The sequence below is a fragment of the Oncorhynchus mykiss genome, chromosome 4 (genome assembly GCF_013265735.2).
Source record: "Oncorhynchus mykiss isolate Arlee chromosome 4, USDA_OmykA_1.1, whole genome shotgun sequence".
Classification (NCBI taxonomy): domain Eukaryota; kingdom Metazoa; phylum Chordata; class Actinopteri; order Salmoniformes; family Salmonidae; genus Oncorhynchus; species Oncorhynchus mykiss.
The window spans coordinates 4,700,202-4,772,290 of NC_048568.1; the positions used below are offsets into that span (position 1 = coordinate 4,700,202).

Consider the following 72,089-nt stretch of genomic DNA (forward strand, 5'->3'; position numbering starts at 1 on the left):
TAAAGAAAAACCATTGAATGACTAGGTGTTCTAAAACTTTTGACCAGTTGTGTATATTATGTTATATAATAAATATGTAATAACATTAAAACATAACTCTTTGTCCTTATAGGGAACCAGATCTTCAATACAACTAGGTTGCTAAGTATTTAACCACACTGTGTTGTTACACTGGTGAGTAAAAACTCATGCTTCCTACACTTGAACTTTTCGTCTGAAAATTAAAATATACATTTTACACAACTGCGTTACCCACTCAGTGAGCAGATGGCAGTCTGTGGCTTTAAGGCAATGCTGCTAGTGTCACGTATAATCTAATGGACGGGAAGCTTCTTTCACCAGCAGCAACAGTTAGTCAGCCACCTCGGTAGCTTGCTAGACAAAATAGACAAACCAATAAAGTTCATAAGACGCTTTAGGGTATATTAGCCACTGTGTTTTAAACTCACTTCTGTCGCCTAGATAGTCATCCGATTTAATTTCATATTTACGGGGTTGTTGTTATTAGTCAGCTAGCGGGCTGGTTAGGTTAGCATTAGCCTAGCTAGCTAACATCTCCGACCATGCGGTCACTGAGCTACTCTCCTCCTGCTAAAGAAGAAAAGGTCTGCTGGATGGAGGAAGAGGAGGATATCACAGTAAAACAAGAAGTAAAGGGTGAGGCTGTTACAGTGAAAGAAGAAGAGAACGACGTTACAGTTAAAGAAGAACAAGATGCGTTCAGAGTGAAAGAAGAGGAGGATGTTACTGTAAAAGAAGAGGAGGATGTTACTGTAAAATAACTGTAAATAAAATAACTTTTTTGCCCGCTTTGAGGACAATACAGTGCCACTGACACGGCCTGCAACGAAAACTTGCGGTCTCTCCTTCACTGCACCCGAGGTGAGTAAGACATTTAAACGTGTTAACCCTCGCAAGGCTACAGGCCCAGACGGCATCCCCAGCCGCGCCCTCAGAGCATGCGCAGACCAGCTGGCCGGTGTGTTTACGGACATATTCAATCAATCCCTATACCAGTCTGCTGTTCCCACATGCTTCAAGAGGGCCACCATTGTTCCTGTTCCCAAGAAAGCTAAGGTAACTGAGCTAAACGACTACCGCCCCGTAGCACTCACTTCCGTCATCATGAAGTGCTTTGAGAGACTAGTCAAGGACCATATCACCTCCACCCTACCTGAAACCCTAGACCCACTCCAATTTGCTTACCGCCCAAATAGGTCCACAGACGATGCAATCTCAACCACACTGCACACTGCCCTAAACCATCTGGACAAGAGGAATACCTATGTGAGAATGCTGTTCATTGACTACAGCTACCCTTCAAGCTCGTCATCAAGCTTGAGACCCTGGGTCTCGACCCCGCCCTGTGCAACTGGGTACTGGACTTCCTGACGGGCCGCCCCCAGGTGGTGAGGGTAGGCAACAACATCTCCTCCCCGCTGATCCTCAACACTGGGGCCCCACAAGGGTGCGTTCTGAGCCCTCTCCTGTACTCCCTGTTCACCCACGACTGTGTGGCCACGCACGCCTCCAACTCAATCATCAAGTTTGCGGACGACACAACAGTGGTAGGCTTGATTACCAACAACGACGAGACGGCCTACAGGGAGGAGGTGAGGGCCCTCGGAGTGTGGTGTCAGGAAAATAACCTCACACTCAACGTCAACAAAACTAAGGAGATGATTGTGGACTTCAGGAAACAGCAGAGGGAACACCCCCCTATCCACATCGATGGAACAGTAGTGGAGAGGGTAGCAAGTTTTCATTTCCTCGGCATACACATCACAGACAAACTGAATTGGTCCACTCACACAGACAGCATTGTGAAGAAGGCGCAGCAGCGCCTCTTCAACCTCAGGAGGCTGAAGAAATTTGGCTTGTCACCAAAAGCACTCACAAACTTCTACAGATGCACAATTGAGAGCATCCTGGCGGGCTGTATCACCGCCTGGTACGCAACTGCTCCGCCCTCAACCGTAAGGCTCTCCAGAGGGTAGTGAGGTCTGCACAACGCATCACTGGGGGCAAACTACCTGCCCTCCAGGACACCTACACCACCCGATGTCACAGGAAGGCCATAAAGATCATCAAGGACATCAACCACACATCAAAGCTGGGACCGAGAGACTGAAAAACAGCTTCTATCTCAAGGCCATCAGACTGTTAAACAGCCACCACTAACATTGAGTGGCTGCTGCCAACACACTGACACTGACTCAATTCCAGCCACTTTAATAATGGGAATTGATGGGAAATGATGTAAATATATCCCTAGCCACTTTAAACAATGCTACCTTATATAATGTTACTTACCCTACATTATTCATCTCATATGCATACGTATATACTGTACTCTATATCATCGACTGTATCCTTATGTAAGACATGTATCACTAGCCACTTTAACTATGCCACTTTGTTTACATACTCATCTCATATGTATATACTGTACTCGATACCATCTACTGTATCTGCCTATGCTGCTCTGTACCATCACTCATTCATATATCCTTATGTACATATTCTTTATCCCCTCACACTGTGTACAAGACAGTAGTTTTGGAATTGTTAGTTAGATTACTTGTTGGTTATTACTGCATTGTCGGAACTAGAAGCACAAGCATTTCGCTACACTCGCATTAACACCTGCTAACCATGTGTATGTGACAAATAAATTTTGATTTGATTTGATTTGATTTAAAACAGTGCTTCTCAATTATTTTCTGTTACTAGGAAGAAGTAAACATTTCGTGCCCCCCAACTCTCTGCCGCGACTGTAAATAGTATAATTTGTCTATAAAATTGTTATAAGTACACCTCTGCATAACATTGTATCCATTGTATTTGATACTGAAAAACAAAATGAAAATATAATCAATAAATAATACATTAAAATTGATCAGCAACATTAACTCAGGGGCACAATATATGAAACACTTTGACCTATAAAACAAAAATGAATAAAACCATTTGTGCTGATTTAAAAAAAAATCAAAATGAGGAAGTCAGGATTAAGGCTACAATGAGCACGTTTTGCAGAGCACAGCTTTTCGAAGAGGGGTTTGAAGCATGATACTGCAACTCTCAGCTCCTGCTCAATGTTTAGCTGGGACCTGTACTTGGTCTTCAGTGCAGCAACAGCAAAGAAGCCAGTCTCACAAAGATAAGATGTTGCAAAAGGAAGAAGAATGCCCATGGCCCTCTGCCCTAAGAGTGGATACTGCCTCTCTACACTCAGCCAGAATTCACTCAGTGTCTGTGATGTGAACCTCAGTCTCAATGTGGAGTCAGACGTCATATCAATGAACTGGTCCTCCTCTGCAGAGCTGAAACTAGTTGGAGTTGGTGCATTGAAAGGATCTCTCACCCAGTCATATTGGGAACTGTTTTCAGGGAAGTACTTTTATTTTTGCAGCACTTGGTCTCTGTCATGCTGGATGACACATGTCTAATGCTGCAGGCAGTATCAGCTCCTCTGCTATGGAGTGGGGTTGTTGCACTGAGCAATTTGGTACACCACCTTATATGATGCTAACAGTGCTCGCTGGTTTACTGAAGTAGCATTCACAAAGTGGGACGATTGTTGGCAATATTGAAAAAACTCAAGTGGCTTATCAGCGCGATTGAGGTGTAATGTCTTTAAGTGACGCGGAGAAAGATGCGGAGACGCGGAAAAAACTTCATTTATTTGGCTTGATGCTGTCCGCTGCAAACATTTTTAGACACAGTAAACATACTGGTCTTTCCTCGTCCCCCACCGAAGTCACAGTGAAGCCAAGCACTAAATACGCTTCGTCATATTTCCTTGTCTTAGCTTTCGGGAGACTTACGTTTGTCTCATTATCTCCGTCTCTCTCCACCTTTCTTTTTATTCCTGTTAAATATTTTCTCCATGGTGTCTCTTAAGGGTTTGTTATCTGCACTTCATATCTCCTGCTCTGTGCTGTGTGCTCTTGTTCGGTGCAAAAAAAAAACTACTCCCTGTGGCAAAAAAAAGCATGTTCCCTGGGGTCACACACGCCCCCCCTAACATGAAGACAGGAACTGTGCAATGAGTTGTGGGGGCACATTCAGAACGTAGTGTTGCGAGAACAAACAGTCTTTTGTTAGATAACAGGAGCCAGGTGCGTGATAACTGTATCGAGCATGGGCGCATAGATATTCTACACAACTACAACGACTGACCACTGAAGCGCCTAGGGGGCTGGGACCAGCTCGGGCGCCAACAATCAACGATAGGCTGAGTGAGTTTAAACCACGCCCAGTCTCTACTCTGACAGGCCGGCTCGGAAGCAGGAACTACTTCTGTCAGAGTATATTATAATACTTTTGTCAGGAACAAGTCAGTTCTCTGTTTGCCCTGCGAGGTGCGACAGAGAGCCAGTATATACGAAAATTGCATTTACCACTTATTGCTTAGCTAATAAAAAATACATGGTATACAATTCGGTGACTCGGTGTCATACTTATCCTGATACCAGATTCGATTGACGCAACCCTAACAATGGTTCTAACGATGAACTTAGCCATAAGGTGGTTTTGAGAAACCGGGTCCTGATTAACACTAGTAAGTACTGTCTTGAATACAGAGGCACAAACTCTGCAGTTGTTGAACTAATGTGGTGTTAAAGCGGAAATCTGCAATTGCTACATCCATTTTGTGACTTATAAATGATTTATTTATAGCCATTGATTATTGAAGAATAGAATACATGCCGCTTAGTTCAACTGTTGTACCCCATCAGAACCTCAAATAAGCTTTTTTTACTCCAATGTTTAGAAACAATGTAAATCAACACTGTAACTCTGTGTCGTTGTATCTGTCGAACTGCTTTGCTTTATCTTGGCCAGGTCGCAATTGTAAATGAGAACTTGTTCTCAACTTGCCTACCTGGTTAAATAAAGGTGAAATAAATAAAATAAATAAATAGCCTCAACATGGTTAAAACTATAATGTTGATATCATGGATGGTCAGTCCTTGCATCCATAGGTCTGTCTATGAATTTGAGAGTAGTTCCATTTCTCCAGCCCCATCCATCATCTTATTACTAAAACAGTGGTGGAATGGCGCTTTGTTATTGCTTGAACTGCAGATTGGTTTGTTGATTGTGTGTCTTTTTTTAAAGGGGCAACCTAGGATTTATACAGCAACAAAATGGCTGCCCAGAGACTTGGTTTGGTAAACAGCTGAGGGATGGGGGCTGGAGAAATGTAACCACTCTCAAATTCATAGAGAAAGCTATTGTAGCAACCGTAACCCAACACCTAGCGACCTCGGCAAGAAGTTCAGACATCTTGGCATAACAGTTATAAGATGTTGGCTTGACAGTCACTGGACCCAGGTTTGAGTTCAGCTCAGGAATAGCTCCTGAATTCACTACACTATGAATACAAAGACTGGCCATCCATGAGGTCAAAATTATCATTTTAAACAGATTGAGGCTATATAGTATATTCTAGAATTGATCCATGATGTCATAATGATAGTTTAACCAGGTTTCTAGGCTATATAGTATATTCTAGAATTGATCCATGATGTCATAATGATAGTTTAACCAGGTTGCTAGGCTATATAGTATATTATAGAATTCATCCATGTCATAATGATAGTTTAACGAGGTTTCTAGGCTATATAGTATATTCTAGAATTCATCCATGATGTCATAATGATAGTTTAACAAGGTTTCTAGGCTATATAGTATATTCTAGAATTGCCCGTGTAGACTTCCGGTGGGAGTCAAATTGTTACAGCTGTTGATAAGTAATTGTATAATATTCAGCCAATTTATTATCTTGCTATTATGTTAAAGGCTGAACATACCTAAATTGAGTTACGTTCATGAATTGGTTTTAAAACAAAGGTATCAAACCAATTCATGAATGTAATTGAATCTAGGTATCTAGGCTGTTTGATTAAATAATTAGATACACAAATTACTCAAGGGAGCCAGTCATCAATATAACCTACCAGAAGTAGAAAAACTCTTCCCTCCTCCTCTTCCCGCTGCTGCTGGACTTTGTAAATTCTGCGGTTATGCTCCTGAAGCTTTCAGTAATACACGACACCAGCGGTCGTCAAACTTTTTCCATTTGGAGTGCCAATTTATCTTACCATTTCTACAAATCTACGTGCAAGTTATGATTTTCATATGCTCATTTTTGTGGAACAGATTCATTTAATTGATAATAGTATCTCATAATCATTGTCTGTGATTAATCTACATTCTATCTAAATGACAATTCTACAAATCTGAAAGTAACTTTTATTGCCATTGCCAACTATGTAAAAATAGCTGACATAAAGCCAACAAATAAAAACATTTCAGCCTGCAGGTTGAAAATATCCTGATTAAAAATAAATATCCTATAAATCACATTGGCTGCACATGACCTGTCTACAACAAACTTTAAACATTGTATCAACTGGGTTGGCCCGAAACTCGTGATAGCAAGCTTGCAACATTGTATAAAATATTCTGGGCCCTCAGATTCTCGCACCAGTGAGTTCGGACGACACAGCTGTCGGCTATTTGTGTAAAGGATAAGAAGCAATCAGTTATTTTATGACATTCCCACTGGATCAGAGCATTACATGTTTCCCTTTTATGCTGAGTGGTTATCGAAAGGGCGAGAGCTGGAAATATTTTATGAAAATAACTATTGTCATTCGTAATGGATTCTAATAAGACTTTGTTTACTTGCTGTTTGAGGTGAAGAAAAAATTATTTTGAGAAGTTCCATCTCATTAGTGGTGCAGCATTAAGACAATCAGAAATACTATCAGACATTCCCAAATGTAACTTTGACTACTCTTCCCTGAAGGAGGGAAATGAGGTAAAACACCTGTTTAAACCCGCCCCTTCCTGGGTCGGTGAAGAGCGGTATTAAATTTAAGGAATAAATCCGAGCCTCATGCTCATCACCTGTGGAAGGCGGGGTTTCCAGCGAGGCGTAGATTTAATAGTATGTTGTACCTAGTTTCCCTCCTTCAGGGAACAGTAGTTATAGTCATAACATGTGGGTTTAATAGTATGTTGTACCTAGTTTCCCTCCTTCAGGGAACAGTAGTTATAGTCATAACGTGTGGATTTAATAGTATGCTGTACCTAGTTTCTCTCCTTCAGGGAACAGTAGTTATAGTAATAACGTGTGGATTTAATAGTATGTTGTACCTAGTTTCCCTCCTTCAGGGAACAGTAGTTATAGTCATAACATGTGGATTTAATAGTATGTTGTACCTAGTTTCCCTCCTTCAGGGAACAGTAGTTATAGTCATAATGTGTGGATTTAATAGTATGTTGTACCTAGTTTCCCTCCTTCAGGGAACAGTAATTATAGTCATTAAGTGTGGATTTTATAGTATGTTGTACATAGTTTCCCTCCTTCAGGGAACAGTAGTTATAGTCATAACGTGTGGATTTAATAGTATGTTGTACCTAGTTTCCCTCCTTCAGGGAACAGTAGTTATAGTCATAACGTGTGGATTTAATAGTATGTTGTACCTAGTTTCCCTCCTTCAGGGAACAGTAGTTATAGTCATAACATGTGGATTTAATAGTATGTTGTACCTAGTTTCCCTCCTTCAGGGAACAGTAGTTATAGTCATAATGTGTGGATTTAATAGTATGTTGTACCTAGTTTCCCTCCTTCAGGGAACTGTAATTATAGTCATTACGTGTGGATTTTATAGTATGTTGTACCTAGTTTCCCTCCTTCAGGGAACAGTAGTTATAGTCATAACGTGTGGATTTAATAGTATGTTGTACCTAGTTTCCCTCCTTCAGGGAACAGTAGTTATAGTCATAACGTGTGGATTTAATAGTATGTTGTACCTAGTTTCCCTCCTTCAGGGAACAGTAGTTATAGTCATAACGTGTGGATTTAATAGTATGTTGTACCTAGTTTCCCTCCTTCAGGGAACAGTAGTTATAGTCATAACGTGTGGATTTAATAGTATGTTGTACCTAGTTTCCCTCCTTTAGGGAACAGTAGTTATAGTCATAACGTTAAGCTTGTCATATGATGAACTTCAACTTAAATACTGGATCTTGCAGTCGAACAGTTTTTTGTATTCAGATCTCTGAAATGCTCTCTAACTACGTTAGACACTAACATTTAGTGTCTCCTTATGTTACGCTGGGAAAACAGTTTTCATGGGCACAGAAATCCTAAATCATTTCAGAGTTTGCAAAATCCAATGGTTCTAACCGAGAGTCACCTTAACTTTATTGACAACACCCAAATGGCTACTGCTCATACTTAGCTCAACCTATCCATCCTTGATGGATAGGTTGTTGTACAACACACATAGCTATTTTCCTTCATTCAGGACATTTAGAATGACAACACATTACAGAGTAGCCTAGTAGGATTGTTCACAAAATTATCTGGTGATCAGGTTATGAAATGTCATGACAAATACATTTTAGATTCCAAGTTTCACCTGAAATATTACATTATTATTAAATAAATTATTTAAAGTTCTAGGTCTATGTTGTTAGGTGAAGTTATGGGTCTTACAGTAGGTCTATGTTATTGTTAGGTGAAGTTATAGGTCCTACACTAGGTCTGTTAGGTGACGTTAGGAGTCCTACAGTAGGTCTATGTTATTGTTAGGTGAAGTTATGGGTCCTACAGTAGGTCTATGTTGTTAGGTGAAGTTATGAGTACATACAGTAGGTCTATGTTATTGTTAGGTGAAGTTATGGGTCCTACAGTAGGTCTATGTTATTGTTAGGTGAAGTTATGGGTCCTACACTAGGTCTGTTAGGTGACGTTAGGAGTCCTACAGTAGGTCTATGTTATTGTTAGGTGAAGTTATGGGTCCTACAGTAGGTCTATGTTGTTAGGTGAAGTTATGAGTACATACAGTAGGTCTATGTTATTGTTAGGTGAAGTTATGGGTCCTACAGTAGGTCTATGTTATTGTTAGGTGAAGTTATGGGTCCTACACTAGGTCTGTTAGGTGACGTTAGGAGTCCTACAGTAGGTCTATGTTATTGTTAGGTGAAGTTATGGGTTCTACAGTAGGTCTATGTTGTTAGGTGAAGTTATGAGTACATACAGTAGGTCTATGTTATTGTTAGGTGAAGTTATGGGTCCTACAGTAGGTCTATGTTATTGTTAGGTGAAGTTATGGGTCCTACACTAGGTCTGTTAGGTGACGTTAGGAGTCCTACAGTAGGTCTATGTTATTGTTAGGTGAAGTTATGGGTTCTACAGTAGGTCTATGTTGTTAGTTGAAGTTATGAGTCCTACAGTAGGTCTATGTTATTATTATGGGTCCTACAGTAGGTCTATGTTGTTGGTAGGTGAAGTTATAGGTCCTGCAGTAGGTCTATTTTATTGTTAGGTGACGTTATGGGTCCTACAATAGGTCTATGTTGTTGTTGTTAGGTGAAGTTATGGGTCCTACAGTAGGTCAATGTTATTGTTAGGTGAAGTTATGGGTCCTACAGTAGGTCCATGTTATTGTTAGGTGAAGTTATGGGTCCTACAGTAGGCCTATGTTATTAGGTGAAGTTATGGGTCCTACTGTAGGTCTATGTTATTGTTAGGTGAAGTTATGGGTTAATTTGTTAAACTTTTAGTGTACACACCCTCATTGTCAGGGAGACGGCAAAGCTAGCCAAAGAGCATTTTACTGGTTGAAGTGCTTTTTAAGTGTAAAACAGTTGATTTTGTGACAACACAAACATATTAGGCAGGAGATTCAAGCGAGCCTTACAATTATAATTCAAACGTAATGTGAAATGCACTCATAAGCCACCTGTAAATGGAGTCTATTTTTGCAATCAGCCTAAGAGAACTCCCCCACGGTGGTGAATTAGTAACTAGCCACACAGAGCTTCAGTTGAGTTTCGTTGAGTAGCACTAGTAACAACTACTGGGACCTAAAAGACACCCACCATGAGACCCACTAAATCTGCCCAGGAAGAGGAAAACAAAAGAAACACCCACACCAAACTTAGTCATGAAAGCAAACCAAAAAGGTGGTTAAAATAAGTTATTACAATCAATACCATTCATACTATTACAAAATCATAATTCTCATTCATTCTTAATTAATTATATTTACAAAAACATCAAACAAAAACAAACCTCAGGGGAGCATCGTCCCTCCCCGTCATACCTAACCAATACCTAACCCTTTCCCTATCTCCCCTAATCTATCCCCTTACCAAACTCACTCTAATACTCCCAGCCCTAAACCCCCTTTCCACCTCTCCCGTGCCGCATGCTTCCCCCACTTCCTCTCCTCCCTCTTCATCTTCCCCCTCAAATCACCTTCCACCCTTCTCACTATCTCCTCCACCCCCCAATCTCTCCCTGTCTTGACTAAATTCTGCCTGGCTTCCCACAGTCCCTTTTTAAAGAGACTCATGAGAAGCCACAGCAGAAACCTGTCCCTATCCGTTCCCTTTGCTCTCCCTACGCCTCTCTCTAGCCTAGCCCATGTCAAAACAAAATCACTCCTAACCACACCTAGCATTACTCGTGCCCTAGCCCAGACTAGTCCGGCAAAGGCACAGTCCCAGAAGGCATGGCGCACAGTCTCCTCCCTGCCACAAGAGGATCTTGGACAGGTGGGGGATTGCACCAAACTATACCGATACAAGATGGCACGTACCAGCAAGCACTTATGGAGGCCCAACCAATTCAGGTCCTTGAGCCTGTTGTCCAGGCCCCGCGCCTGCACTCCCTCCCAGACCACTGACGAGATGCCCGCTACAGGCGCAGGACTCCCTGCCTGCCTGACCTCCTCGTACAGGTGCCTGTGGTCTAAACCTACTCGGGCAACTTCAACCTCGGGGTGCGCACGCAGCCACTTGGCCGCATGGCCAAAATGCCACGGCAGCTGTTCCGCCCGAGGACCCGCGTTAGACCACACCATTACGCTTCTCGCCTTATACGAGAAGAACACCCGCAGGAGGTAACCGGACGGGTGTATAACCGGACGAGCAAGCTCCGTCAACAAGAAAGAAACAAAAATGGCGTCCAGCTTGAGGGGGAAATGTGGTACCCCCTACCTCCCTCCCTGATGGGACAGATCATGCGTGCCCTGGCGACCCACTCGCACCTGCCACTCCACATAAACTGAAACACAAGACTCACTAGAGGCCTCCTCAGACAAGCCGGCAATGGGTAGATGTATGCCACATACAAAAGAGACGGCAACACATCCACCTTTAGGACCAGGACTTTGCCCATAAAAGACAAATACCTAGCCTTCCACATTGCTAGCTTCCTCTGTACCACTGCGATACGCATGTTCCAGTTGAGCGTCGCTGAGCCGGAGGTCTCAAAATGAACCCCGAGAATCCTCAGGGCCCCTTCACAGAGAGATAACCCCCCAGGCACATCCGTTCTACCGCGCCATCTTCCGAAAAACTTGACGGAAGACTTTGCATGGTTCAGAACCGCTCCCGACGCTCGGGTGAAATCCCCGAAGATGGCAAGGGACCTTGCCAGGCACGAGTCCTTGCACAACAGCAAGGAAGTGTCGTCGGCGTACTGCATCATCTTAACACGCAGCCCACCGCTTCCAGGGATCAACAAGCCTTCCACCCCTGTGTCTGCCCTAATTGCAGCCCCCAGAGGCTCCATGTACAGAACGAAGAGGAGAGCCGAGAGTGGGCATCCCTGCCTGACCCCAGACGAGAGGTCAAAAACATCACCTAAGTGACTATTTACACTAACTCGACACCCCGCTCCGACATATAAAGTACGGATCCATCCTATAAACTTCTCCCCAAATCCTAATCTACCTAACACCCTGAATAGAAAAGATCTATTCACGCGATCAAAAGCTTTCGCCTGATCTAGCGCTGCTACCGTTAAAGGCAGCCCTCTTTCTTCAACCCAAGCGATGGAATCCCTGATCAACTGTAGGTTCCATCTTATAGAGCGGCCCTCTACCCCGCACGTCTGATCCTCGTGGACGACGTAAGGAAGGGCTGTGCGCAACCGGTCTGCTAAAACCTTTGCAAGAATCTTGTAATCTACGCACAGCATGGTCAATGGCCGCCAGTTGCCAAGGTCAGTTGCTTCCCCCTTCTTATAAAGAAGTGACAGCACACCAACAGCCATTGAACCCCCCGGGACCCCCGTCTCAAGGATGGCCTTCAAGACTTCGAGACCCACTGGTCCAAGTATACCCCAAAACTTGAGGTAAAACTCAGCCGGCAGCCCATCCATCCCAGGCACCTTCCCTTTTCCCATCCTCCTAAGAGCGCTCTCAACCTCTTCTAGTGAGATCTGGGCCTCCATCACGTCTATAATGTCCTCTGGCAACCGCCGGGACAAGTGTTCTAAAAACACGTTTCCCTGCTCTACATCTATTTCCCTTTCCTTAAATAAACCTTGGAAATGATCAGTTGTCACCCTGACCATTTCCTCTGGTTTACTTACTATACTACCATTTTCTTCCCTAACTCCCTTCATTACCTTCCTACTCTGTCTGGCCCTAACCGACTTAAAGAACATAGCGGAACAAGTCTCATTATGTTCTAGAAAGCCACTATGCGCACGCTCAAGGAAAGCTCGAGCCTTCTGCTCCTGCAGCTCCCTGAGCTGCGCCTTTAGGGCTGCGAATCTCTCCCAGTCAATCAACCCTGCCGAGGTTGCCTGCCCCGTACTCGAGTTCAATTAACCTTTGGATACGATCCACCTCCCTCCTTTCCTCCCTTTTTTTCCTTCTACAATATCCTATTATAAAAGCCCTTATCCTCCCCTTGACTAAATCCCACCACTCTAACACCCCCTCGCACATGGACCGGAGGCCGTCAAGCCTCCGAAAGAAACAAAAAAATGCATCAACGAAAGCCTGCTCCTCCTGTATATCCCGATCTAACTTCCAGTACCCCCTACCGAAGAAGCAGACTGGTGACCCCACCTGCAGGAACACCCCGTCGTGATCCGTGAAGAAAACAGGCAACAGCCGCCCAGACAACTGACCCAAAGACCTGGATACAAAAATGTAGTCGAGCCTCCGCGCAGCCCCCCTGGAGTTGCGCCATGTAGGACCGACCATTGCCGGAGTAGTGTGCAGGCCACCATCAACCAGACCATGGCAAGCCATTAGCCCAGAGATGGCACCTGCACTGCTATCACCGCCTACCCCTAAATCTATATTAAAGTCTCCTATCACCAAGTGCCTGTTTGTAACACACAGGGGCGCCAGACAGTCCACCATCTCCCTCCTGTCTGCCGCCACTTGTGGCCTATACACCCCAATTAACCTATATCTAGCTTATCTAAACTTAACATCTATCCCCAAAACTCTACCCTGCATTATTACAAAAGTGTTCTCTATTTTAACCTCTCTATGCCCACACAAAATCCCTACTCCTGTTGAGTGCACCCCTCCTATGCCCCAAAAAGATTCCCCCTTATCCCACTCCCTCTTAAATCTACACACATCCCCACCATCCCTAAGGTGAACCTCCTGTAAAAAACAGAAATCAAACCCCACACCCGCTAAATAACAAAAAACTGCCCTCCTTTTAACATTATCCCTTAACCCCTTAACATTTAGACTAAAAAAAGAAAACAGAACTATTCATTTAATTATTTACAACAAATAAAAAACCCAAAACCCCCCCAAAAAAACAGGAGACTCACCCGATGCTCCCCTGGTCCATCTCTACCGGCGGGGACGTCCTCTCCTCTCCTGACGCCCCCCCCCCGTCCTCCATCCCAACCCATGATCCAGGCAGTGTGTTGGGTCCTCCCTCCCCACCCACCATCCCCCCCTCCCTGTTTGCCTCGGGGCTGCATGTAGGGGACCCCATCTCCCCAAACAGGAGTTGGGATCCCTCCAGCAAACAACCCACCGACCCCTCACTGGAGTCATCCACTAAAATGCAAGGGGCTGAGGCAAACCGGGAGGACAAATTACCCTCAACCCCCCCCCCCCCCCCCCCCCCCACCACTCTCTTAACCCCCCCTCCCCCTCCACACCCCCCTCCCTCTCACTTCCTGCCAAGCTCCCCCTCTTTATCCCTTTCTTCTTTGGTGAAGGAGGTAGTGGGGAGACACAACGTCCCATCCCTGCTAACCCCTCCACCAAATCCCTCATTTCGACCTCGAGGAAGCCCGGCAGGCCGTCCCCCCACTCCTTCCCCCCATCTCCCCCCTCCCACATCCACTCCTCCCTCCTTCTCCGTCACTGTCCCCCTTCCCTCTTCCACTCCTTCTCGTACCACTGTCCCCTTCTCCCTCTTCTCAGCTCCTCCACCTTCTTCCGTCCCCTTTTTCTTCTCTCCTTCTGTTCCATTCTTTTCTTCTCCTCGCCTCTTTCTTCCCACCTCATCCTTCTTCCCATCTTCTTCCTGCGCCGTCTTTTCCCCTGTGCCATCCATGCAATCCGCACGCGTCCTTTCTTTCCTCCCCCCATCCCCCGCTCCCCCCCCCAGCTGCAGACGCGTATGACCTGTGACGAGCCGGGCAATCACGCCACAGGTGTGCTCTTGAGCCACACCCGTGGCAAGCCTTGGGCTCGTCACACTCCTTGGCCTCGTGCTCTTCCGACCCACAAAAACGACATTTCTTGGCGCTGCACGAGGCCAGGATATGGCCGTAGGCCATACAACGCCTGCAGAACGGGGGCTGACGTGCATAGTAGAGTGTTCCCCTGTCAGCCCCCAGGGAGAACATCGCCGGAGGATGGAGGTAGCCATCCACACTCTTCGGGGACTCCCTGAGTAACGCCTGGAACCCTCTCCTCCCGTTCCAGAAACCCAGGGAGTCCCTGAGGTACCTCGCTGAGGAGACATTGTCCATGTATCTCCCCAGAAAGGCCCTCACTTCTTCATCCTTCACGTGCGGATTGTACATGTTTACGGTGACCACCCTGAAGTTGTTCTTTGCCAGGCTGGTCACCGCATAATGGCACAGGGGTCATTTTCTTTCCGCTTCCTTTGCCATCTTCAATACATCATGTTTCTCTTGCTTGTGAAACGTCACATCAAAACCCTTTTCATTTGGGTTGCCTTGAAGGCAGAGTACTTCCTTCACCTCTATCCTGAGGCATCCCATCAATATGGTCCTTCCAAAAGTTTCCCTGCCCCAAGGTTCCATCTCCTTTTCAGTCCATGAAAATCTTACGGTATTTGCTATACCAATCCCCGGAACCGACCAGGTTTGCTTGTTTGTATTCATTTTTCTTCAAAAAAAAAAAAAAGCTCTCTTCAGAAAGAAGCTTCAACCTGAAATGAAAACATCTTTAACCAAAAAGGTGGAGCAACTAAAGGTGTTGACTCTCCACATCTATCAAGACAACTGGAACACTGGGCCAGACACTCTTAAATAGCACCTGGACCATATTAGCACCTTTTACATATTGCAAAACAAATGAACCCAATGACTGACAATCAACAGATTAATTTAATTGAACCTTTATTCAACTAGGCAAGTCAGTTAAGAACAAATTCTTATTTATAATGATTGCCTACCAGGGAACAGTGTGTTAACTGCCTTGTTCAGGGGCAGAACAACATATTTTTACCTTGTCAGCTCTCTTGCAAAACCAATAAGCACATAATTTGGTCCATCTCAGTATCAATTCAGAAAATCTTCCACTATGTCAATATAGTGCACGGTATGTAAGTTTCGTATCACTTTTCAACCAACCCAGCTCATTTGTTGAAACTGAAAAGTTTTGAAATAAACAATGTCAAAGGATTCAACTACTGAAACAAACAATTGGATCAAACAGATCAATCCCACTGAACACTGGGTTTTATTCAGACCCTGCAGGGTTTAGACTAAGCCAGGACTAGTTAAACTAGGACATTTAAGTAGCTTTCCTGAACGTGGCTTAAATGTGTCTTAGTTAGTCAGAGACTGGAGTTCTGGAGTCAGGTAAGTAAGCCTAAATGATAACACCTGGGTTAATCCTGATTAGGTTCGGTATGTACACCTGGGTTAATCCTGATTAGGTTCAGTATGAACACCTGGGTTAATCCTGATTAGGTTCTGTATGAAGACCTCGGTTAATCCTGATTAGGTTCAGTATGAACACCTGGGTTAATCCTGATTCGGTTCAGTATGAACACCTGGGTTAATCCTGATTAGGTTCAGTATGAATACCTGGGTTAATCCTGATTAAGTTCAGTATGAACACATGCTGTTGGTCTAATGGTGCTCATTAAAGCCCGGAATAGAAAACACCGTTACTGGTGTGAATCTTGAGACTAAACAATGGCAGAGGCGAAAATAATTTGTTAAAAAAAAAACACTTTACTGTGAATGAAAAAACACTCCAAAACAAATGTTGTTAAACCATCCAGTTATTGAAGGTAAAAATCACACTGCTGCTACTGAGCAGTAGAACAAGCGGGTTGGGCTGCAATTTGCTGTGAATATAATGGAAATGTGACCAGAAGAAGAGCATGACACATTCAGGTAAGATCTGCATTATTATCAGGATTACAAGAAGAAACAACTAGAGGTGAGATATCTACATTATTATTATTTTTATTTATTTCACCTTTATTTAACCAGGTAGGCTAGTTGAGAACAAGTTCTCATTTGCAACTGCGACCTGGCCAAGATAAAGCAAAGCAGTGTAACACAGACAACACAGAGTTACACATGGAGTAAACAATAAACAAGCCAATAACACAAACAAGTCAATGACACAGTAGAAAAAAATAGTCTATATAGTGTGTGCAAAAGGCATGAGGTAGGCAATAAATAGGCCATAGGAGCGAATAATTACAATTTAGCAGATTAACACTGGAGTGATAAATGAGCAGATGATGATGTGCAAGTAGAGATCCTGGTGTGCAAAAGAGCAGAAAAGTAAATAAAAACAGTATGGGGGTGAGGTAGGTAGATTGGGTCTGCTATTTACAGATGGACTATCTACAGCTGCAGTGATCGATTAGCTGCTCAGATAGTTGATGTTTAAAGTTGGTGAGGGAAATAAGTCTCCAACTTCAGCGATTTTTGCAATTTGTTCCAGTCACTGGTAGCAGAGAACTGGAAGGAAAGGCGGCCAAATGGGGCGTTGGCTTTGGGGATGATCAGGGAGATATACCTGCTGGAACGTGTGCTACGGGTGGGATTTAACCCAACCACTCTGAATCAGAGGTGCGGAGGGCTGCCTTAATCGACATCCACATCTTCAGTGTCCGGATTTTCTTCTGTGTGTATTCTCTCATGCCTTTTCAGGGTAGCTAACGGGGAAAAACTCTTTCCACACTGGGAACATTGGAAAGGCCTTTTAAGTCCCCTGATCCGGAAAATCTCTTTTCACAGAGGGAGCAGTGGTGTTGTCTCACTGGTTTGGGCGTCTCTGGGTCTGGTTCCCTTGAAGGACTATTCCTGCTGTCATAGCGAGAGTCTGGTCTCTCTCCTGCCAAATACAGAGTATCTAGTTAAACAGAGACCTGAATGAAACCTCCACATGATAAAACGGTCTTCCTATGAGGTTTAATCTAGACTAGATGGCTCAATAAAAGAGCAGAACTGGTCATCACAGAGTGGCTGTAGTGCTTTGTAGGCTGGGTAAATCCATTTGAATTCAATACATTTTTGACAGCATCCCTTCTGATTTAAAAAAAAAAAATGTTCCTTACATGTTTGCCTATGGAAGAAGTGGTAAGAAAGTGACTTCATGTAACTGAATGTAAAAACATTCATGAGATATACAGTACCAGTCAAAGGTTTGGACAGACCTACTCATTCAAGGGTTATAATTATTTGTTTGACCATTTTCTACATTGTAGAATAATAGTGAATACATCAAAACTATGCAATAACACATATGGAATCATGTAGTAACCCAAAGAAGTGGTAAACAATTCTAAATATATTTTAGATTTTTCAAAGTAGCCACCCTTTGCCTTGTCAGCTTTGCACACGCTTGGCATTCTCTCAACCAGCGACACCTGGAATGCTTTTCCAACAGTCTTGAAGGAGTTCCCATATGCGGAGCACTTGTTGGTTGCTTTTCCTTCACTCTGTGGTCCAACTCATCCCAAACCATGTCAATTGGGTTGGGGTCGGGTGATTGCGAAGGTCAGTTCATCTGGTGCAGCACTCAATCACTCTCCTTTTTGGTCAAATAGCCCTTACACAGCCTGAAGGTGTGTTGGGTCATTGTCCTGTTGAAAAACAAATGATAGTCCCACTAAGCGCAAATCAGATGGGATGGCGTATCGCTTCATAATGCTGTGGTAGCCAGACAGGTGTGTGCCTTTCCAAATCATGTCCAATCAATTGAATTTACCACAGGTGGGCTCCAATCAAGTTGTAGAAACATCTCAACAATGACCAATGGAAACAGGATGCACCTGAGGTCAATTTCAAGTCTCATAGCAAAGGGTCTGAATACTTATGTAAATAAGTAAATGTGACATTTTTTCTCCAAATCTATTTTCTCTGTCATTATGGGGTATTGTGTGTAGATGAGGATTTTTATTTATTTAATCCATTCTAGAACAAGGCTGTAACATAACAAAATGTGGAAAGACTTAAGTGACAAAAAAAGGGGGTTAAAGATGTGTAAAAAATATATAGATATAGTTTTATATACATCTCAGATATCAGACAGACACTTCAGAACTAACTTCCTTTAGATGTTTTGGGGGACTGTTGTTCCATGTTGTGAATGTTATCCAATGTGTTACTATGGTTACTTTTGTTCCATGTTGCGAATGTTCTCCAATGTGTTACTATGGTTACTGTTGTTCCATGTTGTGAATGTTATCCAATGTGTTACTATAGTTACTGTTCCATGTTGTGAATGTTATCCAATATGTTACTATGGTTACTGTTGTTCCATGTTGTGAATGTTATCCAATGGGTTACAGCAGTATGGACTAATATTTTTTGTTGATACTTCCATGGGTCTTACAGTTCAAAATTAAATAGCTAAATGATCCTTGGTATAACCTTCTTAAAACAGTACTGTACTGGGGAAGCCCTTCATGTTGTTTAAACCTTAAAATAATTCCATATAGCTTAGAAGAACCTCCCCCTTAGACAGTTTTAACCCATTACAGTCTAAGCCCTATCTGAGACTTACATTACTCTGAGACTAGTTATCCTGGGATCTTACATTACTCTCAGACTAGTTATCCTGGGGAATAGTTTCAATACATTTGCAAAAAATCTAAACCTGCTTTTGCTTTGGCGTTATGGGGTATTGTGATACATTTTAGAATAAAGGGATGCACCGATATAACATTTTTGGACAAAACCGATATCCAATATTTTCCTTGACCCAAAAAACAATACCGATAACTAATATTAAACATTTGAGAGGCCTTTTAAGCATTCTAGTACAGCATTCTAATAGTTGACGCAACGGTCTAAGCCACTGCATCTCAGTGCAGGCGTCACTACAGTCCCTGGTTTGAATCCAGGCTGTATCACATCCGGTCGGGATTGGGAGTCCCACTGTAGTTATTTGTGTAGGGTGGACGACAAAGGAGAGGGATCTCACATGTGGATAGGAAGATACAAATGATAATTATTACTGGAAAATATTCATTTAAAATCCAGGAATTTTACAACTTTAGCTCTCTAGGTCATGCCAGTAGGTTACAGTAGGTTGTATCCAAGTGGTTCTCTCTCTCTAGGTCATGCCAGTAGGCTACAGTAGGTTGTATCCAAGTGGAAACAATTATCAACCCGATGTGGAAAGTGTCGAATTTGGTCAACAACAAAATGAATGGCTTATTTGCTACGTGAGGTTTACTTGATCCAACAGAAGTTTAGTAATGATTAAGTTATGTGGACACGTGACATACCGACAACTTTGATAAAAACACTGTAGCAGTTGTCTCCAGATTGCTATGCATATTCATGCTAGTAGTTTAGCATATCTCTCCATTTAATACAGGCGGTTGACGACAACAACCCTCATAGAATATAAATAATAGATTACAATAAGATGTATCCACCAATCCAAAGAAAGAATAGGCGGGAGAAAGACAACCCGCAGTGCCGCTTTGTGGACAACAATTCCCCTTGTTAGGGCAGAGAGACATCTTGTCAGTATATCCATAATCTTTGGTGTAGTCAACCCAACTCTCACATGGCACTATTGGGGGGCACTGTGTGTAGTAAAACATCACTACATGAAAATCACAACATGCCATGCCCCCCAGTCTACGGTCAGCAGATAGACCCTTCTCAAATATATATGTTAAGTCACTTTTTGGAAACGGAAGGGAGAAAACAAGGGGTAGCTTGCTCTCTACGTCGTCTGATTCTAGACATACCAGTCATCATCCCAGGGCCCTCCGTTGAAGAGGTATTGACGAGCCAACTCCGAATATCCAGTTAAAAACTAATTTAAAAAGGTACTTACTGGTGTTAATCAGATATCCTATCTCCTCCTCTTCATCTTTCAATGGGACAGTAATCGCCCCTTCACTCAAAAAATGCATCCCCTTTCCCTTCCTCCGCTTATTTTACTGTAACATCCTCCTCTTTCACTCTGAACGAGTCTTCCGCTTCTTTCACTGAAACGTCTTTCTCTTCTTCTGTCATGGTAACAGCCTCAACCTCTACTTCTTTTTTCACAGTAACATCCTCCTCTTCCTTCTCCTCTTTCACGACAAAGTCCAGCCCCAGAGCTTCTTTCTCCGTCCAGCAGACCTCTCCTTTAACAGGAGGGGAGTAGTTTAGGGAGCTCATGTTCGGGGATGTTAGCTAGTTAGCTATCATTAGCGACTATGCTAGTGCTACCTTAACCAGCCAACTACTATAGCTGACTAATACAAAATAACGTAATATTACATTAAATAGGTTAACAAGTAGATACGACAGAGGTGTGTCTAAAACACAGTAGCTAAAATACACCGAAAGCGTATAAACAGCTTGAATCTTTCGGGTATGTTGGCTAGCAATCTACCGAGGTGGTTGACAAGCTATTTATGAAGAACCGTCCACTAGATTATACGTCACGCTAGCAGCATCACCTGAAAGACGCACATCGCCGTCTGCTGACTGGAGGGGAAACGCAGTTGCGAGAAATATTATATTTTCAGACAAAGCTTATTTTACATGGATTTAATTAAATAATACTATTATATTGAGACATACAAGGACAGGAATGTGTTGATTGATTAGTGAGAAAATATATTTTTTTACTACAGCACATTTAAGGCAGTTTCATTAAGTCAAACCAAATCTAAATAAGTAGCTAGCTACTGTAGGTCTATACTGCTCCTACATGGTGTAACAATATATCATGTGGGACTTTAAGGTAATGCTGTTGTTACACTGGAGAGTAGAAACTCATGCTTCCTACACTTTAACTTTAACTTAAATATACTGTAACGAACCTGGGTTTATATGCGCGGAAATCGACTCTACCGCACGAGCATGCGCCGGACCTCGGGCTAGAAGGTCGAGGGTTCCAGACCTGCTCCCTGCTGTTTCACGTTTTACTCAACTGCGTTACCCACTCCAGTCAGCAGATGGCGGTCTGAGACTTTCATGCGATGCTGCTAGCGTGACGTATATTCTAGTGGACGGAACGCTTCTTTCAACAGCGTCAACAGTTAGTCAGCCACCTCAGTAGCTTGCTAGCCAAAATAGCCGAACCAATAAAGCTCTTTAGACGCTTTAGTGTATATTAGCCACTGTGTTTTATACCCACTTCTGTCGTCTAGTTAGTTATCCGATTTAATTTCATATTTACCGTTGTTGTTGTTATTAGTCAGCCAGCGGGCTGGTTAAGTTAGCATTAGCCTAGCTAACTAACATCTCCGACCATGAGTTCACTAAGCTACTCTCCTGCTGAAGAAGAGCGTGTCTGCTGGACGGAGAAAGAGGGTCTGTGGCTAAACGTTGTCGTGAAAGAGGAGGAAGAGGATGTCAAAATACCAAAGCAAGTAGAGGGTGAGGCTGTTACAGTGAAAGAAGAGAAAGACGTTTCAGTGAAAGAAGAGGAAGACGCATTCAGAGTGAAAGAGGAGGAGGACGTTACAGTAAAAGAAGAGGAGGAAGCTGTTTTTGGAGTGAAGGAGGAGGAGGGGGAGATGACTGTCACGTTGGAAGAAGAAGATGAAGAGGAGGAAACTGGATATCTGGGCTCGGTTTCCCAAAGGCATGTTAAGGCATCCTATGGTTCTAACGATGAACGGGCCCCGGTTAACACTAGTAAGTACTGTCTTTTTTAAAAATGTATTTTATTTATTTCACCTTTTTTAACCAGGTAGGCCAGTTGAGAACAAGTTCTCATTTACAACTGCAATCTGGCCAAGATAAAGCAAAGCAGTGTGACAAGAACAACAACACAGTGTTACACATAAACAAACGTACAGTCAATAACACAATAGAAAAATCTATGTACAGTGTGTGCAAATGTAGAAGAGTAGGGAGGTAAGGCAATAAATAGGCCATAGAGACGAAATAATTACAATTTAGCATTAACGCTGGAGTGATAGATGTGCAGATGGTGATGTGCAAATAGAGATACTGGGGTGCAAGAGGATAAATAACAATATAGGGATGAGGTAGTTGGGTGTGCTGTTTACAGGTTGTGTACAGGTACAGTGATCGGTAAGCTGTTCTGACAGCTGATGCTTGAAGTTAGAGAGGGAGATGTGTCTCCAGCGTCAGTGATTTTTGCAATTCTTTCCAGTCATTGGCAACGGAGAACTGGAAGGAAAGACGGCCAAAGGAAGTGTTGGGGGATGACCAGTGAAATATATCTGCTGGAGGGCCAGCCAACGAGAGCATACAGGTCGCAGTGATGAGTAGTATATGGGGCTTTGGTGACCAAACAGGTGGCACTGTGATAGACTGCATCCAGTTTGCTGAGTAGAGTGTTGGAGGCTATTTTGTAAATTACATCGCCAAAGTCAAGGATCGGTAGGATAGTCAGTTTTACGAGGGTATGTTTGGCAGCATGAGTCTGGAGATGCTTAATGTGAGTCTGGAAGGAGAGTTTATTTGTAGTTGTCAGAACCGTCCAGAGTAGTGATGCTGGACGGGCAACAATCAGTTGAAGAGCATGCATTTAGTTTTACTAGCATTTCAAAGCAGTTGGAGTCCAAGGAAGGAGTGTTGCATGGCATTGAAGCTCGTTTGGAGGTTTGTTAACACAGTGGCCAAAGAAGGTCCAGCAGTATACAGAATGGTGTCGTCTGCGTAGAGGTGGATCAGAGAATCACCAGCAGCAAGAGCGACATCATTGATATATACAGAGAAAAGATTCGGCCTGAGAGTTAAACCCTGTGGTACCCACATAGAGACTGCCAGAGGACCGGACAACAGGCCCTCCGATTTGACACACGGAACTCTATTTGAGAAGTAGTTGGTGAACCAGGCGAGTCAGTCATTTGAGAAACCAAGGCTATTGAGTCTGCCGATAAGAATGTGGTGATTGACAGAGTCGAAAGACTTGGCCAGGTCGATGAAGATGGCTGCACAGTACTGTATTTTATCGATGGTGGTTATGATATCGTTTAGGACCTTGAGTGTGGCTGAGGTGCACTCATGACCAGCTCGGAAACCAGATTGCATAGTGGAGATGGTGTGGTGGGATTAGAAATAGTTGGTGATCGGTTTGTTAACTTTTGAAGACTTTAGAAAGGCAGGGCAGGAGGGATATAGGTCTGTAGCAGTTTGGGTCTAGAGTAGAGGTCGACCGATTATGATTTATTTAAAATTAAAGGTACATATACACTGCTCAAAAAATGTAGGTAACACTAAAATAATACATCCTAGATCTGAATGAATTAAATATTCTTATAAAATAATTTTTTCTTTACATAGTTGAATGTGCTAAGAACAAAATCACACAAATTATCAATGGAAATCAAATTTATCAACCCATGGAGGTCTGGATTTGGAGTCACACTCAAAATTAAAGTGGAAAACTACACTACAGGCTGATCCAACTTTGATGTAATGTCCTTAAAACAAGTCAAAATGAGGCTCAGTAGTGTGTGGCCTCCACGTGCCTGTATGACCTCCCTACAACGCCTGGGCATGCTCCTAATGAGGTGGCGGATGGTCTCCTGAGGGATCTCCTCTCAGACCTGGACTAAAGCATCCGCCAACTCCTGGACAGTCTGTGGTGCAATGTGGCGTTGGTGGATGGAGCAAGACATGATGTCCCAGATGTGCTCAATTGGATTCAGGTCTGGGGAACGGGCGGGCCAGTCCATAGCATCAATGCCTTTCTCTTGCAGGAACTGATGACACACTCCAGCCACATGAGGTCTAGCATTGTCTTGCATTAGGAGGAACCCAGGGCCAACCGCACCAGCATATGGTCTCACAAGGCGTCTGAGGATCTCATCTCGGTACCTAATGGCAGTCAGGCTACCTCTGGCGAGCACATGGAGGGCTGTGCGGCCCCCCAAAGAAATGCCACCCTACACCATGACTGACCCACCGCCAAACCGGTCATGATGGAGGATGTTGCAGGCAGCAGAATGTTCTCCACGGTGTCTCCAGACTCTGTCACGTCTGTCACATGTGCTCAGTGTGAACCTGCTTTCATCTGTGAAGAGCACAGTGGCGAATTTCCCAATCTTGGTGTTCTCTGGCAAATGCCAAACGTCCTGCATGGTGTTGGGCTGTAAGCACAACCCCCACCTGTGGACGTCAGGCCCTCATACCACCCTCATGGAGTCTTTTTCTGACCGTTTGAGCAGACACATGCACATTTGTGGCCTGCTGGAGGTCATTTTGCAGGGCTCTGGCAGTGCTCCACCTTGCACAAAGGCGGAGGTAGCGGTCCTGCTGCTGGGTTGTTGCCCTCCCCTCCACGTCTCCTGATGTACTGGCCTGTCTCCTGGTAGCGCCTCCATGCTCTGGACACTACGCTGACAGACACAGCAAACCTTCTTGCCACAGCTCGCATTGATGTGCCATCCTGGATGATCTGCACTACCTGAGCCACTTGTGTGGGTTGTAGACTCAGTCTCATGCTACCACTAGAGTGAAAGCACCACCAGCATTCAAAAGTGACCAAAACATCAGCCAGGAAGCATAGGAACTGAGAAGTGGTCTGTGGTTAACTCCTGTAGAACCACTCCTTTATTAGGGGTGTCTTGCTAATTGCCTATAATTTCCACCTGTTGTCTATTCCATTTGCACAACAGCATGTGAAATGTATTGTCAATCAGTGTTGCTTCCAAAGTGGACAGTTTGATTTCACAGAAGTGTGATTGACTTGGAGTTACATTGTGTTGTTTAAGTGTTCCCTTAATTTTTTTGAGCAGTGTATATATCATACAGAATATACACACATTTTTGTAATAATGACAATTACAACAATACTCAATGAACACTTTTTTATTTTAACCTAATATAATACATAAATCCACACACACACACACACACACACACACACACACACACACACACATCTCTGAAGTGACAATGATACTGAAGAGTCTGCTTAGGAGACACACTCAACTGTTTGAATAAAAATAGAGTTTAAGTTACCTGTGATGAATGTTGAAAACAAACTGTAATTCCTAAATGCAGGAAATCCTATTTTAATAATGGGCATGGTAAGAGTTGACGACCAAAGTGCGAGTCATAATTCCCATGACACCTTCTAGGAAAATCTGAAAAGCAGTTCCTTCATTTATTCCATAGGATATTTTTAGATTCACTTAAAATAAGGTCTGTTTCGTGTAGGCTAACTGTGTTGATATCCATAGGACAAGGTAACTCTGATCAATATTGGCTAAATATAAGCAAAGATATTTTTTTTGTAGAGTGGATTTATGAAAATATGTTGACAAACGTTACCTTATCCTAGTGAGATTTACACGGGTATCAAAACGCTGAGGTGGTTTAAGCCAGCACGAAACACAGACCTTATTTGAAGTAGATCAAGACATTCTCAATGGAAGACATGAACGGTAAAATAACGAAGGAACCCCTTTCAAGTTCAGCCGCAAGTTATTACAGGAATTATAACGCGTCGACTATTTCTCTCTAAACCATATACCTTTGACTAATCCGGAAACTATCACCTCGAAAACAAAACGTTTATTCCGTTCCGTATTTTAGCTAACGGGTGGCATCCATGAGTCTAAATATTCCTATTACATTGCACAACTTTCAATGTTATGTCATAATTACGTACAATTCCGGCAAATTAGTTCGTAAAGTGCCAGGCGGCCCAAACTGTTGCATATACCCTGACTCTGCGTGCAATGAACGCAAGAGAAATGACACAATTTCACCTGGTTAATATTGCCTCCTAATCTTTATTTTTTTTTGCTAAATATGCAGGTTTAAAAATATATACTTTGTATTGATTTTAAGAAAGACATTGATGTTTATGGTTAAGTACACATTGGAGCAATGACAGTCATTGATTGTTTTTTTATAAGATAAGTTTAATGCTAGCTAGCAACTTACCTTAGCTTACTACATTTGCGTAACAGGCAGGCTCCTCGTGGAGTGCAATGTTATCAGGTGTTATTGCATTGGACTAGTTAACTGCAAGATTGGATCCCCCAAGCTGACGAGGTTAAAAATTTGTCGTTCTGCCTCGTTCCTAGGCTGTCATTGAAAATAAGAATGTGTTCTTAACTGACTTGCCTAGTCAGATAAAGATTAAATAAAGGTGTAAAAAAAAAAAAAAAAATTCTGCAAATCGGCGCCCAAAAATACCGATTAATCAAGGACATTTCTCAGTGACTCAAAACTTTTGAATGGTAGTGTATACTCTTCAAGAATCAATGGGTATATAGTAAATGGGTCTTTCTATAACTGCCAGTGTAGATTTCCTGTGGGGGTCAAATTATTACAGCTGTTGACACGTCATTGTATTCAAAGACCTCAATGTCTTGCCAGGAGGGTGCAAGGTGCTATAATGTTGTTGTCTGCTGCCAGGACTTGTGTGACGGCCTTTTCCTGCTCCAGGACTGTTTCCATAATCTGCAGTGGAGATCCCCACCTTATCAGGGATTCTGTGATGAGCTTGTTGAGGGGCCGGCTCAGTTTATCCTGTGGACTTGTCAGGGCCTTCTGCTTCTTCCAACTATAGGAAAATGGGCTGACCACTTCCTTGCATTTAATCCATCTATAGATTTACATACTACTGTTGTGATTAAGAGAGCTATAGAAAACAGGATAATTTATATAGTATGATATTTATTATTGAAAGAGAGAATACATTGAAACCAGAGGCTAATGTATTAATTATAAATAAAGGCAATGTAATGTTTGGATATTGCACACATTTACATATTACAAATATGATGGATTTGCATAGTGGTATATATTCTGCTTAATGCATAAGAAGGATCATGCAGTGTAGTCAGCTATAACTTTAAACAGAGGAGATAAAGAATACAATAGTTATTCTGCAATTTAAGTTATGCTGTTTTTAAGTGAGGTTATTTTTCTACCTGCTCTGTGTTTTGGACGTTTATACTTACCAATAGCAATGTGTAGCCTGTGTCTTGTCCATTTGTTCAGCTCCAATGCTTTGACCGTGTTCCATCCACAGTTGGTAGTCATACATACTTGACGCGACTCTTTCAAGCCCCAGGATGAAAGTGCCTACCTCAGCCCAGCTGAAATGATTTATCCAATGTGTTCATCTGGGAAATAAGAGGGCTGAAGGTGTTTGCTTTGCAGCTTCCAGTTGTCGTCAATGTAATGAATTATGGGGCTAATGTATGGCTCTGTGGTCCAGCTTGACCGTAAGTCGGCAGTGGTAGAGAAGAATGAAGCGTTACGGATTTTCTTGGCATCTCTGTCCCAACATTCTGTGTAGAGTTCTGGCAGACATGTTTTCCTGAAGTATTTACAGCTCGGAATCTCGTGTCTTAGGTCTAAAGTTCGAATCAACTTACTGAAACCGTCTTTCTCCAGATAGAATTGGTTCCATCTCTTTCGCTATGTGATATGTAATTGAACTTGTTATCTCAATCCACTTCTTGGTCATCTTGTCAAAACTCCCTAGAAAGGCCAAAACCTAGGAAGAAACCTAGAGAGGAACCAGGCTATGAGGGGTGGCCAGTCCTCTTCTGGTTGTGCCAGGTGGAGATTATAACAGAACATGGCCAAGATGTTCAAATTTTCATAAATGACCAGCATGGTCAAATAATAATAATCACAGGCAGAACAGTTGAAACTGGAGCAGCAGCACGGCCAGGTGGACCGGGGACAGCAAGGAGTCATCATGCCAGGTAGTCCCGAGGCATGGTCCTAGGGCTCAGGTCCTCCGAGAGAGAGAAAGAAAGAGAGAATTAGAGAGAGCATACTTAAATTCACACAGGACACCAGATAAGACAGGAGAAGTACTCCAGATATAACAAACTGACCCTAGCCCCCCGACACAAACTACTGCAGCATAAACACTGGAGGCTAAGACAGGAGGGGTCAGGAGACACTGTGGCCCCATCCGATGATACCCCAGGACAGGCCAAACAGGAAGGATATACAGTGCCTTGCGAAATTATTCGGCCCCCTTGAACTTTGCGACCTTTTGCCACATTTCATGCTTTAAACATAAAGATATAAAACTGTATTTTTTGTGAAGAATCAACAACAAGTGGGACACAATCATGAAGTGGAACGACATTTATTGGATTTTTCAAACTTTTTTAACAAACAAAAACAGAAAAATTGGGCGTGCAAAATTATTCAGCCCCCTTAAGTTAATACTTTGTAGCGCCACCTTTTGCTGTGATTGCAGCTGTAAGTCGCTTGGGGTATGTCTCTATCAGTTTTGCACATCGAGAGACTGACATTTTTTCCCATTCCTCCTTGCAAAACAGCTCGAGCTCAGTGAGGTTGGATGGAGAGCATTTGTGAACAGCAGTTTTCAGTTCTTTCCACAGATTCTCGATTGGATTCAGGTCTGGACTTTGACTTGGCCATTCTAACACCTGGATATGTTTATTTTTGAACCATTCCATTGTAGATTTTGCTTTATGTTTTGGATCATTGTCTTGTTGGAAGACAAATCTCCATCCCAGTCTCAGGTCTTTTGCAGACTCCATCAGGTTTTCTTCCAGAATGGTCCTGTATTTGGCTCCATCCATCTTCCCATCAATTTTAACCATCTTCCCTGTCCCTGCTGAAGAAAAGCAGGCCCAAACCATGATGCTGCCACCACCATGTTTGACAGTGGGGATGGTGTGATGAGCTGTGTTGCTTTCACGCCAAACATAACGTTTTGCATTGTTGGCAAAAAGTTTTGGTTTCATCTGACCAGAGCACCTTCTTCCACATGTTTGGTGTGTCTCCCAGGTGGCTTGTGGCAAACTTTAAACAACACTTTTTATGGATATCTTTAAGAAATGGCTTTCTTCTTGCCACTCTTCCATAAAGGCCAGATCTGTGCAATATACGACTGATTGTTGTCCTATGGACAGAGTGTCCCACCTCAGCTGTAGATCTCTGCAGTTCATCCAGAGTGATCATGGGCCTCTTGGCTGTATCTCTGATCAGTCTTCTCCTTGTATGAGCTGAAAGTTTAGAGGGACGGCCAGGTCTTGGTAGATTTGCAGTGGTCTGATACTCCTTCCATTTCAATATTATCGCTTGCACAGTGCTCCTTAGGATGTTTAAAGCTTGGGAAATCTTTTTGTATCCAAATCCGGCTTTAAACTTCTTCACAACAGTATCTCGGACCTGCCTGGTGTGTTCCTTGTTCTTCATGATGCTCTCTGCGCTTTTAACGGACCTCTGAGACTATCGCAGTGCAGGTACATTTATACGGCGACTTTATTATACACAGGTGGATTGTATTTATCATCATTAGTCATTTAGGTCAACATTGGATCATTCAGAGATCCTCACTGAACTTCTGGAGAGAGTTTGCTGCACTGAAAGTAAAGGGGCTGAATAATTTTGCACGCCCAATTTTTCAGTTTTTGATTTCTTAAAGTTTGAAATATCCAATTAATGTCGTTCCACTTCATGATTGTGTCCCACTTGTTGTTGATTCTTCACAAAAAAATACAGTTTTATATCTTTATGTTTGAAGCCTGAAATGTGGCAAAAGGTCGCAAAGTTCAAGGGTGGCCGAATACTTTCGCAAGGCACTGTAACCCCACCCGTTTTGCCAAAGCACAGCCACCACACCACTAGAGGGATATCTTCAACCACCAACTTACCATCCTGAGGTGTCCTGCAAATCAATACGTTATTTTATTTTACTTCAGGCATCACCTTTTACCTCAAACAGTACATTTCTGTTGTTGTTGGGACTTTAACCATCTGTCTGACTTTTTCACACAGGAGAGAGATGTGACTATCGTGGATCCTCTGGGGAGCCTCAACAACATCATGATGCTGACAAGGCAGAGAAGAGTCTCTCCAGATCAGAACACCTCAAGAAACACCAGCAGAGACCCAGAGGGAAGAAATCTCACTGCTGCTCTGACTGTGGGAAACATTTCAAATTTTCATCAGAACTTAAATTACACCAGAGAACACACACAGGAGAGAAACCTTATAGCTGTACTCAATGTGGGAAGAATTTTACTCAGTCAAGCAGCCTGATAGTGCACCAGAGAACACACACAGGAGAGAAAAGTTATAGCTGTACTCAATGTGGGAAGAGTTTTACTTCATCTGGCTATCTGAAGATACACCAGAGAGCACACACAGGAGAGAAACCTTTTAGCTGTACTCAATGTGGGAAGAGTTTTACAACATCTGGCTATCTGAAGATACATTTGAGAGCACACACAGGGGAGAAACGCTATAGTTGTAATCAATGTGGGAAGTGTTTTACTCAGTCAAAGGGCCTGGTAGTACATCGGAGAACACACACAGGAGAGAAACGTTATAGCTGTGCTCAATGTGGGAAGAGTTTTACTCAGTCAGGCAACCTGAAATCACACCAGAGAACACACACTGGAGAGAAACCTTTTAGCTGTGATCAATGTGGGAAAAGTTTTATCATATCTGGTGATCTGAAGATACACCAGAGAACACACACAGGAGAGAAACCTTATAGCTGTACTCAATGTGGGAAGAATTTTGCTACATCTCGCTATCTGAAGATACACCAGAGAACACACACGGGAGAGAAACCGTATAGCTGTAATCAATGTGGGAAGAATTTTGCTGCGTCTAGCTATCTGAAGATACACCAGAGAACACACACACAGGAGAGAAACCATGTATCTGTTCTCAATGTTTGAAGAGTTTTACTCAAACAGCCTGATAGCGCACCAGAGAAGACACACAGAAGTGAAATCCCTTAGCTGTACTCAATGTGGGAAGAGTTATACTCAGTCAAGCAGAGTGAAAGTGCACCAGAGAACACACAGGAGAGAAAAAACCTTAAAGCTGCGATCAAATGTGACAAAATACTCTGATTAAAGATCTCTGATCAAACATCAGAAAATGCATACATGAAGGAGTTATTTCATGATTCAGTGAAATAATGTCACAATGTAGAATGTTTAACATTGTAGAATAAGTATTTTAATGATGTCACAATGTAGACCAGGCTCTGAATTGAAAGAGTACTCTTAATGAGATTTAACAAAAAAGAGCTGTATTACTTACCGCGTTGGCGACCCATTTTAATCAAAATGTATCTGGCTGTTTTCTACAAATTGTCCTCTAACCAGGGATGGACACATTATTCCCAGATTCCGTGTGGTTTTTGAGCTGTTAGTTTTAACAGGACTCGGCACAACTGATTTCAACAGGATACCGATGAGTGATGACAAATAAGTGTTGTTTCTCTTTGTTTAGCGACCCCTACATTTAAATGCATCACTCTAAAATGTAGCTGACTGTCTTCTGCAGGTTGTCTTCTAACCAGTGAGGTAAAAGGTATCTCCATTTCCATGTGTTTTGTTTTGTAAGTTTCAAGAGCAGGTTCAACCTGATTTCCCCACAAATCGATATGCGTTGCCATGGAGCTTAATTTATTTTCATTGCACATTTTTCCCTATTGGAGATGAGTTTTGTTTGAGCTCGTTCCAAGGGAAAGAGAGTTCTAGAAGCTAGTGAGTTTTTTAGGACGACGAGAGTTCTAGAAGCTAGTGAGTTTTAAGACGATGAGAGTTCTAGAAGCTAGTGAGTTTTAGGATTCTATAGAAATGATACGATTGTATATTATTATTTAGAAATACATGTTTTTAATTGTTCCCAGCCAGTAAACATCATGTTTATATTGTAGAAGGCAAAGCATTTTAGTTGATTATATTGTGAAATGGAAGTTGTTTTGTTGGTGGTGAGCAAACTTGTCCATCAAAAATATAGGATATATTTGTTGTCTTAAAGGGGAAGATTTTACAGGCTTTGGTTTTTCCATTTATGTTTTGAGGTTGGACTTCTTCCTAAACGTATAGCTCGTTAGCACGTAGGACGCACTGATTGGTGTCACCTCGTTAGTCAGTATGTGTTACACCTGTGCTGGCTTGTCCATCTCATTAGTGGGAAGGTGTTTCACCTGAGCTGGTCCAGGTTCTATTTAAGAGTGTCTGGCCCAGTGCTCCAGTTGTCTTGATCGATGTGGAGAGTCAACACCTTTAGTTGCACCACCTTTTTGGTGTTTTTTTTTTTTGTTGCCTTTTCTTGGGCAGATTTAGTGTGTCTCGTGGTGGGTGTCTTTTATGTCCCAGTTGTTGTTACTAGTCAATTTTCAGTGGACACCCCCATAGTGTCTTTCAGAGTCACTTCTAAAAAACAAGCTTATATTTTGGGTTGGATGTTGCATCCAATTAATATTTTAATCAATGGACTTTCTTTAGAATGTTCATTAGTTTTTTAGTTGTTAGTCTTCTGTTTCTTGTGTACTAAATATTTCTGTTTATTTTCTTTATTTTTTCCCTGTGAAGCCATTGTGTTGCATCCATGTCTGAAATGTACTGAATTAATAAAGCTTGATTTGATTTCAACAAATGAACCCAATGACTGGCCAATCAACAGACTCTTGGTCCCTCTTAGTATGGAAAAAAAAAGTATCAATCCCACTTTTCCAGCCTGCTGAAGGTGTGGTGGAGTGGTAAACACCACCCCTGGCTCTACCAGGGGCTTGAGGTGGTCTCCCACAGCTCTGCTTATGTCATGTATGTTATGTCTTGCTGTTCCATTTTTTGACTGCCCCTGCAACACAGAAAGAAACACATTTAGTCATATTATATAAAACACTCAAAGTAATGGATATAGAGCATCTATGACCTCAGTTACACCTGGCACCTAAATGTGACTTCTGTCATCTGATCACTCCAAGCTGCATTAGGTCTGGATGCACAAAAGTCACAATGTACTGCATTAGGTTTAGATCTGCCAGGATGGGCATTGTGTTCGGAATTTGAGTGGCCACCGAATATGCATCAGCAATGTAAAGAGATGGGGTGAATGAGTGGGGAAAAGTACATTTGACACAAATTACCTTCATAATATCAAATAAGTGCATGTGACTGAGGGAAAATGTACTTTCATACAGTCAAAAGGGGTGAGAAATTACACCAAATCAGTGGACAATTTGCACTAATGTAAATAAACATAGATGATGGAACATATTCCCTTTTTGCTGACGTGATGAACCGCTAAGGGGACATAAATATTTACCATCTAAACCATGTGTGACCTCTCACCTCTCTGCCTGTAGAAGTGTTCTTCCTAATCAGTCCCTCAACAGCTCTCTGACTGAGCTCCACCCTCACTAGGTCTTCAGAGGAGAGGAAGGCTGAGGAGGGATGGAAGGATGAATGGATCAGCCAGTCAATAAAGTGCAGAGCTGCAGTCTGACAAAATGACTATTTTATTAGTTCATTAAAGTAAATAAGGCTTTATGACTGGATCCCAGATAGCATTGACCATTGTGCATTCTTCTGTCTCTTTTACATAGCAGGTGTAAAATAAACACAGACAGACAAGTAGGCACGCAATGGATTATGGTCATTGTAGTTAATTATGTTTTATGCGCGAAACTATGTAGAATATTGGCCTGTTGGAAACTACAACTCTCTACTACATCACGCAGTTCAGTCTGGGTCTGATTTATCTCTAGATAAACTACAACTCCCTACTACATCACACAGTTCAGGCTGGATCTGATTTATCTCTAGAGAAACTACAACTTCCTACTACATCACACAGTTCAGTCTGGATCTGATGTATCGCTAGAGAAACTACAACTCTCTACTACGTCACACAGTTCAGGCTGGCTTTGATTTATCTGTAGAGAAACTACAACTCCCTACTACATAACACAGTTCAGGCTGGGTCTGATTTATCTCTGTGCAATGTTGTGAGGGAAAATCTATGTTAACCTCTTTAAGTTGATATGACTTCTAATGTGTTGAATGATCTTTTTAAGGTTGAGAAGTTTATGTGTATGTTTGTGTGGGTGTGCAACCACACACCCTCTCGACAGACAGGCCAAAGGCGCTTGCTTGCCCCAATTCGGGGAACCATTGATCTACTTCAGAGGAACTGTGTCTAGAGTGATTTCCTGTTGTTTTGATACCTCACTAGAAGACTAGAGTAACTAGCTGTTGCTACAGAACGAAATGACCAATTCACAGTTAGTCTGTCTTGTTCTCCACACACCAAGATCACGTGTTTTCTATATGCACAAGATAGTTTGACTATATAAGGCTTCTGAACTCCTTGTGTCATCGAGCTCTCGGCCTTCCACCTCAGAGAGTAGGGCTGACCAGCTACATTACTACAAATCTTATCAAATAAAGGTTGATTGTTTGAAGAAATATAAAAGTCTCTCCTGAATGGTTAGAATTTCCACCACAATGTGCAGTAGGCTTGTTCAATATCAACAACGATAGACCAGACTTTGATTTGATACTCGTACAGAATGAATGACTGCCCAGATCAACATCAGTTCACAGTCTCACCTCATACTGTATTGGAGCAGCAGCAGCTGACTGCCCAGTTCAACGTCAGTTCACCGTCTCTCCTCATACTGTATTGGAGCAGCAGCAGCTGACTGCCCAGTTCAACGTCAGTTCACCGTCTCACCTCATACTGTATTGGAGCAGCAGCAGCTGACTGCCCAGTTCAACGTCAGTTCACCGTCTCACCTCATACTGTATTGGAGCAGCAGCTGACTGCCCAGTTCAACGTCAGTTCACAGTCTCACCTCATACTGTATTGGAGCAGCAGCTGACTGCCCAGTTCAACGTCAGTTCACAGTCTCACCTCATACTGTATTGGAGCAGCAGCTGACTGCCCAGTTCAACGTCAGTTCACAGTCTCACCTCATACTGTATTGGAGCAGCAGCAGCTGACTGCCCAGTTCACCGTCTCACCTCATACGGTATTGGAGCAGCAGCAGCTGACTGCCCGGTTCAACATCAGTTCACCGTCTCACCTCATACTGTATTGGAGCAGCAGCAGCTGACTGCCCAGTTCAACATCTGTTCACCGTCTCACCTCATACTGTATTGGATCAGCAGCTGACTTGATCGTTGATGCCAATCAGCATGTTTGAATCTGAGAGTAAATAGAGCTGACTACACTCTAAAATGAAGGGTTCAACTGGAGTTGTTCTCAGATCCCCTAAGAACCGTAGGGTTCTTGGTCAATGAAAAACAGACCCAAAAGGTTCTTCAAAGAACTTGTTAGAAGGTGGGTTCATCGAGGAACCTCCGTTCTTGCTGCCCTTCTTCCGGGAACCTCGCATTTACAACTGAAAACGATGGTGACAAGTTTGGATGCGAAAACAGTTAAAAAGGTTAAGTTGGGTTGATGTTTGGCTCTGAATATGTCTCAAAATAATGTATTATAATAATATAGCATACTAATAATGAATAACGAAGACTATTATGGTTTTCTGTGAATATCTTCCATAACGTTACTATAGTTAATTAACGTAAATATTAGAAAGCCGGTTTGACGTCGGCGTTGTATGAGCTACAGTACAGTACCGTTAGTTGGCTAGCTAACGTTATGTCCTAACTAGGCACAACGAGGTTTGGATTATTTCCTCAACTATATTATTTACCAAATATTGTGTATAGTTTCCATCAAGCCAACATGGCTTTACACTCATTAACGTAAGTTTCCAATCTAGAGCAGTTCTCACTTTTGTGAGAATGAACTAGCTAACGTTAACTAACTAACTAACTAAGGATGGTGACCTGTCCAGAGGAGATGTTACAATGAACTGAATCGTCAATGGAGGTCTTCCTCTTTATATAGCCTGCTACAGCATGCAATACTATTAACTCACAAGGGGGCATAACGTTACATGGACAATACTATCCCATTTTGGAAACGTTACATGTACAATACTATCCCATTTAGGAAATGTTACATGTACAATACTATCCCATTTTGGAAACGTTACATGTACAATACTGTCCCATTTTGGAAACGTTACATGTACAATACTATCCCATTTTGGAAACGTTACATGTACAATACTATCCCATTTTGGAGACGTTACATGTACAATACTATCCCATTTTGGAGACGTTACAAGTACAATACTATCCCATTTTGGAGACGTTACATGTACAATACTATCCCATTTTGGAGACGTTACATGTACAATACTATCCCATTTTGGAAACGTTACATGTACAATACTATCCCATTTAGGAAACGTTACATGTACAATACTATCCCATTTTGGAAACGTTACATGTACAATACTATCCCATTTTGGAAACGTTACAGGTACAATACTATCCCATTTAGGAAACGTTACATGCACAATACTATCTCATTTAGGAAACGTTACATGGACAATACTATCCCATTTTGGAAACGTTACATGGACAATACTATCCCATTTTGGAAACGTTACATGTACAATACTATCCCATTTTGGAGACGTTACATGTACAATACTATCCCATTTTGGAGACGTTACAAGTACAATACTATCCTATTTTGGAAACGTTACATGTACAATACTATCCCATTTTGGAGACGTTACATGTACAATACTATCCCATTTAGGAAACGTTACATGTACAATACTATCCCATTTTGGAGACGTTACATGTACAATACTATCCCATTTTGGAGACGTTACATGTACAATACTATCCCATTTAGGAAACGTTACATGTACAATACTATCCCATTTTGGAGACGTTACATGTACAATACTATCCCATTTTGGAAACGTCACATCTACGCCCCCTTGTGGAGGGAAATTAATAGTCAAGATGGTAGCTGTAGATGGGATTCAAATGCATAATGGTATTAATACAGTGTCCAAACACAGTATTGCCACGCAGCAAAATGTTGTGTATAATCTTTCAAGTCAGCCTGATAAAATATTAAACAATTTGTGTACAAAGATATCTTGAAATGTGATATTAGGCCTGTATGGCAGTACTGTAATGGCTAGTGCTTTCTCCAATATGTTCTTCTATTTTACATTACATTGTATGTCGATGCCATTTATCTTTCAGTATTTATTTAATATATATATATATGTTTTAATGCTTGTAAGACTATTCTTCGACACATTTTCTCTTCCTTTGAAATTCTTATAGGACAGAACATGGACACAATGCAATTGGGATCAAGAAGAAGGTACATGTTGTAGGACAGCTGCATTTGAAGTGTACATTTAACCTACTTAGCAGTCAATACAAACTGAAATCTATTAGCATACACATGTGTGCAAATTATTTTTTCAGATCTTCTCAGAAAATAATTAAGTCCATGGAATGTATATAGACACAAAGAGAATTCAAGGACTAGCAGAGGTAGAGAGGCGAGGCAGGGGTGAGGACATCATCCTGCTATTTTGACAGTCCCTGAAGGACAATACAATACTTATTTTCCACCATAATTTCCAAATAAATTCATAAAAAATTCTACAATGTGATTTTCTGGATTTTTTTTCTCATTTTGTCTGTCATAGTTTAAGTGTACCTATGATGAAAATTACAGGCCTCTCTCATCTTTTTAAGTGGGAGAACTTGCACAATTGGTGGCTGACTAAATACTTTTTTGCCCCACTGTAGCTGTGTATGTGCAGATAGTTTTACTACATCAAGCCAGCTGGTAGTACCCTAGTGAGTACACACAGGAGAGAAATCTTATAGCTGTAATCAGTGTGGGAAGAGTTTATCTCCGTCAAACAGCCTGAAATCACACCAGAGAACACACCCAGGAGAGAAATCTTATAGCTGTTATCAATGTGACAAAAAATACTCTCATTCAAGTGGTCTGATTAAACATCAGAAAATACATGCAGGATATCCACAGAGTGTAGAATGACCTCCAACACCAGACCTGGGAATGATCTCCAACACCAGACCTGGGTAGTAGAACACAATGTGGAATGATCGCCAACACCAGACCTGGGTAGTAGAACACAGTGTAGAATGACCTCCAACACCAGACCTTTGTAGTAGAACACAGAGTGTAGAATGACCTCCAACACCAGAACTGGGTAGTAGAACACAGAGTGTGGAATGATCTCCAACACCAGACCTATATACAGTTGAAGTCGGAAGTTTACATACACCTTAGCCAAATACATTTAAACTCAGTTTTTCACAATTCCTGACATTTAATCCTAGTAAAAATTCCCTGTCTTAGGTCAGTTAGGATCACCACTTTATTTTTATGTGAAATGTCAGAATAATAGTAGAGAGAATTATTTAGTTCAGCTTTTATTTATTTTGTCAAATTCCCAGTGGGTCAGAAGTTTACATACACTCAATTAGTATTTGGTAGCATTGCCTTTAATTTGTTTAACTTGGGTCAAACGTTTCAGGTAGCCTTCCACAAGCTTCCCACAATAAGTTGGGTGAATTTTGGCCCATTCCTCCTGACAGAGCTGGTGTAACTGGGTCAAGTTCATAGGCCTCCTTGCTCACACACACTCTATTTATTTATTTATTTTTTATTTCACCTGGGGACAGCAAGGAGTCATCATGTCAGGTCGTCCTGGGGCATGGTCCTAGGGCTCAGGTCCTCCGAGAGAGAGAAAGAGAGAAGGAGAGAATTAGAGAACGCACACTTAGATTCACACAGGACACCGAATAGGACAGGAGAAGTACTCCAGATATAACAAACTGACCCTAGCCCCCCGACACATAAACTACTGCAGCATAAATACTGGAGGCTGAGACAGGAGGGGTCAGGAGACACTGTGGCCCCATCCGAGGAGACCCCCGGACAGGGCCAAACAGGAAGGATATAACCCCACCCACTTTGCCAAAGCACAGCCCCCACACCACTAGAGGGATATCTTCAACCACCAACTTACCATCCTGAGACAAGGCTGAGTATAGCCCAAAAAGACCTCCGCCACGGCACAACCCAAGAGGGGGGGGGGGCAACCCAGACAGGATGACCACATCAGTGATTCAACCCACTCAGGTGACGCACACCCTCCAGGGACGGCATGAGAGAGCCCCAGTAAGCCAGTGACTCAGCCCCTGTAATAGGGTTAGAGGCAGAGAATCCCAGTGGAAAGAGGGGAACCGGCCAGTCAGAGACAGCAAGGGCGGTTCGTTGCTCCAGAGCCTTTCCGTTCACCCTCCCACTCCTGGGCCAAACTACACTCAATCATATGACCCACTGAAGAGATTAGTCTTCAGTAGAGACTTAAAGGTTGAGACCGAGTTTGCGTCTCTGACATGGGTAGGCAGACCGTTCCATAAAAATGGAGCTCTTTTGGAGAAAGCCCTGCCTCCAGCTGTTTGCTTAGAAATTCTAGGGACAATTAGGAGGCCTGCGTCTTGTGACCTTAGCGTACGTGTAGGTATGTACGGCAGGACCAAATCAGAGAGATAGGTAGGAGCAAGCCCATTTAATGCTTTGTAGGTTAGCAGTAAAACCTTGAAATCAGCCCTTGCTTTGACAGGAAGCCAGTGTAGAGAGGCTAGCACTGGAGTAATATGATCAAATTTTTTGGTTCTAGTCAGGATTCTAGCAGCCGTATTTAGCACTAACTGAAGTTTATTTAGTGCTTTATCAGGGTAGCAACAGAGTTACACATGGATTAAACAAAACATACAGTTAATAATACAGTAGAAAAAAAAAAGTATATACAGTGAGTGAGTGCAAATGAGGTAAGATGAGGGAGTTAAGGCTATAAATAGGCCATGGTGGCAAAGTAATTACAATTTAGCAATTAAACACTGTAATGGCAGATGTGCAAGATGAATGTGCAAGTAGAGATACTGGGGTGCAAAGTAGCAAGATAAATAAATAAATTCAGTATGGGGATGAGGTAGATAGATGGGCTGTTTACAGATGGGCTATGTACAGGTGCAGTGATCTGTGAGCTGCTCTTTACAAATTGTCTATGGGATTGAGGTCAGCGGTTTGTGATGATCACTCCAATACCTTGACTTTGTTGTCCTTAAGCCATTTTGACACAACTTTGGAAATATGCTTGGGTTCACTGTCCTTTTGGAAGACCCGTTTGCGACCAAGCTTTAACTTCCTAACTGATGACTTGATATTGTTTAAAAATATCCACATCATTTTCTTCTCATTATGCCATCTATTTTGTGAAGTGCACCAGTCCCTCCTGCAGTAAAGCACCCCCACAACATGATGCTGCTACCCACATGCTTCACAGTTGGGATGGTGTTCTTCGGCTTGCAGGCCTCCCCCTTTTTCCTCCAAACATAACGATGGTCATTATGGCCAAACAGTTCTATTTTTCTGTCATCGGACCAAAAGACATTTCACCAAAAAGTACGATCTTTGTCCCCATGTGCAGTTGCAAACCGTAGTCTGACTTTTTTGGGGCGGTTTTTTTCCGTGGCTTCTTCCTTGCTGAGCGACCTTTCCTTGCTGTGTCGATATAGGAATTGTTTTACTGTGGATATAGATACTTTTGTACCTGTTTCCTCCAGCATCTTCACAAGGTCCTTTGCTGTTGTTCTGGGATTGATTGGCACTTTTCGCACCAAAGTACGTTCATCTCTAGGAGTCAGAACGCGTCTCCTTCCTGAGCAGTGTGAAGGCTGCGTGGTCCCATGGTGTTTATATGTGCATACTATTGCTTGTACAGATGAATGTGGTACCTTCAGGCATTTGAAAATTGCTCCCAAGGATGAACCAGACTTGTGGAGGTTTACAATTTATTTTCTGAGGTTTTGGCTGATTTCTTTTGACTTTCCCATGGTGTCAAGCAAAGAGGCAGTGAGCTTGATGGTAGGCCTTGAAATACATCCACAGGTACACCTCCAATTGACTCAAATGATGTCAATTAGCCTATCAGAAGCTTCTAAAGCCATGACAACATTTCCTGGAATTTTCCAAGCTGTTGAAAGGCACAGTCAACTTAGTGTATGTAAACTTCTGACCCACTGGAATTGTGAGACAGTGAATTATAAGTGAAATAATCTGTCTGTAAACAATTGTTGGAAAAATTACTTGTGTCATGCACAAAGTAGATGTCCTAACCGACTTGCCAAAACTATAGTTTGTTAAGAAGAAATGTGTGGACTCGTTGAAAAACTAGTTTTAATGACTCCAACCTAAGTGTATGTAAACTTCCGACTTCAACTGTACATCTACAGGATGTATTGTTACACCATGTCGGAGCACTACAGACCTAGTCTGTTGATTATATACATCTACATTATGTATTTTTACACAAAAAAATAGGGAAATTATATTATTTTATACTAATACAAATGCTCAGAAAAAGAGATTTAGTTCAACATGTAATTATCAAAAGGTAGGGGTCTGAATTATTGCCACCCATGTTTTCAATACTCCAGCACCCTCCCATTGAGAGGATAACAACACTGAAATGTTTTATGAGATTAGAGAACACATTGGGTGGGATCTTAGACCATTCCTCCATACAGAATCTCTCCAGGTCCTTGATTTATTTAGTCTGCGCTTGTGGACTGCCCTGTTCAATTCAAACCACAGGTTTTCAATGGAGTAGAAGACTGAGATGGCCATTGAAAATGTTTATTTTGTGCCCAATTAACAATTTTTTCGTGGATGTTGATGTGTCTTGCTGGAAGATCCACTTATGGCCAAGTTTCAGCCTCCTAGCAGAGAGGAAACCAGATTTTGGGCTAAAATATCCTGGTAGTGGGTGGGTAAAAGTTTGTTTCTTTATTTTATACAGTAATTTTTGCTCATCTTTATCAAGGGTATCAATAACTAGGTGCTTATTTTGATATATAGTTTATTTAACTGAATCGGAAATACAGATGTGGGGTAGATGTAGAGTTTGTTTTAAATTCTCATTAAAAATCTGAACTAATCAAACAACACTTGTTGCTCTTTGTACGTGTTGATATAATATTCATATTTAATGGAGAGGAAAAAACGTTTCCATAAACTGCTTTATACTATTCTAATTCACTGAAGAAGAAAAAAAGTGTTCCCTCCTCAACTGCGTTTCCTCCCTCCAGACAGCAGATGGCTATATATGTCTTTCAGGCGATGTTTCTAGTGTGACGTTTTATCTAGTGGACGGAACGCTTCTTCAACAACTGCAGCCACCTCGGTAGCCAACAAAGTCGGAACATTCAAGTTCTTTAGACAATTTCGTGCTTTATTTGTCACTGATTTAAACATACTTATGTGGAAACAACTAGCTACCCCGTTTAATTGAATATTTACGGTGTAAGTCAACTAGCTGGCCGGTTAAGTTAGCACTAGTCTAGTCGCTAATGCTAACTGGCTAACATCCCCGAACATGAGTTCACTAAGCTACTCTCCTCATTCTAAAGAAGAGGAGGTCTGTAAGACGGAGAAAGAAGCTCTCGTGAAAGAAGAAGAGGAAGAGAAGGATGTTACAATACAAAAACAAGTAGAGGGTGAGACTGTTACCGTGAAAGAAGAAGATCAAGACGTTACAGTCAAAGACGCCTTCAGGGTGAAAGAGGAGGAGGATGTTACTGTGAAAGAAAAGGAGGAAGATGCAGTTTTGGGAGTGGAGGATGAAGTGAAAGAAGAGGAAGACATTTTTGGAATGAAGGATGAAGAGGGGGAGATCACTGTCACATTAGAGGAGGACGAAGAAGAGAAGACTGGAGATCTGATTAACACCAGTAAATACAGTGAGTACTATCTTAACAGGGGCACAAATTCTGCAGTTGTTGAACTAATGTGTATAAACACACTAAAGGGAAACAGATAAGTGTTTTGAGCAAAATAGTGTTTTTTTACAACTGCAAACTTGAAGGAGTGAGTGTCATAGTAAGGAGTTGGCTTGATGGGAAGTCGTGATGTCATCCAATAGGCGACAGATCTTCATGTGAATATTCATAATTATTTTTAAAATCCTTCATGTTCTGTCAAGTTGGTTGTTTATCATTGCTAGAAAGCCATTTTCAAGTCTTGCCATAGACTTTCAAGACGATTTAAGTCCAAACTGTATCTAGGCCACTCAAGACATTCAATGTCATCTTGGTAAGCTGCTCCAGTGTAGATTTGGCCTTGTTGTTTATGTTATTTTCCTGTTCCTACAGTTTTTTGTATTCAGATCTCTGAAATGCACTCTACTTATGTAACATTTAGTGTCTCCTTATATTATGCTGGGAAAACAGTTTTCATGGGCACAGAAATCCTAAATAATTTCAGAGTTTGCTCAATCCAATGGTTTTAACCGAGTGTCTCCTTAACTTTATTGACAACACCCAAGTCGATACTGTCATTAACGTGGTTCTTCAATAATTACACACAATTCTTAATATTGTAGCTGTTTAGTTACAGTCACATGTTCAACTATCATCAGCTGATCCAGGAAATAATTTTCTGAATGCCAGTTGAATGCAAACATCACGACATGCAACAACAACCAAAGTGAATCTTCGTTCATTACTCTGGTAAAGACAGTTATGCTGTGCTCCACATTGGCTCCAACATCCCTTACAAATTGATGTTTATAATGTTATTGTCTGCTTGATTTACAGTCGGGTCTCATTAGTCTGTTTGGACACAGAGATACTTAGCTCATAATGTGTAGAGAACTGTTCCTTGATAGATAGGCTATTGTACAACACACAGAGCTATTTTCCTTTATTCAGGACATTTAGAATGACTACACATTACAGAGTAGCCTAGTGGGATTATTCACAAAATGATCTGGTGATCAGGTTATGAAATGTCATGACAAAGACATTTTAGTTTCCATGTTTCACCTGAAATATTAAATTATTTATAGTCCGAGGTCCATGTTGTTGTTGTTAGGTGAAGTTATGTGTCCTACAGCAGGCCTGTGTTGTTAGGTGAAGTTATGTGTCCTACAGCAGGCCTGTGTTGTTAGGTGAAGTTATGGGTCCTTCTACTGTAGATCTGTGGGTCAGCAGGTCTGTGTTGTTAGGTGAAGTTATGGTCCTACAGTAGGTCTATGTTGTTGTTAGACCTACTGTAGGACCCATAACTTAATCTAACAACAACATAGACCTACTGTTGCACCCATAACTTCATCTATGTTGTTGTTAGGTGAAGGTGTGGGTCCTACAGTGGGTGTATGGCAGGTATCCCCAAACTGGAGTATGCCGTGAGGGGTACGCCAAATAAAAATGTGATTCACATTTTTAAAAATTAACAAATAATACATTTTCTTCACATTATCAAACAGCCTGTTTATATTTTCCAACCGGGTGATGTTTTTTTCTTACCTAGGTAGCCTCGTTTCACTTCCAAAAATGAAATTCAATCATCTCATGTTCAGCGAAATAACAACACAATGTCATACAGGTAGCCCAGTCAAATAATTATAATCTAATCACATTAACCATTAGTCTCTCGCGGGAATTTCACTAACGGTCCGTATGTAGCGAAACGTAGCTGCTTCTCATGTTGGTATCTGTACTGATGGCGCAGGAGACATAGTGGAGTGGTAACGCGCGAGCAAGCAGTTGCTCCCGACGCCACTTGGGTACACTGCAACATCCACCGAAAGGCTCTTGCTGCCAAGGGAATGCCTGACAGCTTGAAATGCTTTTTGGGCACAACAGTGAAAATGGTTAACTTTGTTAAAGCAAGGCCCCTGAATTTGCGTGTATTTTTTGCACTATGCAATGATATGGGCAGCAACCATGTAACGCTTTTACAACACACTGGTTATCAAGGGGCAAAGTATTGACGTGTTTTTTTAAACTGAGAGGCGAGCTTAAAGTTTTCTTTACTGACCATAATTTTCACTTGTCTGACCTCTTGCATGATGACAAGTTTCTCACAAGACTGGCCTATCTGGGTGATGTTTTTTTCTCGCCTGAATGATCTTAATCTAGGATTACAGTTACTCTCCGCAACCATATTCAATGTGCGGGACAAAATTGAAGCTATGATTAAGAAGTAGGAGCTCTTCTCGGTCTGCATTAACAAGGACAACACACAGGTCTTTTCATCATTGTATGATTTTTTTGTGTGCAAATGAACTCAAGTTTACGGACAATGTCAAATGTGATAGTGAAGCGCCTGAGTGAGTTGGGTGCGCAATTACGCAGGTACTTTCCCGACACGGATAACACAAACAACTGGATTCGTTATCCCTTTCATGCCCTGCCTCCAGTCCACTTACTGAAATCTGAACAAGATAACCTCATCGAAATTGCAACAAGTGGTTCTGTGAAAATGTTATTTAATCAGAAGCCAGTGACAGATTTCTGGATTGGGCTGCGCTCAGAGTATCCTGCCTTGGCAAACCGTGCTGTTAAGACACTGATGCCCTTTGCAACCATGTGCCTATGTGAGAGTGGATTCTCTGCCCTCACTAGCATGAAAACGAAATACAGGCACAGACTGTGTGTGGAAAATGATTTAAGACTGAGACTCTCTCCAATACAACCCAACATTGCAGAGTTATGTGCATCCTTTCAAGCACACCCTTCTCATTAACCTGTGGTGAGTTATTCACAAATTTCAATGAACAAAGAAGGTTTTATATGTAAGATAATTAAATGAAGAGCAAAATTATTGATTATATTATTATTTGTACCCTATTCCTATAAGAGCTCTGTCAATTTCCACAAGCCGGGTTGTGACAAAGTTATGTTTAATAAATGTATGTATAGTGTGTGTGTGTGTGTGTGTGTGTGTCTGGCAGGCTTACAATGATGGCAAAAAACAATATTTGAGTGTGCTGACCCTGGTGCTAGAGGGGGTACGCAGCTGGAGCTTTCCTCATTAGCAGGAGTTTCTATAACCAAATTGCCCTCATGTTGCAATTTTAACAAACACAGAAAGGGGTCGATATTGGAGACCAAAAGTCATCTGGCACACTGCTTAGGGGTTCAGCAACTTTAACTTATTTCTAGCCTACAATCATCGATGTTACTACTAATGTGAAAACAAGACAAAATATGACTTGTTGCTCACTTGACTGTCTTAAGACAATTGTCAAATAATTTAACAGACGTCAATTGTTGTACAACTTCATGGGTACGCTCTGGGCATCACCTTTTACCTCAAACAGTGGATTTCTGCTGTTCTGAGTCTTTAACCATCTGTCTGACTTTGTCGTTCACACAGGAGAGAGACGGGACTATCATGGATCCTCTGGGGAGCTTCAACAACATCATGATGCTGACGAGGCAGAGAAGAGTCTCTCCAGATCAGAACTTCTCAAGAAACACCAGCAGAGACCCACAGGAAAGAAACCTCACTGCTGCTCTGACTGTGGGAAACATTGCAAATCTTCATCAGAACTTAAAAAACACCAGAGAACACACACAGGAGAGAAGCCTTATAGCTGTGATCAATGTGGGAAGAGTTTTACTAATTCAAGTAATCTGAAAACACACCAGAGAACACACACAGGAGAGCAGCCTTACAGCTGTGATCAGTGTGGCAAGAGTTTTACTCAGTTATGTAACCTGGTATCACACCAGAGAACACACACAGGAGAGAAACCTTACAGCTGTGATCAGTGTGGCAAGGGTTTTGCTCAGTCAAGTAGCCTGGTATCACACCAGAGAACACACACAGGAGAGCAGCCATATAGCTGTGATCAGTGTGGCAAGGGTTTTACTCGGTCAACCAACCTAGTATCACACCAGAGAACACACACAGGAGAGCAGCCTTATAGCTGTGATCAATGTGGCAAGGGTTTTATTAATTCAAGAAACCTGGTAACACACCAGAGAACACACACAGGAGAGAAGCCATATAGCTGTGAGCAATGTGGGAAAAGCTTTTCTCGGATAGGATACCTTAAAGGACACCAGAGAACACACACAGGACAGAAGCCTTATAGCTGTGATCAGTGTGGCAAGAGTTTTACTCAGTCAAGCAAGCTGCTATCACACCAGAGAACACACACAGGAGGGCAGTCATTTAGCTGTGAGCAATGTGGGAAAAGCTTTTCTCGGATTGGACACCTTAAAGGACACCAGAGAACACACACAGGAGAGAAACCTTATAGCTGTAATCAATGTGGGAAGAGTTTTACTCATTCAAGTAATCTGAAAACTCACCAGAGAACACACACAGGAGAGAAGCCTTACAGCTGTGATCAGTGTGGCAAGAGTTTTACTCAGTCAAGCAACCTGGTATCACACCAGAGAACACACACAGAAGAGCAGTCATTTAGCTGTGAGCAATGTGGGGAAAACTTTTCTCAAGGAGAAAGCCTTAAAGAGCACCAGAGAATACACACAGGAGAGAAGGCTTATACAGTGCCTTGCGAAAGTATTCGGCCCCCTTGAACTTTGCGACCTTTTGCCAAATTTCAGGCTTCAAACATAAAGATATAAAGCTGTATTTTTTGTGAAGAATCAACAACAAGTGGGACACAATCATGAAGTGGAACGACATTTATTGGATATTTCAAACTTTTTTAACAAATCAAAAACTGAAAAATTGGGCGTGCAAAATTATTCAGCCCCCTTAAGTTAATACTTTGTAGCGCCACCTTTTTCTGCGATTACAGCTGTAAGTCGTTTGGGGTATGTCTCTATCAGTTTTGCACATCGAGAGACTGAAATTTTTTCCCATTCTTCCTTGCAAAACAGCTCGAGCTCAGTGAGGTTGGATGGAGAGCATTTGTGAACAGCAGTTTTCAGTTCTTTCCACAGATTCTCGATTGGATTCAGGTCTGGACTTTGACTTGGCCATTCTAACACCTGGATATGTTAATTTTTGAACCATTACATTGTAGATTTTGCTTTATGTTTTGGATCATTGTCTTGTTGGAAGACACATCTCCGTCCCAGTCTCAGGTCTTTTGCAGACTCCATCAGGTTTTCTTCCAGAATGGTCCTGTATTTGGCTCCATCCATCTTCCCATCAATTTTAACCATCTTCCCTGTCCCTGCTGAAGAAAAGCAGGCCCAAACCATGATGCTGCTGCCACCACCATGTTTGACAGTGGGGATGGTGTGTTCAGCTGTGTTGCTTTTACGCCAAACATAACGTTTTGCATTGTTGCCAAAAAGTTCAATTTTGGTTTCATCTGACCAGAGCACCTTCTTCCACATGTTTGGTGTGTCTCCCAGGTGGCTTGTGGCAAACTTTAAACAACACTTTTTATGGATATCTTTAAGAAATGGCTTTCTTCTTGCCACTCTTCCATAAAGGCCAGATTTGTGCATTATACGACTGATTGTTGTCCTATGGACAGAGTCTCCCACCTCAGCTGTAGATCTCTGCAGTTCATCCAGAGTGATCATGGGCCTCTTGGCTGCATCTCTGATCAGTCTTCTCCTTGTATGAGCTGAAAGTTTAGAGGGACGGCCAGGTCTTGGTAGATTTGCAGTGGTCTGATACTCCTTCCATTTCAATATTATCGCTTGCACAGTGCTCCTTGGGATGTTTAAAGCTTGGGAAATCTTTTTGTATCCAAATCCGGCTTTAAACTTCTTCACAACAGTATCTCGGACCTGCCTGGTGAGTTCCTTGTTCTTCATGATGCTCTCTGCACTTTTGACGGACCTCTGAGACTATCACAGTGCAGGTGCATTTATACGGAGACTTGATTACACACAGGTGGATTGTATTTATCATCATTGGTCATTTAGGTCAACATTGGATCATTCAGAGATCCTCACTGAACTTCTGGAGAGAGTTTGTTGCACTGAAAGTAAAGGGGCTGAATAATTTTGCACGCCCAATTTTTCAGTTTTTGATTTGTTAAAAAAGTTTGAAATATCTAATAAATGTCGTTCCACTTCATGATGGTGTCCCACTTGTTGTTGATTCTTCACAAAAAAATACAGTTTTATATATTTATGTTTGAAGCCTGAAATGTGGCAAAAGGTTGCAAAGTTCAAGGGGGCCGAATACTTTCGCAAGGCACTGTAGCTGTGATCAATGTGGCAAGAGATACTCTCATTCAAGTGGTCTGATTAAACATCAGAAAATACATGCAGGATATCCACAGAGTGTAGAATGACCTCAAACACTAGACCTGGGAATGCTCTCCAACACCAGACCTGGGTAGTAGAACACAGAGTGTGGAATGACCAACACCAGACCTATATACAGTGGGGCAAAAAAGTATTTAGTCAGCCACCAATTGTGCAAGTTCTCCCACTTAAAAAGATGAGAGGCCTGTAATTTTCATCATAGGTACACTTCAACTATGACAGACAAAATGAGAAAAGAAAATCCTGAAAATCACATTGTAGGATTTTTATGAATTTATTTGCAAATTATGGTGGAAATTAAGTGTTTGGTCACCTACAAACAAGCAAGATTTCTGGCTCTCACAGACCTGTAACTTCTTTAAGAGGCTCCTCTGTCCTCCACTCGTTACCTGTATTAATGGCACCTGTTTGAACTTGTTATCAGTATAAAAGACACCTGTCCACAACCTCAAACAGTCACACTTCAAACTCCACTATGGCCAAGACCAAAGAGCTGTCAAAGGACAGCAGAAAAAAAAATGTAGACCTGCACCAGGCTGGGAAGACTGAATCTGCAATAGGTAAGCAGTTTGGTTTGAAGAAATCAACTGTGGGAGCAATTATTAGGAAATGGAAGACATACAAGACCACTAATAATCTCCATCGATCTGGGGCTCCACGCAAGATCTCACCCTGTGGGGTCAAAATGATCACAAGAACGGTGAGCAAAAATCCCAGAACCACACGGGGGGACCTAGTGAATGACCTGCAGAGAGCTGGGACCAAAGTAACAAAGCCTACCATCAGTAACACACTACGCCGCCAGGGACTCAAATCCTGCAGTGCCAGACGTGTCCCCCTTTTTAAGCCAGTACATGTCCAGGCCCGTCTGAAGTTTGCTAGAGAGCATTTAGATGATCCAGAAGAAGATTGGGAGAATGTCATATGGTCAGATGAAACCAAAATATGACTTTTTGGTAAAAATTCAACTCGTCGTGTTTGGAGGACAGGTCTACAAAGAATGCTGAGTTGCATCCAAAGAACACCATACCTACTGTGAAGCATGGGGGTGGAAACATCATGCTTTGGGGCTGTTTTTCTGCAAAGGGACCAGGACGACTGATCTGTGTAAAGGAAAGAATAAATGGGACCATGTATCGTGATATTTTGAGTGAAAACCTCCTTCCATCAGCAAAGGCATTGAAGATGAAATGTGGCTGGGTCTTTCAGCATGACAATGATCCCAAACACACCGCCCGGGCAACAAAGGAGTGGCTTCGTAAGAAGCATTTCAAGGTCCTGGAGTGGCCTTGCCAGTCTCCAGATCTCAACCCCATAGAAAATCTTTGGAGGGAGTTGAAAGTCCGTGTTGCCCAGCAACATCCCCAAAACATCACTGCTCTAGAGGAGATCTGCATGGAGGAATGGGCCAAAATGGCAGCAACAGTGTGTGAAGACTTACAGAAAACGTTTGACCTCTGTCATTGCCAACAAAGGGTATATAACAAAAGTATTGAGATAAACTTTTGTTATTGACCAAATATTCATTTTCCACCATAATTTGCAAATAAATTCATAAAAAATCCTACAATGTGATTTTCTGGATTTTTTTAAATAATTGTGTCTGTCATAGTTGAAGTGTACCTATGATGAAAATTGCAGGCCTCATCTTTTTAAGTGGGAGAACTTGCACAATTGGTGGCTGACTAAATACTTTTTTGCCCCACTGTACATCAAATCACATTTTATTTGTCACATACAGTTGTTATTGCGGGTGTAGCGAAATGCTTGTGTTTCTAGCTCCAACAGTCCAGTAATATCTAACAAGTAATATCTAACAATTCACACAATCTAAAGGAATTTAATTAAGAATATATAAATATTTGGGTGAGCAATGTCAGAGCGGCATAGTCTAAGATACAGTAGAATAGGATAGAATCTAGTCTGTTCATTATATACATCTACATGATGTGTTGTTACACCATGTAGGAGCAGTGTAGACCTAGTCTGTTCATTATATACATCTACGTTATGTATTGTTACGCCATGTAGCAGCAGTATGGAGGTACAGTGGGGGACAATTGTTGACACCCTTGATAAAGATAAGATAAATTACTCTATAAAATAAAGAGTTCAAATACTAAGCTATATTGTATGTAAAAAAAATCAAGGGAAATTATATTATTTTATACTAGTACAATTGCCCAGAGACAGAGATTTAGTTGAACGTGTAATTCTCAAAAGGAATGGGTCTGAATTATTGCCACCCATGTTTTCAATTTTCCAGCACCTTCCCCTTGTGGGGATAACGACATTCAAATGTTTTATGAGATTGGAGAACACATTGGGTGGGATCCTAGACCATTCCTCCAAACATAATCTCTCCAGGTCCTTGATTTATTTAGTCTGCGCTTGTGGACTGCCCTGTTCAATTCAAACCACAGGTTTTCAATGGAGTAGAAGACTGAGATGGCCATTGAAAATGTTTATTTTGTGCCCAATGAACAATTTTTTCGTGGATGTTGATCTGTCTTGCTGGAAAATCCACTTATGGCCAACTTTCATTCTGCTAGCAGAGAGGTAACCAGGTTTTGGGCTAAAATATCCTGGTAGTGGGTAAAGTTTATTTATTTTATACAGTAATTTTTGCTCATCTTTATCAAGGGTATCAATAACCATGTGCTTATTTTGATATCTAGTTATTTGAGTCAGAAATGCAGATGTGGAGTAGATGTAGAGTTGGTTTTAAATTATCATAAAAAATCTGAACTAATAAAACAACACTTGTTGCTCTTTGTACGTGTTGATATAATATTCATATTTAATGGAGAGGAAAAAACGTTTCCATAAACTGCTTTATACTATTCTAATTCAATGAAGAAGAAAGAAAATGTTCCCTGCATTTCCTCCCTCCAGACAGCAGATGGCGATATGTGTCTTTCAGGCGATGTTTCTAGTGTGACGTTTTATCTAGTGGATGGAACGCTTCTTCAACAACTGCAGCCACCTCGGTAGCCAACAAAGTCGGAACATTCAAGTTCTTTAGACAATTTCGTGCTTTATTTGCCACTGATTTAAACATACGTATGTGGAAACAACTAGCTACCCCGTTTAATTTAATATTTACGGTGTAAGTCAACTAGCTGGCCGGTTAAGTTAGCACTAGTCTAGTCGCTAATTCTAACTGGCTAACATCCCCGAACATGAGTTCACTAAGCTACTCTCCTCATTCTATAGAAGAGGAGGTCTGCTGGACGGAGAAAGAGGCTCTCGAGGAAGAGAAGGATGTTACAATACAAAAACAAGTAGAGGGTGAGACTGTTACGTGAAAGAAGAAGATCAAGACGTTACAGTCAAAGACGCCTTCAGGGTGAAAGGGGAGGAGGATGTTACTGTGAAAGAAAAGGAGGAAGATGCCGTTTTGGGAGTGGAGGATGAAGTGAAAGAAGAGGAAGACGTTTTTGGAATGAAGGATGAAGAGGGGGAGATCACTGTCACATTAGAGGAGGACGAAGAAGAGAAGACTGGAGATCTGATTAACACCAGTAAATACAGTGAGTACTATCTTAACAGGGGCACAAATTCTGCAGTTGTTGAACTAATGTGTATAAACACACTAAAGGGAAAGTGTCTGCAAACTTGGAGTGAGTGATGTCATAGTAAGGCATTCAAGGAGTTGGCTTGATTGGAAGTCGTGATGTCATCCAATAGGCGACAGATCATCATGTGAATATTCATAATTCTTTTTAAAATCCTTCATGTTCTGTCAAGTTGGTTGTTGACCATTTTTGCTCCAGGCAGAGATATTACATCCATAATTAGCGTTTTTTTATTAGCAGGGATGAGTTTCTACAACCAAATTGCATGTGTATCGCCATCGTGCGCCAATTTTAGCCAACACAGAAAGGGGCCTATATTGGAGACCAAAAGTTTTCCGGCGCACTGCTTACACGGAACCCAAACCGGCTGCGCGTGTGCGCCATCGTGCATAAATGTATTTTGTTCCCCCACACCAAACGTGACCACAACACGCAGGTTAAAATATCAAAACAAACTGAACCAATTATATTATTTTGGGGACACATAGAGAAGCATTGAACATGTATGCCAATTTAGCTATTTAATTTGTCCTGGGATATAAACATTGAGTTGTTATTTTACCTGAAATGCACAGGGTCCTCTACTCCACCAATTAATCCACACATAAACGGTCAACCGAATTGTTTCTAGTCATCTCTCTTCCTTCCAGGCTTGTTCTTCTCTTGACTTTATATTGCAATTGGCAACTTTCATAAATTAGGTTCATTAACGCCACAGACCTTGTTCGTCGTTCAGTCACCCATGTGGGTATAAGCAATGAGGAGATGGCACATGGGGACCTGCTTCTATAAACCAATAAGAAGATGCGAGAGGCAGGACTTGCAGCGCGATCTGCATCACAAATAGAACTGACATCTATTTTAGCCCTTAGCAACATAGACGCTCGTTGGCACGTGCAATCAGTGTGGTTGCAATAATTGAATAATATAGATTTCTAACTTTATTTTGCAATGCTCGCGCACGCCTGTTAGTCAGCCTGTTAGGATTTCAACAACTTTAATAACTTACTACTAATGTGAAAACAAGACAAAATATGACTATTGTTTCTAACTTGACTGTCTTAATTGTCAAATTTAACAGACGTCAATTGTTGTACAACTTCATGGGTATGCTCTGGGCATCATCTTTTACCTCAAACAGTGGATTTCTGTGTTGTTGGCATTTAGCCATCTTTCTGACTTTGTGATTCACACAGGACAGAGACGGGACTATCGTGGATCCTAAACAACGTCATGATGCTGACGAGGCAGAGAAGAGTCTCTCCAGATCAGAACTTCTCAAGAAACACCAGCAGAGACCCACAGGGAAAAAATTGAACTGCTGCTCTAACTGTGGGATATGTTTCATAAGATCAAATTCACTAAAAGTACACCTGAGAATTCACACTGGAGGGAAATCTCACTGCTGCCCTGACTGTGGGAAAAAATTCAATTCTTTAGTAGACCATAAAATAATTCACACTGGAGAGAAACCTTTTGGCTGTGATCACTGTGGGAAGAGTTTTCTTCGGCTACAAACCCTGAAAACACAGCAGAGAATACACACTGGAGAGAAACATTATAGCTGTAATCAATGTGGGAAGAGTTTTTCTCAGCCAGACAGCCTGAATATACACAAGCAGAAACACAGGAGAGAAACTTTATAGCTGTAGTCAATGTGTGAAGGGTTTTACTCCATCTAGCCAGCTGACTTTACACCAGAGAACACACACAGGAGATAAATCTCATAGCTGTAATCAATGTGGGAAGAGAGACACTGGTAAAAGATCTCTGATCAAACATCAGAAAATACATGGATTTGTTTCATGATATCAATGAAATAATGTCACAATGTAGAGTATTTTAATGATGTCACAACGTAGAAGCCTAAACGTTTTTTGTTCTGTTGATTTCAGCTATGGATTTTAGCCTCAGGGGAAACATCCAGGCTCTGAATTGAAAGAGTACTATTTATGAGATTTAACAAAAAGTGACGAACAAAAAAAAGAGTTGTGTTACAACTACAATGTTGGTGACACACTTGAATCAAAATGCAACACTTCAAAATGTAGCTAGCTGTTTTCTACAAATTGTCCTCTAACCAGGGATGTACACATTATTCCCAGATTCCGTGTGGTTTTTGAGCTGTTAGTTTTAACAGGACATCCAACCTCATCTCCCTCCTCTCGCACAAACTATTTTAGCATTATATTGATGAGTGATGACAAATAAGTGTTGCGTTCCTTTGTTTAGCGACCCCTACATTTAAATGCATCACTCCAAAATGTAGCTGACTGTCTTCTGCAGGTTGTCCTCTAATCAGTGAGGTAAAAGATATCTCCCATTTCCATGTGTTTTTTTAGTTTCAACAACACGTACAACCTGATTTCCCCCCTAATCGATATCAGTGATTTATTGCTGATTTATCCCAAACTGTTTCTGCATATTGGTTATTGATTTGGACATGTTAAAACTGTGTTTTGACATTGGGCTATCCCACCTAGCAAAATGTAATTGAAAAGACGTTGAAATAAGACTGCAATCAAATATTCGATATTTACATTTCATGTAACATTTAGTAATGGTAATTATTTATGCAACCAAATTATAATTTTTTGGTACAATTATATTAACTTTGTTGCCCTTATTTTAGAATATCAGGGTTCATTCTCAGATGTGCCAACCCAAAGGTACTAGAGCATGACATTGGGGACTGGGCCTCGATCCAACAACATGCTGTATTCTATCTAGTGAACCCTGAAAAGAGAGAGAAGCTCTGAAGTGAGGTGGAAAGTTACTACGGATATTTTTTTTTATTTTTTTATTTTACCTTTATTTAACCAGGCAAGTCAGTTAAGAACAAATTCTTATTTTCAATGACGGCCTGGGAACAGTGGGTTAACTGCCTGTTCAGGGGCAGAACGACAGATTTGTACCTTGTCAGCTCGGGGGTTTGAACTCGCAACCTTCCGGTTACTAGTCCAACGCTCTAACCACTAGGCTACCCTGCCGCCCATATTGCAGGAGTTTCCAAGGGGATGAGAGTTCTAGAAGAGTTCTAGAATCTAGTGGGTAAAAATTTGTTTTATTTCTTGTTTTTAATTGTTGACAGCCAGTAGTGTTAATATTGGTGAAGGTGGAACATTGTAGTTGATTATAATGTGAAATAGAAGTTGTTTTCTGTTGGTGGTGCACCAACTTGTCCAACAAGAATACAGGAAATATTTGTTGTCTTAAGGGGGAAGGTGTTACAGGCTTTCCATACATGTTTTGAGTTTGGACTTCTGCACGTATAGCTTGTTAGCATGTAGAGCTCGTTAGCATGTAGGATGCACTGATTGGTGTCACCTCGTTAGTCAGTATGTGTTACACCTGTGCTAGCTTGTCCATCTTGTTAGTGGGAAGGTGTTTCATCTGTGCTGGTCCAGGTTCTATTTAAGAGTGTCTGGCCCAGTGCTCCAGTTGTCTTGATAGATGTGGAGAGTCAACACCTTTAGTTGCTCCACCTTTTTGGTTTGCTTCCTGTCTTTAAGTTTGGTGTGGGTTTTTTCTTTTGTTTGCCTCTTCTTGGGCAGATTTAGTGGGTCTCATGGTGGGTGTCTTTTATGTCCCAGTTGTTGTTACTAGTCGACTTTCAGTGGACACCCCCGTAGTGTCTTTCAGAACCCCTCCTAAAACCCCACCTGTTTAGTTGTGGTTGTTGTCAGTGACTCTTTGTTAGTTCCCGCTGCTATTTAAAAAGGGACATTTTTGTTTTTTTTGCTGGAGAACGTAACAACAAACAATGTAGTAAAACAAGCTTATATTTTGGGTTGGATGTTGCATCAAATTGTTAATATTTTTATCAATGGCTTTTTTTCCTTAGAAGGCTCATTAGTCTTGCAGTTGTTAATCTTCTATTTTTGTTGTGTAGTAAATATTTATGTTTATTTTCATTGTTTTTTTCCCCCTGTGAAGCCATTGTGTTGCATAAATAAAGCTTTTGAGTCTGGCCACCGAATATGCATACGCAATGTAAAGAGACTCCAACTTCAACTCCAGCCACTTTAATAATGGAAATTGATGTAAAATATATCACTTGCCACTTTAAACAATGCTACTTAATATGTTTACATACCCTACATTACTCATCTCATATGTATATACTGTACTCTATATCATCTATTGCATCTTTATGTAATACATGTATCACTAGCCACTTTAAACTATGCCACTTTTGTTTACATACCCTACATTACTCATCTCATATGTATATACTGTCCTCGATACCATCTACTGCATCTTGCCTATGCCGTTCTGTACCATCACTCATTCATATATCTTTATGTACATATTCTTTATCCCTTTACACTTGTGTATAAGGTAGTAGTTTTGGAATTGTTAGGTTAGATTACTCGTTGGTTATTACTGCATTGTTGGAAGTAGAAGCACAAGCATTTCGCTACACTTGCATTAACATCTGCTAAACATGCTGATCCTCAACACAGGGGCCCATCTGGGGTGCGTGCTCAGCCCCCTCCTGTACTCCCTGTTCACTCATGACTGCACGGCCAGGCGCGACTCCAACACCATCATTAAGTTTGCCGATGTCACAGTAGCTGACTTGATCGTTGATGCTAATCAGCATGTTTGAATTTAGAGTAAATAGAGCAGACTACATTCTAAAAATGAAGGGTTCAACTGGAGTTGTTCTCAGATCCCCTAAGAACCGTAGGGTTATTGGTCAATGAAAAACAGCCCCAAAAGGTTCTTCAAAGAACTTGTTAGAAGGTGGGTTCATCGAGGAACCTCCGTTGTTGCTGGACTTCTTCCGGGAACTTTGCAATTACAACTGAAAACGACGGTGACAAGTTTGGATGCGACAACAGTTAAAAAGGTAAGTTGGGTTGATGTTTGGCTCTGAATATGTCTCAAAATAATTGATATAATAATATAACATAACGAAGACAATGATGGTTTTCTGTGAATAGCTTCCTTAACGTTACTATAGTTAATTAAGGTAAATATTAGGAAGCTGGGTTTGACCGTCGGTCTTGTATGAGCTACACTACAGTACCGTTATCTAGCTAGCTAAAGTTATGTCCTAACTAGGCAGAACTAGGTTTGGATTATTTCCTCAACTATATTCTTTCCCATATATTGTACAGCTGCAGCGATTGGTAAACTGCTCAGATAGTTGATGCCTAGGTGGATTATTTTACCTGCCAGAGCCAGTCTACCTCTGAAAAACATACAATCCTTGGACATTGAGGAGTAACGGGAGCAGCAATCAGCAGTAGAAACAATAACAAAGCGTACTCCCTGACCGTTTTGGTAAACAGCTGAGGGATGGGGCTGGAGAAATGCAACCATCCATGATATCAACATTCTAATTTTAACCATGCTTTGAGGATATACAGTGTTTGTTTCTATTTACTGACAAACATTGGAGTAAAAAAAAATGGGGTTCTGATGGGGTACGACAGTTGAACTAAGCTCATGAGGCATTTATAAGTGAATTCTTCAAGAAACAGATCGGTACATATCATGAATGTGTAAGTCTCAAAATGGATGTAACAACTGCTGATTGCCCCTTTAAGACTACATATTGGGCTAATCTAATAAGAGATATTGAGGACTACAGTATTTCAGGCATTGTCATTGGATGCATTTGATCAATTGTTAAAATTGATTGATGGTCCACTCTTGATGTTCTACATTTTACAGTATAGCTTCTGCCATTCCTACAGAACAACATTAAAGTGTTAAACCCCTTTACTGCATATTGGTTCAACAACTGCAGAGACGGTACTTACTGGTGTTAAACAGATCTCCAACCTCCTCTTCTTCCTCCAATGTGACAGTAATCTCCCCCTCCTCCTCTTTCACTCCAAAAACCGCATCTTCCTCTTTTTCTGCCTCCTCTTCTTTTACTGTAACATTATCTTCTTCTTTCACAGTAACAGCCTCACCCTTTACTTGTTTTTGTATTGAACGGCAGCATCGCCTGAACCTAAAAGACGCACATCGCTGATTGGAGTGGGCAACGCAGTTGAGGAACCAAAAGTTTAATATTAAGTCGTTCAAAGAGAAGCATGTGTTGATTGATTCGTTTTTAAAACAAACTTTACACCCACTACATATTTGCATTGAACCATACTCCTGACATGGACATTTTGACCCCAGAGGCATATCTTTTATCATGGCCAAAATGTGGTTTATTAAATTCTTCCAATTTCTGTTGACTTTGTCAATCAACTTGTTCTTAATAAATCTAAATCATGGTTTAGTGTTTCTGTATCAATATGGACTTTTAACAAATTCAAATCCTTTGGAGTCATTTTGACCCCAGCCAAAAGCATCTTTGATAAATAGGATGTTTATTTCAAATCAAAATCACATTTTATTGGTCAAATACACGTGTTTGGCAGATGCTATTGCAGGTGTAGCAAAATGCTTGTGGTTCTAGCTCCGACAGTGCAGTAATATCTAACAATTTCACAACATATTCCCAATACACACAAATCTAAGTATTTGAATCTAGGTTTCTCTGTAGACAAGATCCATCCCACCAGAGGGTGGAGGGGCTCCTGTATCAGGGGTTTTGACCAGATAGACACACAGTATAATGTCTCCCATGTACTCTCCTAAGATTGGACTTTTCTGTACCACGTATCACGTAACTGTGCATAAGACTGCTAATGGTAGAAAACTCTGCGAGCGGTAGAAAATTCTGGCATCGGTAGAAAACTATGACAGTGGTATACAGTGTATTAGTTAAGAATTCAGACCCCTTCACTTTTTCCACATTTTGTTACGTTACAGCCTTATTCTAAAATGTTATAATTTAATAATTTAATAATTTAACCACTCATCAATCTACACACAATACCCCATAATGACAAACCAAAAACAGGTTTTTAGACATTTTTGAAAATGTATTTACTTAAGTATTCAGACCCTTTGCTATGAGACTCGAAACTGAGCTCAGCTCAGTGAGCTGTCGGCGCCCTACTTCCGGCGCCGACAGAGATGGCCGCCTCGCTTCGCGTTCCTAGGAAACTATGCATTTTTTTGTTTTTTTACGTGTTATTTCTTACATTAGTACCCAGGTCATCTTAGGTTTCATTACATACAGTCGAGAAGAACTACTGAACATAAGAGCAGCGTCAACTCACCATCAGTACGACCAAGAATATGACTTTCGCGAAGCGGATCCTGTGTTCTGCCTTTCACCCAGGACAACGGAATGGATCCCAGCCGGCGACCCCAAAAAACGACTTTGTAAAAGGGGGAAACGGAGCGGTCTTCTGGTCAGACTCCGGAGACGGGCACATCGTGCACCACTCCCTAGCATTCTTCTCGCCAATGTCGAGTATATTGACAACAAGGTTGATGAAATCCGAGCAAGGGTAGCATTCCAGAGGGACATCAGAGACTGTAACGTTCTTTGCTTCACAGAAACATGGCTCACCGGAGAGACGCTATCGGAATCGGTGCAGCCAGCTGGTTTCTCCACGCATCGCGCAGACAGAAACAAACATCTTTCTGGTAAGAAGAGGGGCGGGGGCGTATGCTTCATGGTTAACGTGACGTGGTGTGATCATACCAACATACAGGTACTCAAGTCCTTCTGTTCACCTGATTTAGAATTCCTCACAATCAAATGTCGACCGCACTATCTACCAAGGGGATTCTCTTCGATTATAATCACAGCCGTATATATTCCCCCCCAAGCAGACACATCGATGGCTCTGAACAAACTTTATTTGACTCTTTGCAAATTGGAATCCATTTATCCGGAGGCTGCATTCATTGTAGCTGGGGATTTTAACAAGGCTAATCTGAAAACAAGACTCCCTAAATTTTATCAGCATATCGATTGTGCAAATGGAAAAACCTTGGATCACTGCTATTCTAACTTCCGCGACGCATATAAGGCCCTGCCCCGCCCTCCTTTCGGAAAAGCTGACCACGACTCCATTTTGTTGATCCCTGCCTACAGACAGAAACTAAAACAAGAAGCTCCCGCGCTGGGGTCTGTTCAACGCTGGGATATGTTTCGTATTGCGTCAGACAACAACATTGACGAATACGCTGATTCGGTGAGCGAGTTCATTAGAACGTGCGTTGAAGATGTCGTTCCCATAGCAACGATTAAAACATTCCCAAACCAGAAACCGTGGATTGATGGCAGCATTCGCGTGAAACTGAAAGCCCGAACCACTGCTTTTAATCAGGGCAAGGTGACCGGAAACATGACTGAATACAAACAGTGTAACTATTCCCTCCGCAAGGCAATCAAACAAGCTAAGCGTCAGTATAGAGACAAAGTAGAATCTCAATTCAACGGCTCAGACACAAGAGGTATGTGGCAGGGTCTACAGTCAATCACGGATTACAAAAAGAAAACCATCCCAGTCACGGACTAGGATGTCTTGCTCCCAGGCAGACTAAATAACTTTTTTGCCCGCTTTGAGGACAATACAGTGCCACTGACACGGCCCGCAACTAAAACATGCGGACTCTCCTTCACTGCAGCCGACGTGAGGAAAATATTTAAACGTGTCAACCCTCGCAAGGCTGCAGGCCCAGACGGCATCCTCAGCCGCGCCCTCAGAGCATGCGCAGACCAGCTGGCTGGTGTGTTTACGAACATATTCAATCAATCCCTATCCCAGTCTGTTGTTCCCACATGCTTCAAGAGGGCCACCATTGTTCCTGTTCCCAAGAAAGCTAAGGTAACTGAGCTAAACGACTACCGCCCCGTAGCACTCACTTCCGTCATCATGAAATGCTTTGAGAGACTAGTCAAGGACCATATCACCTCCACCCTACCTGACACCCTAGACCCACTCCAATTTGCTTACCGCCCAAATAGGTCCACAGACGATGCAATCTCAACCACACTGCACACTGCCCTAACCCATCTGGACAAGAGGAATACCTATGTGAGAATGCTGTTCATCGACTACAGCTCGGCATTTAACACCATAGTACCCTCCAAGCTCGTCATCAAGCTCGAGACCCTGGGTCTCGACCCCGCCCTGTGCAACTGGGTACTGGACTTCCTGACGGGCCGCCCCCAGGTGGTGAGGGTAGGCAACAACATTTCCACCCCTCTGATCCTCAACACTGGGGCCCCACAAGGGTGCGTTCTGAGCCCTCTCCTGTACTCCCTGTTCCCCCCATGACTGCGTGGCCACGCACGCCTCCAACTCAATCATCAAGTTTGCAGACGACACAACAGTGGTAGGCTTGATTACCAACAACGACGAGACGGCCTACAGGGAGGAGGTGAGGGCCCTCGGAGTGTGGTGTCAGGAAAATAACCTCACACTCAACGTCAACAAAACTAAGGAGATGATTGTGGACTTCAGGAAACAGCAGAGGGAACACCCCCCTATCCACATTGATGGAACAGTAGTGGAGAGGGTAGTAAGTTTTAAGTTCCTCGGCGTACACATCACAGACAAACTGAATTGGTCCAACCACACAGACAGCATCGTGAAGAAGGCGCAGCAGACACCTACACCACCCGATGTCACAGGAAGGCCATAAAGATCATCAAGGACAACAACCACCCGAGCCACTGCCTGTTAACCCCGCTATCATCCAGAAGGCGAGGTCAGTACAGGTGCATCAAAGCTGGGACCGAGAGACTGAAAAACAGCTTCTATCTCAAGGCCATCAGACTGTTAAACAGCCACCACTAACATTGAGTGGCTGCTGCCAACACACTGACTCAACTCCAGCCACTTTAATAATGGGAATTGATGGGAAATGATGTAAAATATATCACTAGCCACTTTAAACAATGCTACCTAATATAATGTTTACATACCCTACATTATTCATCTCATATGTATATGTATATACTGTACTCTATATCATCTACTGCATCTTTATGTAATACATGTATCACTAGCCACTTTAACTATGCCACTTTGTTTACATACTCATCTCATATGTATATACTGCACACAATACCATCCACTGTATCTTGCCTATGCCGCTCTGTACCATCACTCACTCATATATCTTTATGTACATATTCTTTATCCCTTTACACTTGTGTGTATAAGGTAGTAGTTTTGGAATTGTTAGTTAGATTACTTGTTGGTTATTACTGCATTGTCGGAACTAGAAGCACAAGCATTTCGCTACACTCGCATTAACATCTGCTAACCATGTGTATGTGACAAATACAATTTGATTTGATTTGAGATGCATCCTGTTTCCATTGATGATCCTTGAGATGTTTCTACAACTTGATTGGAGTCCACTTGTGGTAAATTCAATTGATTAGACATGATTTGGAAAGGCACACACCTGTCTATATAAGGTCCCACAGTTTACAGTGCATGTCAGAGCAAAAACCAAGCCATGAGGTTGAAGGAATTGTCTGAAATGTCCTACAGATCTGGGGAAAGGTATCAAAAAATGTGTGCAGCATTGAAGCTCCCCAAGAACACAGTGGCCTCCATCATTCTTTAATGGAAGAAGCTTGGAACCACCAAGACTCTTCCTAGAGCTGGCCACCTGGCCAAACTGAGCAATCGGGGGAGATGGGCCTTGGTCAGGGTGGTGAACAAGAACCCGATGTTCACTCTGACAGAGCTCCAGATTTCCTTTTTGGAGACGGGAGAACCTTCCAGAAGGACAACCATCTCTGCAGTTCTCCACCAATCAGGTCTTAATGTAGCAACGATTAAATTGTCAAAATCTATTTCAATGGACAATTCTGTGAACTGTTCTGTGAAAGGTGTCGATTAGAGATGACATGCAGGAGCATTTAGGGATTTGTAGTCTTGCATGTCGTCTACTTTGATGCTAGATTAGCATTTTAGAATCCAAGAGTAAAGAGACAAATATATTGATAAAGTATTTGCATTTATTATGGATGCCCATTAATTCCTGTCAAGGCAGCAGCTACTCTTCCTGGGGTTTATTATGGATCCCCATTAGTTCCTGCCAAGGCAGACGCTACTCTTCCTGGGGTTTATTATGGATCCCCATTAGTTCCTGCCAAGTAAGGTCAGGGAGCGTGCCAGCCTGCCTGAACCGTCCCTGAATTAACAGGTATAAATGATGGATTATGAACTAACAGGTATAAATGATGGGTTATGACTTAGCAGGTATAAATGATGGGTCATGAATTAACACATCCCCTCCAGGCATTTCAATACATTCAGGATTTATTATAGTGAGCATAACATGACAACACATGACATCTAAGTAGATGAATATTATTTTGGAATAACAGTCTAACAGTTTGAAGGACACAACTCATGTTATTCTGGTTAAACATTGAGAGACTAGTTGATTAAGGAGTAGGGAATTTTTGACAATTAGGAAATAATATGTCATGTTTTACTCGTACCTCAGCCAGCATTGTGAATGGTTAGGAAATAATAGGTAATGTTTTACTCATACCTCAGTCAGCATTGTGAATGGTTAGGAAATAATATGTCATGTTTTACTCGTACCTCAGCCAGCATTGTGTATGGTTAGGAAATAATATGTCATGTTTTACTCGTACCTCAGCCAGCATTGTGAATGGTTAGGAAATAATATGTCATGTTTTACTCGTACCTCAGCCAGCATTGTGAATGGTTAGGAAATAATATGTCATGTTTTACTCGTACCTCAGCCAGCATTGTGAATGGTTAGGAAATAATATGTAATGTTTTACTCGTACCTCAGGAAGCATTGTGAATGGTTAGGAAATAATATGTAATGTTTTACTCGTACCTCAGCCAGCATTGTGAATGGTTAGGAAATAATATGTCATGTTTTACTCGTACCTCAGCCAGCATTGTGAATGGTATCTGAGGCTGTGACAGACCATGGCAGTAAATCTAATACTTAGGTGCTTTTAGTCGTGCATGAAAGTTCTGTGTTGGTTATAAGTTTGTTTCAGTTTTCAGTAGTTGAATCCTTTGACGTATTGTTGATTTCAACATGAACATGCGTTGGTTGAAGAGTGATACTAAACGTACATACCATGCACACCATGCACTGTATTGACTGTAAGATATACTGAGTTTATACTGTTTTTCATACTAAGATGGACCAAGAAATGATGCTTTTGCACATATTTGTTCATTGGTTTAGCAAGAGTCTGTTGATTGGTCAGTCATTGGGTTCGTTTGTTTTACATTATGTTCAAAACAAGTTTTATTTACACAGCACATTTCAGACATGGATGCAACACAATGGCTTCACAGGAAAAAATAAATAAAAAACAATGAACATTAACAAATATTTAGTACACAACAAACATAAGAGGATAAAAAAACAAAAGAATAACAACTGAAAGACTAATGGGCATCCTGAGGAAAATCAATAGATTAAAATATTAACCATTGGATGCAATATTCAACCATAAGGAGATGGACAAGCCAGTACAGGTGTAACACATACTGACTAACGAGGTGACACCAATCGGTGCGCACTACTTGCTAAGGTCCAACCTCAAAACATAAATGGAAAAACCAAAACCTGTAACACCTTCCCCCTTAAGACAACAAATATATCCTATATTTTTGTTGGACATGTTTGCGCACCATCAACAGAAAACAACTTCCATTTCACATTATAATCAACTACAATGATTCACCTCCTTCAATATAAACATGGTGTCTACTGGCTGTCAACAATTAAAAACAAGAAAAAACATGTATTTCTAAATATATATATATATATATATATATATATATATATATATATATATATATATACAGTGCCTTGCGAAAGTATTCTGCCCCCTTGAACTTTGCGACCTTTTGCCACATTTCAGGCTTCAAACATAAAGATATAAAACTGTATTTTTTTGTGAAGAATCAACAACAAGTGGGACACAATCATGAAGTGGAACGACATTTATTGGATATTTCAAACTTTTTTAACAAATCAAAAACTGAAAAATTGGGCGTGCAAAATGATTCAGCCCCCTTAAGTTAATACTTTGTAGCGCCACCTTTTGTTGCGATTACAGCTGTAAGTCGCTTGGGGTATGTCTCTATCAGTTTTGCACATCGAGAGACTGAAATGTTTTCCCATTCCTCCTTGCAAAACAGCTCGAGCTCAGTGAGGTTGGATGGAGAGCATTTGTGAACAGCAGTTTTCAGTTCTTTCCACAGATTCTCGATTGGATTCAGGTCTGGACTTTGACTTGGCCATTCTAACACCTGGATATGTTTATTTTTGAACCATTCCATTGTAGATTTTGCTTTATGTTTTGGATCATTGTCTTGTTGGAAGACAAATCTCCGTCCCAGTCTCAGGTCTTTTGCAGACTCCATCAGGTTTTCTTCCAGAATGGTCCTGTATTTGGCTCCATCCATCTTCCCATTAATTTTAACCATCTTCCCTGTCCCTGCTGAAGAAAAGCAGGCCCAAACCATGATGCTGCCACCACCATGTTTGACAGTGGGGATGGTGTGTTCAGCTGTGTTGCTTTTACGCCAAACATAACGTTTTGCATTGTTGCCAGAAAGTTCAATTTTGGTTTCATCTGACCAGAGCACCTTCTTCCACATGTTTGGTGTGTCTCCCAGGTGGCTTGTGGCAAACTTTAAACAACACTTTTTATGGATATCTTTAAGAAATGGCTGTCTTCTATCCACTCTTCCATAAAGGCCAGATTTGTGCAATATACGACTGATTGTTGTCCTATGGACAGAGTCTCCCACCTCAGCTGTAGATCTCTGCAGTTCATCCAGAGTGATCATGGGCCTCTTGGCTGCATCTCTGATCAGTCTTCTCCTTGTATGAGCTGAAAGTTTAGAGGGACGGCCAGGTCTTGGTAGATTTACAGTGGTCTGATACTCCTTCCATTTCAATATTATCGCTTGCACAGTGCTCCTTGGGATGTTTAAAGCTTGGGAAATCTTTTTGTATCCAAATCCGGCTTTAAACTTCTTCACAACAGTATCTCGGACCTGCCTGGTGTGTTCCTTGTTCTTCATGATGCTCTCTGCGCTTTTAACGGACCTCTGAGACTATCACAGTGCAGGTGCATTTATACGGAGACTTGATTACACACAGGTGGATTGTATTTATCATCATTAGTCATTTAGGTCAACATTGGATCATTCAGAGATCCTCACTGAACTTCTGGAGAGAGTTTGCTGCACTGAAAGTAAAGGGGCTGAATAATTTTGCACGCCCAATTTTTCAGTTTTTGATTTGTTAAAAAAGTTTGAAATATCCAATAAATTTAGTTCTACTTCATGATTGTGTCCCACTTGTTGTTGATTCTTCACAAAAAAATACAGTTTTATATCTTTATGTTTGAAGCCTGAAATGTGGCAAAAGGTCGCAAAGTTCAAGGGGGCCGAATACTTTCGCAAGGCACTGTATATATATATATATATATATATATATATATATTATATAATATATATATATTATATATATATTATATATATATATATATATATATATATAATATATATATATACACATACATACATACAATAGTATTATTTCTCACCTTTTTCTTTCTATAGAACTCATTTTGAAAAAAACTCACTAGCTTCTAGAACTCTCGTCCCCTTGGAACGAGCCCAAACAAAACTAATCTCCAATATGGAAAAACTTGCAATCAAAATTAATTGTGATCCATGGCAACGCATTGGCTAAAAGCAAAACACAAAACTTTTTGACTGCCCACACTTGAGACAATCAGCAAACAAATACTCATTCTACAATATTTGATATAATGAAAAAACTCCTTAATGCATGTAATTTCTGATGTTTAATCAGATATCTTTTATCAGAGTATCTCTTGTGACATTGATAAGATTTCTCTCCTGTATGTGTTCTCTGGTGTGATATCAGGTGGCTTGACAGAGTAAAACTCTTCCCACACTGAGTACAGCTATAAGGATTATTTCCTGTGTGTCTTCTCTGGTGTGTAGTTAGCTGGCTAGATGTAGCAAAACTCTTCCCACATTGAGCACAGCTATGAGTTTCTCTCCTGTGTGTGTTCTCTGGTGTGATATCAGGGTGTGTGGCCAAGTAAAACTCTTTCCAAATTGATTACAGCTATAAGATTTCTCTCCTGTGTGTGTTCTCTGGTGTGATATCAGGGTGTGTGGCTGAGTAAAATTCTTCCCACATTGACCACAGCAAAAGGTTTCTCTCCTGTGTGTGTTCTCTGGTGTGACTTTAATTATCCTGAGAAAAGAAAACTCTTTCCACAGTCAGAGCAGCTAAAAGATTTCTCTCCTGTATGGGTTCTCTGATGTATTTTAACGACTTTTGAGGAGGTGAATCTCTTCCCACATTGAGCACAGCTATAACGTTTCACTCCTGTGTGTGTTCTCTGGTGTGATATCAGGCTGACTGACTGAGTAAAACGCTTCCCACATTGAGTATAATGTATACAATGACCACACGTAGTAGTTCAGACAATAATATACTGTATATAATGACCCCATGTAGTAGTTCAGACAATAATATACTGTATATGTATGTAATGTCGACATGTAGTAGTTCAGACAATAACATACTGTATATAATGACCACGTAGTAGTTCCAGACAATAATATACTGTATATGTATGTAATGTCGACATGTAGTAGTTCAGACAATAACATACTGTATATAATGACTTTTATTTTTTTTGGTCAGTCTCAGAAATGTATTTTTCTTTGCAACTCTGCCTAGAAGGCATTAAGATGGGCAAAAGAACACAGAACGCTGGACAGAAGAACTCTGGACATATGAACTCTGCCTAGACAGCCAGCATCCAGGAGTCGCATCTTCACTGTTGATATTAAGACTGGTGTTTTGCGGGTACTATTTAATGATGCTGCCAGTTGAGGACTTTTGAGGCGTATGTTTCTCAAACTAGACACTCTAATGTACTTGCCCTCTTACTCAGTTGTGCACCGGGGCCTCCCACTCCTCTTTCTATTCTGGTTAGAGCTAGTTTGCGCTGTTCTGTGTTAGTATACAGCGTTGTACGAGATCTTTAGTTTCTTGGCAATTTCTCGCATGGAATAGCCTTCATTTCTCAGAACAAGAATAGACTGACGAGTTTCAGAAGAAAGTTATTTGTTTCTGGTTGTTTTGAGCCTGTAATTGAGCCCACAAATGCTGACGCTCCAGATACTCAACTAGTCTAAAGAAGGCCAGTTTTATTGCTTCTTTTATCAGAACAACAGTTTTCAGCTGTGCTAACATAATTGCAAAAGGGTTTTCTAATGATAAACTTGGATTGGCTAACACAACGTGCCATTGGAACACAGGAGTGATGGTTGCTGATAATGTGCCTCTGTATACCTATGTAGATATTCCATAAAAAAATCTGCCGTTTCCAGCTACAATAGTAATTCACAACATCTGATGTTATTTTAACAGCACTCTGACCTCCCCCCTATATTCTTTCAGGGAGAGGTTGAAAATGTCAGTGAAGACACTTGCCAGTTGGTCTGTGCATGCTCTGAGTACACACTCTGGTAATCCGTCTGGCCGGGTGGCATTGTGAATGTTGACTTGTTAAACTGGCTACATTGACCTGTTTAAAGACTGTGATCACACAGTTGTCCGGAACAGCTAGTGCTCTCATGCATGCTTCAGTGTTGCTTGCCTTGAAGCGAGCATAACAGTCACATAGCTTGTCTGTAGCTTGTCTCCGACTATTCTTCACGCGAATGACAGGGATTTGGGCCTGGTGTCCGGAAAGCAGTATATCCGTCGCGTCAGACTCATTAAATAAACAATATTTGTAGAGTTCGAGGTGAGTAATCGCTGTTCTGATGTCCAGAAGCTCTTTTCGGTCATAAGAGAAGGTAGAAGCAACATTATCTATAATAAAAGTTACAAACAATGCGAAAAAAAACACACAAAATAGCACAGTTGGTTTGGAGCACGTAAAACGGCAGCCATTATTAATCAGGTGGATGTTCAACTAAATTAACATCATTGATCACGTGCTGCTGATAAAGTGATACAGACATCAGTACACTGCTTTGAAGTACACTGCTTTGAAGTATACTGCTTTGCGATTTTGACGCATGCCTCGTAGCTCCGGTATCAAACATAACATCCCTATCGAAAAGTTAACATAACAAAAAGGAGCAAGCAGGAATGATTTTCTCTTTCGTTTTGAGCCCATGGCAAGAAGGCACCAGAGCCTACCGTGCTAACGGGTTCCCACTAGATAACACAACCACACAGTATATGAAAGCATGAGGTTTTGGCTAACGTTTTGTAGCTTGAGCTAGCTACCGGGCTAGCATACAAATTCAGTAGCACAGAGTAGATCCTCCATATGACGTTGAGAAATAGTGCATTATGGGTAATTTAGAACATTTCCGGAAATAAGTAAAAAAATATGTAATAAAGCAAAAACATAATTGTTTGTACTTATATGAAACCATATTGTGACTACAACTCAGTTACAAAGGCTTTAACCAAACGGTGAAGTTACTCTGGTGAGTAAAAACTCATTTTCCCTACACTTTAACTTTTTGTCTGAAAATGTAAATGCAATTTTACTCAACTGCGTTACCCACTCCAGTCAGCAGATGGCAATGTGCAACTTTAAGGTGAACTTTTAGTCTGTTTTACGAGGGTATGTTTGGCAGCATGAGTGAAGGAGGCTTTGTTGCCTAGATTTATCTTTGGATTAGAGATGCTTCATGTGAGTCTGGAAGGAGAGTTTACAGTTAACCAGACACCTAGTTATATGTAGTTGTCCACATATAGTAGTGATGCTGGACGGGTGGGCAGGCGGTTGCGGGCAACAATCGGTTGAAGAGCATGCATTTAGTTTTACTTGCATTTAAAAGCAGTTGGAGGCCACGGAAAGAGTGTTGTATGGCATTGAAGCTCGTTTGGAGGTTTGTTATCACAGTGTCCAAAGAAGGGAAAATTGAACCCTGTGGCACCCCCAAAGAGACTGCCAGAGGTCCGTACAACAAACCCTCCAATTTGACACCCTGAACTCTATCTGAGAAGTAGTTGGTGAACCAAGCGAGTCAGTCATTTGAGAAACCAAGGCTATTGAGTCTGCCGAATGCGGTGATTGACAGAGTCGAAAGCCTTGGTAAGGTCGATGAAGACGGCTGCACAGTATTGTCTTTTATCGATGGCGGTTATGATATCGTTTAGGACCTTGAGCGTGGCTGAGTTGCACCCATGACCAGCTCAGAAACCAGATTGCATAGTGGAGAAGGTACGGTGGGATTAGAAATGGTTGGTAATCTGTTTGTTAACTTGGCTTTCGAAGATTTTAGAAATGCAGGGCAGGATGGATATAGATCTGTAACAGTTTCGGTCTAGAGTGTCTCCCCCTTTGAAGAGGGGGATGACCCCGGCAGGTTTCCAATCTTGGGGATCTCAGATGATATGAAAGTGAGGTTGAACAGGCTAGTAATAGGGATTGCAATAATTGTGGTGTATAATTTTAGGAAGAGAGGGTCCAGATTGTCTTACCCAGCTGATTTGTATGGATCCAGATTTTGCAGCTCTTTCAGAAGAAGAGCTGTCTTGATTTGGGTGAAGGAGAAGCGGGAGGGGGTGCTTGGGAAAGTTGCTGTAGGGGGTGCTGAGCTGTTGGCCGGGGTAGGGGTAGCCAGGTGGAAAGCATGGCCAGCCGTAGAAAAATGCTTCTTGAAATGATTGATTATCATAGATTTATCAGTGGTGACAGTGTTTCCTAGCCACAGTGCAGTGGGCAGCTGGGAGGAGGTGCTCTTATAATCCATGGACTTTAGTGTCTCAAAACTTTTTGGAAGTAGTGCTACAGGATGCACATTTCTGTTTGACAAAGCAAGCCTTAGCTTTCCTAACTGACTGAGTATATTGGTTCCTGACTTCCCTGAAAAGTTGCATGTCTAATCAGAATATATATCTATTCAGAAAAGCAGAACTTAATATTTGGTACAGAATCCTTTGTTCACAATTACAGAGATCATACGTTTCCTGTAGTTCTTGACCAGGTTTGCACACACTGCAGCAGCGATTTTGGCCCACTCCTCCATTTAGACCTTCTCCAGATCCATCAGGTTTCAGGGCTTTCGCTGGGCAATACGGACTTTCAGCTCCCTCCAAAGATGTTCTATTGGGTTCAGGTCTGGAGACTGGCTAGGCCACTCCAGGACCTTGAGATGCTTCTTACGGAGCCACTCCTTAGTTGCCCTGGCTGTGTGTTTCGGGTCGTTGTCATGCCGGAACACCCAGCCACGACCCATCTTCAATGCTCTTACTGAGGGAAGGAGGTCGTTGGCCAAGGTCTCACGATACATGGCCCCATCTATTCTCCCCTTAATACGGTGCAGTCGTCCTGTCACCTTTGAAGAAAAGCATCCCCATAGAATGATGTTTCCACCTCCATGCTTCACGGTTGTGATGGTGTTCTTGGGGTTGTAC

The 72,089-nt window shown here is 41.7% G+C and overlaps 2 protein-coding genes across 2 annotated transcripts; both read left to right on the forward strand.

Annotated features, from left to right (window-relative positions):
* Window positions 1-21,948: 21,948 nt before the first annotated feature.
* On the forward strand, window positions 21,949-32,827 carry LOC118964422 (gastrula zinc finger protein XlCGF17.1-like). The gene is made up of 2 exons (XM_036975495.1): window positions 21,949-22,126; window positions 30,200-32,827. Exons 1-2 carry the CDS (start codon window positions 22,006-22,008, stop codon window positions 31,108-31,110), a joined length of 1,032 nt encoding a protein of 343 aa, XP_036831390.1. The 5' UTR covers window positions 21,949-22,005; the 3' UTR covers window positions 31,111-32,827.
* Window positions 32,828-42,315: 9,488 nt separating this feature from the next.
* Window positions 42,316-47,555, forward strand: LOC118936459 (zinc finger protein 436-like). The gene is made up of 3 exons (XM_036975451.1): window positions 42,316-42,909; window positions 46,331-46,386; window positions 46,429-47,555. Exons 1-3 carry the CDS (start codon window positions 42,546-42,548, stop codon window positions 47,503-47,505), a joined length of 1,497 nt encoding a protein of 498 aa, XP_036831346.1. The 5' UTR covers window positions 42,316-42,545; the 3' UTR covers window positions 47,506-47,555.
* Window positions 47,556-72,089: the final 24,534 nt, after the last annotated feature.

Bases quoted from the DNA above. Each gene is read 5' to 3' on its own strand.
- LOC118936459 (XM_036975451.1), top strand. From the start codon at position 42,546: ATGAGTTCACTAAGCTACTCTCCTCATTCTAAAGAAGAGGAGGTCTGT. The intron at 42,910-46,330 runs GTGAGTACTATC...TCGTTCACACAG, and splicing joins GATTAACACCAGTAAATACA to GAGAGAGACGGGACTATCAT. The intron at 46,387-46,428 runs GACGAGGCAGAG...GAACTTCTCAAG, and splicing joins TTCAACAACATCATGATGCT to AAACACCAGCAGAGACCCAC.
- LOC118964422 (XM_036975495.1), top strand. From the start codon at position 22,006: ATGACTGTCACGTTGGAAGAAGAAGATGAAGAGGAGGAAACTGGATAT. The intron at 22,127-30,199 runs GTAAGTACTGTC...TTTTTCACACAG, and splicing joins ACGGGCCCCGGTTAACACTA to GAGAGAGATGTGACTATCGT.